The sequence below is a fragment of the Dasypus novemcinctus genome, chromosome 10 (genome assembly GCF_030445035.2).
Source record: "Dasypus novemcinctus isolate mDasNov1 chromosome 10, mDasNov1.1.hap2, whole genome shotgun sequence".
NCBI classification, from domain to species: domain Eukaryota; kingdom Metazoa; phylum Chordata; class Mammalia; order Cingulata; family Dasypodidae; genus Dasypus; species Dasypus novemcinctus.
In genome coordinates, this window is record NC_080682.1 from 101,243,456 (window position 1) to 101,315,544 (window position 72,089).

The window sequence follows — 72,089 nt, forward strand, 5'->3', positions numbered from 1 at the left end:
TTTTATATTATGAAAACAGATATTAGCCAGTGTCTAGAAAGTTTTAAATTTAGATATGACATTGCAGGATATGGGGGAAAAAAAGTGCAAAAGAAAATAATAAAAGTAACCAGAGTTAAGAGGAACATTACATTCATAGAGGCATCAATAAAATTTTCAGGTTAATTTTCAAGTGAACAGATAGCAGGAAGAAGGCATTAGAAGGACATTTTCAAGTGCTAGGAAAAAAAACCCACCAAATAAAATTATACACAGTTTTAGTTTTCTTGGCTGCTCCAGCAAATACCATGCAATGGATTGTATTAAACAAAGGGAATTTAATGCACAGATTTGAGGTTAGGAAAAAGACCAATCAAGGCATAACCAAAGTGATGCTTTCTTTCAAAGACTCATATTCTGGTGCTGGCTGTTAGTGATCTTTGCTCATTATGTTTTCCATCACTTAGCAATGCACACTGCAGCATCTCCTGGCCTCTCCCAACTTGTCTGGGTTCCATTGACCTTCAATATCTGGCTGCTTCCTCTATGACTTTCTCAGCTTATAAATGACTCCAGTAATAGGATTAAGACCCATCCTGATTGAGTTTGGCCACATCTTACAGAAATAACCTAATCAAAATGTCCTACTTAAGGACAACCAGCAGGATGGCAGTGGAGTAAGGAGACAGCTCCTGCTACAGGGCAGTTCAGTAAACACCCAGAGTTCTCTGGAGCTAGCTGAAGCACCTGTTTGGGGGCTCCAGGAGACCAGAAGTACATCCTGCAACGTCCTTAAAGGAATGGAAGGAGGAGACTGCACATCTGCAGAGAAGATTATTAAGTAGAGTGCTCCATGCCACAGAGGCCAGTGCCCGTCTTCCACTGTAGGCACAAGCCACCTCAGGAGCCATTCCATAGCTGGAATTAAAAGCTCCACAACCCAAAAAAGGGGGAGGAAGAGACAGTGGGGTGCCAACTTGAGCTAATGATGAGTAAATTCAACAGGCTAAAGTATAATCCTAAGAACACCTAAAATATGAGTCTGTCCAAGTCAAAAAGAGGCCAGTAGCTGCCATCTTAACTGCGTGTGGCACAAGGGGAAGTGGGGCAGACTGAAAATCACAGAGCTAGTAGGGACTGGCTTCTTTCAATCCATATCAGGTTGCAGCTCTAGCCTAAGCCCCAACCCACTTCTGGCAGGGAAGAAGATGATGGGACCAGCACCAGTCTCTCTGGGAAATTACCTGCCAAGCCTTGGAGGCTGGTGATTATCCTACTTTCGCAGTGCAAGCTGCCCCAGGAGCTATCCTGTGACTGGAATTGGAAGCTCCATTTCCCAAAAACATGGGAAGAGGAGATGGTTGGCCATTCAGCTACTGATTAATAGACTCAGCTGGCTAAGGTATAACCCTAGGAATGGCTAGGGTGTGAATCTGTCCAAGTTGGAAAGAGGCTGATGGCCACCATTTTTGCTCTGCCACCAGCATGATGGGAAGTCCAGTTGACCAAAAATCAAAGTGATGGTAGGAACTGGTTTCTTTCACCCAAATCGGTCTGCAGCCCTAGGCTAAGCTTCAGCCCCACCTCGGGCAGGGAGAAGGCTGGCAGGCCCTGCACCAACCTATCCAGGTCATTGCAGGTGCATTTGGCTGGCACAGACTGAATAATTGAAAGTCTATTAGGGCAACCATGGTCATCTTGGACTTGCATTGCATAGATTGTCACCCACACCTGCAGCTCCCATCCCCACCCCAGGGAGGGGAGAAAGGGATGTGAAGCTTCATCAGTCTCTCTGGGCAACTAAAGTCTAGGCCTATATAACCTGGATTATTCCACACAGCTGTGACTCTGTCCCTACCCTGGCAAAGGAGAGAGTTGGGAGAAGCTTCATTGGTCCCTGGGGCAATGAGGACAGCTTGAGCCTCCACAGCTTATAGCACCAACTACATCCTTGGCTGCTACTGCACAAACAGCAAGGGAGAAAGAACAAGAAGCCCTAAATGAAACTAAAGAGAAAAACCACACCCTGAATGAATACAAGACACCAACTGAATATTACAATCAATACCAAGAAACAGGAAGATGTGGTACAGTTAAAGGAACAAGATAAGCTTCTAGATGACATAAAGCAATTGAGACAGCTAAGAAGACATTGGATGAGCACAAAGAAAAATGTGAAAGCATACATAGAAAAATAGCAGATCTTATGGGAATGAAAGGTACAGTAAATGAAATTTAAAAACATTGAAACCATATAATAGCAGATTTGAGGAGGCAGAAGAAAGGATTGGTGAGCTTGAAGAAATGGCCTCTAAAAGTGAACATACAAAAACACAAGTAAAGAAAAGAATGGAAAAAAATGAATAAGGTCTCAGGGAACTCAATGACAGTAAAAGATGTGCAAACACATGTGCCATGGGTGTCCCAGAAGGAGAAGAGAAAGGAACAGGGGCAGAAAGAATACTTGAAGAAATAATAGTAGAAAATTTCCCAACCCTATTGAAGGACATAGATATCCATGTCCAAGAAGCATGATGTACTCCCATCTGAAAAAATTCTGATTAGACCAACTCCAAGACACATACTCATCAGAATGTCAAGTGCCAAAGACAAAGACAGGATTTTGAGAACAGCAAAAGAAAAGCAATGCATAACATATAAGGGATATCCAATAAGATTAAGTCCTGATTTCTCACCAGAAACCGTGGAGGCAAGAAGACAGTGGTCTGATATATTTAAGATACTACAAGAGAAAAAACTTCCAGCCAGGAATCTTACATCCAGCAAGACTGTCTTTCAAAAATGAGGGAAAAATTAGAATATTCACAGATAAAAAGAAACAGAGAATTTCTAACCAAGAGACCAGAATTTCAGGAAATACTAAAGTGTATGCTAGAGCCTGAAAAGAAGAAACAGGAGAGAGAGGCTTGGAAGAGAGTCTAGAAATGAAGATTATATCAATAAAAGTAATTAAAAATGTCAAAAGAGTGGTGAAAATAAAATATGACAGATAAAACTCAAATAGTTAGAAATAAACTTAACCAATGATGTAAAGCACTTATATTCAGAAAACTGTAACTCAATGTTAAAAGAAATCAAAAAAGGCCTAAATAACTAGAAGAAATTCCATGCTCCTGGATTGGAAGACTAAATATCATTAAGATGTCAATTCTACTCAAATTGATATACAGATTCAATGCAATCCTGATAAAAATTCCACCAGCATTTTTTTAAGTAAAAACACAATTATCAAACTTATTTGGAATGGTAAGTGGTCTTGAACAGACAGAAACTTCTTAAAAAGGAAAAGTGAACCCTCATCTCCAGACTTTAAATCATATTACCTAGCTATAGTGGTAAAAAGAGTATGGTGCTGGCATAAAGACAGACTCATAAACCAATGGAACCAAACTGATGGTTCAGAAACAGACCTTCACCTGTATGGTCAAGTGTTTTTTGACTAGCCTGTCAAATCCACACAGTTTGGGCAGAATAGTCCACTCAACAAATCATACTGAAAGAACTGGATATCCATAGTCAAAAGGAGAGAGGACCCCTATCTCACACCTTATCCTAAAATTAACTCAAAATGGATAAAAACCTAAAAATAAAAGCAATTACCATAAAGCTTCTAGAAGAAATTATAGGAAAATATTTTCAAGACCTGGTGGTATGTGGTGGATTCTTAGTGGAGATAAGAAAAGGACTGAAATGGACTACTAATGTTTAAAATATGTAGAAGTGTTAATTAGCTTTACTGTAAAGGTGTGGAAATGTATAGAGTGGGTGGTAACAAATAGTGAGTAACAGCTAATTTATAAATGGGGATGTGGCTGAAAATGGTAGTCTAGGTACGTAAATGCCAATTGACAGAATGCTAGAGAATATTCCAGGAACAGAATAGCATGGTAAACCAAGAGGTGGATGAGAATTTTGATTGATGGTACAGATTCAAGAGTGTCATTTGTGAGCTAGAGCAAATGTACATCATTACTGCAGGGTGATGGGAATGTGGAGAAGCATGGGAAAGATACAACAGGAGTGACCAATGGACTGTGGTTAGCAGTAATAATATAATATTCTTGCATCTATGCCAAAGATATACTGTGTTGATAATGGGGCAGTATGGAAAATGTGTGCCAAATGTACACTACGGATGTGGTAACAATCATATGATATTATGTTATCTGTAACAAATGTTCCACCATGGTGTGGTGTGTTGATAGAGGGGTGTTGTTTGGGAATTCTGCACATGTGCATGATTGTTTTCTAAGTTTACAACATCTGACATAAAAAAATATATTTAAAATATACTAATAGGATGGGTTGCAGGTAAAGTAAACCAAATGCAAGATAAGGACTATAATTAGCAGTAAGATTTTGACAATATTCTTTCTTAATTTGTAACAAATGCCTAGTAACAATGAAAGGTGTTGGTGGAGGGTTGATGCATGGGACCTCTGTATGATGTTATGTATGTTTGCTTTGTAAGTTCACAACTTTTATTATACACTTATTGTTTATGTTTGTTCGTATATGAATGATAATAATAAAATAGGGTGGTTTGGGGAAAAATACTTTGGTTAGTAGTAATATTTTGACAATGCTCTTTAATTATTAGTTTAAAATGTTTAACAACAATGCAAGATATTGGTGGTAGGGTGAGTTATGAGAGTCCTGTATGGTGTTACATATGCTTGTTTTATAAGTCCGCAACTATTACTATACACTTATTGTTTATATTTGTTTATGTGTGAGTGATATTAAAATGGATTCACAACCACAAAGATGGATAAGTTTAAGAACATATTTTTCTGGATACATAGCTCCATACCACCATACACACCCATGAAATTATCCAATCAAAAATGAAAACAAAATAAAAATATTTTCATGAAACAAAATCTGAGATAATTCATCTCTTGCATTCCAGCACTAGAGGAAATAATAATCATTGTTATTTGTCCATATCTCTTTTTTAAAAAACTTCCACTTATTGTTCTTTGAGTAAATTATGTTCCCTTTTTCATTATTAGGCAATTCAGATTAAAAATTAATATAAAATTTTCTATAACAATTTTTGTAAAAATTTAGTAAAATTTTTAATTTTATTCCCCAAAAAGTTATGAAGTTTTTTCTTTATTTTCAAAGAAGCTTTAGGTTATATAAATGTTACATCAAAATATAGGAGATACCAATATACCTCTACCCTCCCCCTTCGACACTTTCCACCATTAACGACATCATTTATTAAGATGGTACATTTGTTACAATTTATGAACACATATTGAAGCATTGCTACAAAGTTTGGTCTATAGTATGCATTATGGTTTACACTTTGCACTGCACAATTTTATAGATCTTGACAAAATGTGTAATGGCCTGTATCCATCCCTGCAGTACTATGCAGAACAATTCCAATGTTCCCAAAATGCTCCATGTTATGTCCATTCTTCTCTCTCTCCCCTCAGAACCTCTGATGACCCCTGCCTTTATATCAAAGCAACAAGTTCTTCCGTTACTACAGTAATAATGTCTACTTTAGTCCATTGTTCCATTTCCTCCCCCCCCTCCCCTTACGTTTGTTCATTCCTCTATCTTGAGGATTTCGGGATGGTGATGCCCACTCTGCTTTTGATTGAGAGGGGGCTTAGATCCCATGGAGAGATGGATGGAACTGTCTTGCCTGCAGCTGTAGATACTCTATTTTTTGAGATAGGCATTGTCCATCATCATCCTTTTTTTAGTTGTCCTGGGTGAATCCCCACTGCCCCAGAATGTGGGGATTTCTTAACCACAATGAAGCACCATTTCAAGCCCACTAGGACCATAATTTAGAGTGAAATAAAGGCAGAAAAAAAACAAAGATTGGAGAGGATGTGGAGAAATTGAAACCCTTGCGTAATGCTGGTGGAAAAAGAAAATTGTTCAGTCACTGTGGAAAATAATTTGGTGGTTCCTCATAAAGTTAAACGTAGAATTGCCATATGACTCAACAATTTCACTCCTAGATATATACCCCAAAGAACTGAAAACAGATGCTCACAGAAATACATGTACCTGCATGCTTACAGCAACATGATTCAGAATAGCCAAAGGGAAACAGCCCTTATACCCATCAATGGCTGAACAGATAAAGAAATTGTGTTATATCCATACAATGGAATTCTAGTCAACAATAAAAAGAAAGTACCAATACATGCTTACATGAAGAACTTTGAAACCATTCTTCTAAGTGAAAGAAGTTAGACCCAAAAAGTCACATAATGGGTGAATCTATTTACACAAAATGTCCAGGTAAATTAATAGGGATAGAAAGCAGATTGAGGGTAACCAGGGACAGTGGGGGATGGGAATAAGTATCAACTGCTTTATGGGTAAAGGCTTTCCTTTTTGTGTGAAGGAAATGTTTTGGAGCTAAATAGAGGTAGTAATTGTACAACACTGTGAGTGTATGGGCATAACTAGTGTTATTGTGCTTTGTAGATATTTCATTTTTCACAAACTGAAGGTGTGTGGCAATCCTGCATTGAGTAAATCTATCAGTGCAAGTTTTCCAACAGCATGTGCTCACTTTCATCTGTCTCTCTTACCTCATTTTGGTAATTTTCAGAATTTGTGAAACTTTTTCATTATTATTATATCTGATATGATAATATGTGATCTATGATGTAACTATTGCAATTGTTTTGGAGCACCACGAACCATACACATGTAAGACAGAACTCAATTGATAAATGCTGTGTGTGTTCTGACTGCTCCACTGACCACCTCTTCCCCATCTCTCTCCCTTTCCTTGGGCCTCCCTATTCGCTGAGACACAACTATATTGAAATTAGACCAATTAATAACTCTACAATAGCCTCTAATTGTTCAAAGGAAGAGTCACAAGTATCTCAATTTAAATCAAAAGCTAGAAAGTATTAAATTCAGTGAGTAAGACATGTCAAACCCAAGATAGGCTGAAAACTAGACCTCTTGGTGCCAGAGAGCAAAGTTGTGAATGCAAAGGGGGAAAAGTTCTTGAAGGAAATTAAAAGTGCTACTCCAGTGACTATACAAATCATAATGAAGCAAAACAACTTTATTGCTGATATGGAGAAAGTTTTAGTGATCTAAGGATCAAACCAGCCACAACATTCCCTTAAGCCAATGCCTAATCCAGAGCAAGGCTCTAACTCTCTTCTAGCTCTATCTATGGAGGCTGAGAAGCTGCGGAAGAATAGTTTGAAGATAGCAGAGATTGGTTATTGAAGTTTAAGGAAAGACGCCGTCTCCATAACCTCAAAGTGGAAGGTGAAGCAGCAAGTGCTGATATAGAAGCTGCAGTAAGTTTTCCAGAAGATACAGTAAATATAATTAATGAAGGAGGCCACACTAAATAACAGCCTTCTATTGGAATGAGATGTAATGTAGGATTTTCATAACTAGAAAGAAATAATGCCTGACTTCCAAGCTTCAAAGGACAGGTTAACTTTCTTATTAGAGGTTAATGCAGCTGGTGACTTCAAGTAGAAACCAATGCTCATTTACCATTCTGAAAATCCCAGGGCTTTCAAGAGTTATGCCACATCTATTCTGCCCATGCTCTATAAATGAATCAACAAAGCCTGGATGACAGCCTATCTGTTTACAAGATGGTTTATTGAATATTTTAAGCCTACTATTGAGATCTACTTCTCAGAAAAAGAAGATTTTTTTCAAAATATTACTACTCATTGACAATGCATCTGGTCACCCAAGACCTCAGATGGAGATGTACAATAAGATTCACAGTATTTTCATATCTGTTAATACAACATCCATCCTGAAACCCATGGATTAAGGGGTCATTTTGACTTTCAAGTCTTATTAGTTAATAAATACATTTCAGAAGGCAGTAGCTATCATAGACAGTGATTCCTCTGATGGATCTGGGCAAAGTAAGTTGAATACTTCCTGTAGAAGATTCACCATTCTAGATGCCATTAATAACATTTGTGTTTCATGGGAGAAGGTCAAAATATCAACATTAACAGGAGTGTAAAAGAAGTTGTTTCCAATATCATGGATGATTTTGAGACATTCAAGACTTCAGTGGAGCAATTCTTTTTTTTTTTTTTTCATTTTTTCATTTTTTTATTTATAAAGAAGCTTTAGATTATATAAATATTACATAAAAAATATAGGGGATTCCCATATGCCCTACTACCTCCCCCTCCCACTTTCCCACATTAACAACATCCTCCATTAATGTGGTACATTTGTTACAATTGATGAACACATATTGAAGCATTACTACTAACTGTGGACTATAGTTTACTCTCTATCCCACACAGTTTTGTAGGTTATGTTAAAATATGTAATGGCCTGTATCTGTCATGGCACTGTCATGCAGGACAATTCCAATGACCTGAAAATGCCCCCATTTCACACCTATTTTTCCCTCTCCCTCATCTCAGAACTTCTGGTGCCTACTGCCTTTATATCAATGATAAAAGTTCTTCCATTGCTATAATAATAATGTCTATAATAGAATGAAAGTAAGTCTACTTTAGACCATTATTCATTCTGCAATCTTGAGGGGAATGTTTCTAATTGTTTATAACTGTTTATAATTGTCCAATTATTTCTAATTGGGAGGGGACTTAGGTCCAATGGGGTAGATAGGTGGAACTATCTTCCTTTCTTTCTATTTCTTTTTAAATGTTATATTCAAAAAATATGAGGTCCCCATATACCCCCTCCTTCCTCACCCCACTCCTCCCACATCAACAACCTCTTTCATCATCATGGCACATTCATTGCACTTGGTGAATGCATTTTAGAGCACTGCTACACCAATGGATAATGGTTTAAATTGTAGTTTATACTCTCCCCCAGGCCAGCCAGTGAGCCATGGCAGGACATACGATGTCCAGCATCTCTCTCTGCAGTACCACCCAGGACAACTCCAAGTCCTGAAAATGCCCCACATCACATCTTTTCTTCCCTCTCCCAGAAAATACAGTGGCCACTTTCTCCACATCAATGCCACAGTTTCTTCCATTACTAGTCACAATAGTTCCGTAGTAGAATATCAGTAAGCCCACTCTAATCCATACTCTATTTCTCCATCCTGTGGACCCTGGGATGGTTATGTCCACTCCACCTCTATATCAAGAGGGTGCTTAAGAGTCCACAAGAATGATGGATGCAATTCTCCTGCTTGCAGTTGTGGGCACTCTTGGCTCACTGGTGTGGTGGTTGACCATCTTCCCCTCCTTGTTAGCTGGCCGGGGTAAGTCCACTGAACCAGAGGGTAAGAGTTGCAAGTCTGCTGAGGCTCAGGGTCCAACTGGCACATGGACAGTCCAGAGATTCAGGTCTCCTGAGTATACATCAACCCCAGTAAAAGTGACAGACAAGGAATGTGTAGAAAGGTCACATCTGAGTCCAACTCCATCACACTTAGGAACACAAATAGGGCCAACTGACATGGCACTGAAATCCAGAGCCATCTGCCATGATCATGGAACCTGTGGGTCTCTGTAGCACTCTGGAGAACCAGTACCAGGGGTTGTATCTACTTTGGCTATTTCTGGGACACTGCTGAGGCATGCATAAGTACAACCCCTCTGATGACCTCCTGACTCTTTTTTGGAGACTCATAGCCATATAAACTCATTTGTCCTTTCCATTTCCCCCTTTTATTCAAGGTCAAAAAGCAGTTTTTAACACCTGATATTACATGTGGGCTGAGATATTCTGCTGGTCTGAGCTGACCTTTTTATTCAAGGTGTTTTTCTAGTTACATCATCAGCTGGTGCTTAGTGGTAATCCCTTGGTGCCAGGAAGGCTCATCCTTAGGAGTTATGTTCCATGCTGGGGGGAAGGTAATGCATTTACATGCTGAGTTTGGCTTAGAAAATGGCCACATTTGAGCAACATGGAGGCTCTCAGGAAGTGACTCTTAGGCACCCAGCAGCTCTAGACCTAGTGCGTATTTCAGGCACACAGGCTCATAAGCATAGCCATCAGTATCAAGGGCTCATTGTTGGACCATTCTACCCTGTGTCAGATGCCCCCCTTAAGCATCTTAAACAGGTAACCTTCCTTATTATATTTTCTAAAGAGTTTTCTCAACATTATAGTTTCACCCACATACCTGACAATCTCCTATGTCCAAATATTCCCCCCACTCTCCCCCCAATTTATTGGGCCATCTGACCCATCCTCCCATCCCTAGACTTGCTCAAGCCCACAAAGCCCCACCCAAAGGTATCCCTATGCCCCCATTTTATTCCTTCCCTGTACAAATACTTACCTCCAGCTTATCACAGATTTCACCCATGTAGGTGTCAGTTTGCAACCTTCCTCTCCCCTCAACTTCTTTTAAGTCTATTACCCAGTCTCTACCTCCCTGAGACAGCTTGGTTTATTTATTTCATAACAGTGAGGTCATGTAGTATTTGTCCTTCAATGCCTGGCTTGCTTCACTAAACATAAGGTCCTCAAAATTCATCTGTGTTATCACATGTGTTTATACTGTACTCCTTCTTATAGCTGAGTAATATTCCATTGTGTGTATATACTACATTTTATTTATCCATTCATCTGTTGATGGGCATTTGGGTTGATTCCAACTTTTGGCAATAGTGAATAGTGCTGCTATGAACATTGGTGTGCATATATATATGTTTGTGTTCTTGTTTTCATTTCTACTGGGTATGTACCCAGCAGTGGAATTGCTGGGTCATATAGCAAATCCTTAGCTAGTGTTGAGAAACTGCCAAACTGTCCTACAGAATGGCTGGATCCTTCTGCATTCCCACCAGCAGTGGATGAGTGTTCCCTTTCCTCCACATCCTCTCATGCACTTGTAGTCCTGTTTTTCTGATAGCTGCCAGTCTCATGGGATTAAGACGGTATCTCATTGTAGTTTTGATGTGCATTTCCCTAACAGCTAGTGATTTTGAGCATTTTTTCATGTGCTTTTTACCATTTGTATTTCTTCTTTGAAGAAGCATCTGTTCAAACCTCTTGCCCATTTTTTAAATGGGTTGTCTTTTTATTTTTGAGGTATAGGAGTTCTTTATATATGCAAGATATTAGTCTCCCATCAGATATATGGTTACTAAATATTTCCTCCCATAGGGTAGGCTGTCTTTCACTTTCTTGAAAAACTCCTTTGAGGTGCAAAAGGCTTTAATTTTGAGGAAATCCCATTTATCTATTTCCTATAGATAAAGACCCTATAGATGCTTCAAGATCCTATAGATGCTTCCCTACATGGCTTTCCAAGGTCTTTATGGTCTTGGCTCTTATATTTAGGTCTTTGATTCATCTTGAGTTGATTTTTGTATAAGGTGTGAGTTGGTAATCCTCTTTGATTCTTTTACATGTGGATGTCCAGTTCTTCAGGAACCATATGTTGAAGAGGCCATTCTCTCCAATTTGAGTGGGTTTGGTGGCCTTGTCAAATATCAGATGACTGTATATATGAGGATTTATATCAGAATTCTCAATTCAGTTTCATTGGTCAGTGTGTCTATCCTTGTGCCAATATCATACTGTTTTCACTACAGTAGCTTTGTAGTATGTTTTGAAGTCAGATAGTGTGATTCCCCCAATTTCATTTTTCTTTTTCAATATGTCTTTGGCTATTTGGAGCCCCTTTCCTTTCCTAATAAATTTTATAGTAGTTTTTCTAGTTCATTAAAGAATGCTGTGTTGATTTTTATTGGGATTGCATTGAATCTGTAGATCATTTTTGGTAGGATAGCCATCTTAATTATATTTCATTTTCCTATCCATGAACAGGAAATATTCTTCCATTTATTTAATGTATTTGATTTCCTTGAACAGCATTATATAGTTTTCTGTGTATAAGTCTTTCACATCTTTAGTTAAATTTATTCCTAGGTATTTGATTTCTTTACTTACTATTGTAAATGATATTTGTTTCTTGATTTCCTCCTGAGATTGCTCATTATTGGACTTCTCAGGGTTTTCCACTTATAGGATCATGTCATATGCAAATAATGGAATTTTGACTTCTTCCTTTCCAATTTGTATGCCTTTTATGTCTGGTTCTTGCCTCAGTGCTCTAGCAAGTACTTCTAACACAATGTTAATTAGAAGAGGTGATAGTGGGCATCCTTGTCTTGTTCCTGATCTTAGAGGGAAAGATTTTAGGATTCACCATTGTAAATGACATTAGCTGTGGGTTTTTCATATATATCCTTTATCATGGTCAGAAACTTCCTTCTATTCTGATCTTTTGCAGTGTTTACATCAAGAAAGGGTGCTGGATTTTGTCAGATGTTTTTCTGCATCTATAGACATGATCATGTGATTTTTTCCTTCAATCTGTTTATATGGTATATTACATTGATTGATTTTCTTATGCTGAATCATCCTTGCATATCTGGAATGAATCCCACTTGGTCATGGTGTATAATTCATTTAATGTGTTGTTGGATATGGTTAGCAAGTATTTTGTTGAGGATTTTTGCATCTAGGTTCATTAGAGAAATTGGTCTGTAATTTTCCTTTCTTGTGGTGGCCTTGTTTGGCTTTGGTATTAGGGTAATGTTGGCATCATAGAATGAGTTAGGCAATGTTCCTTCTGTTTAAATTATTTGCAAGAGATTAAACAAGACTGGTGTTAGTTCTTTTCAGAATGTTTTGTAGAATTCATCCGTGAAGCCATCTGGCCCTGGGCCTTCTTAGTTGGGAGGCTTTTAATGACTGATTCTATCTCTTTCCTTGTGATTGGTTTGTTGAGATAATCAATTTCTTCTTTCGTCAATGTTGGCTGCTTATGTGTTTCTAGGAATTTCTCCATTTCCTCTAAATTGTCCTTCTTGTTGGAACATAGTTTTTCAAAGTTTCCTCTTAGGTTAGTCTGTATTTCTGTGGGGTCAGTGGTAATACTCCTTTTCTCATTTCTTATTTTATGTATTTGCATCTTCTCTCTTTTTTAATTTGTTAATCTAACTAAGAGTTTGTCAATTTTATTTATTTTCTCAAACAACCAGCTCTTGGTTTTGTTTATTTTTTCAAATGCTTTCTGATCTTTGTTATTTCTTTCTTTCTTCTTCCTTTGGGTTTAGTTTGTTGTTTTTTTACTAATTCCTTCAAGTGTGCAGTTAGTTTTTAATTTTAGCTCTTTCTTCTTTTTTGATGTATGAATTTATGGCTATCAATTTCCCTCTCAGGACTGCTTTTACTGCATCCCATAAGTTTTGATATATTGTGTTACAATTTTCATTAGTTTCAAGGTAGTTATTGATTTCTTCTGAGATTTCCTCCTTGACCTACTGTTTTTCTAAGAGTGTGAAGTTTAACTTCCATATTGTTTTGCCAAATCTGGGTCTCTGGCCCTTGCAGATTTCCAGCTTCATTCCACTGTGGTCAGAGAAGTTATTTTGTATGACTTCAATCTCTCTGAATTCATTGGGACTTTCTCTGTGGCCTAGCATTTGACCTATCCTGGAGAATGATCCATGTTCCTTTGTGAAGAATGCATATCCCTCTGTATTTGGGTGTAGTGTTCTGTATATGTTTATTAGGTTCAGATCCTCTAATATTTTGGTCAAAGCATTTGTTCCTTTATTGCTTCTCTGTTGAGATTTTCTGTCTAGTAGTGATAATGGTGTATTAAAGTCTCCCACTATAATTGTAGAAGCATCTATTTCTCAACTTAATTTTTCCAGCATTTGCCTCATGTATTTTGAGGTGCCCTTGTGAGCTGCATAAATATTTATGATTGTTTTTTCTTCTTGACATATATATATATTTATTAATATATAGTGTCTTTTTTGTCTCTTAAAATAGTTTTCCATTTAAAGTCTCTTTTGTCTGATATAAGTATAGTTACTCTTGCTCTTTTTGGTTATTGTTTGCCTGTAAAATTATTTTCCAGCCATTGATTTTCAGCCTCCTTGTTTCCCTTGGTCTAAAATGGGTTTCCTGGAGAATGCATAGAGATGGGTCATATTTTCTTATCCATTCTGCCAATCTGTATCTTTTGACTGTTGAGCTTAATCCATTAACATTCAATGTTATTATTGTCAAGGAATTACTTATATTAGCCATATTTTCTTTTGATGTGTGCATGCCATATTTTTTTTATGTTTCTCTTTTTGTCTTTTTAGTTGTTCTTACATTATCCAACTCTTTCTCTCTCCTATTTTTTTCATTTTGACCTGCAGAACTCCCTTAGTATTTCCTGAAGGGCAATTTCTTATTGTTATACTCTCTTAATTTTTGTGTATCTGTGACTATTTTGAACTCTCCCTTATTTTTGAATGCCAGCTTTTCTGGATAGAGCGTTCTTGGTTGGAAGTTTTTTCTTTTAGCACTTTAACTATGTCACTGTCTTCTTGTCTCCATGATTTCAGATGGATGAGAAATCAGAACTTTATCTTATCAAGCTTCCCTTTTAAATGATGATCTCTTTTCTCTTGCTGCTTTCAGTAGTCTCTTTTTGAGCATTCAACAATTTGACAAGTATATGGCTTGGAGTAGACCTGTTTGGGATGTGCTGAACTTCCTGGGCATGTACATCCATGTCCCTCAAAAGTGTTGTGAAGTTTTCAGGCATTATTTCCTCCAAGTCACTTTCTGTCCCCTTTACCTTCTCTTCTCACTATAACACGCCTATAATGCATGTTTTTTGATGGCTTGTAAGGATCTCAAGATAATTATGTTGAGCGAAATAAAGCCAGCTTCTAAAGGTTATGTATGTGTGCTTCCATTTATATAACATTCTTAAAATAACAAAAATATAGAGATGGAAAAGTGTTTAGTGGTTTTCAGAAGCTAGGGATGGGAAGAAAAGGCAGTGGCTGATGCTATAAAAAGATAGTACAAATACGATGGAATGTGTTGACTAAAGCAATGAGAATTTACTGGTTCAAGGTTTTGAGGCTAATAGAAGTTCAAAATGGAGATGACAGCAATGTCATGTTTCCTCTCAGAATATTATAGTGTTCTGGAGCTTGCTGCTGGTGATCCTTGGTCCTTGGCAATGCACAAGGCAGCCTCTCTTGGCTTGTCTCACCATCTGACTTTCACTCTGGCTATGAAAGTTTCCAGTAATCTGGATTAAAGCCCAACCTGATTCAGTGGGGCCACATTTTAATCAAAGTAACATCTTGAAGAGATCTTATTTAAAATGGGACCATACCCCTCAGAATATGTCCAAACCGTGATATACAATTCAATCCACTACAGTTGGCCCTCTGGACTCCAAAAAAGATGTGTTTTTTCCACAGCACAATATATTCATTCCATCATTACATCCCCAAGACATAAGTCACTTCAGTAACAATGCCAAGTACAAAGTCTCACCAAAGTCATTTATGTGTCCTGGGGCACAATTTGCCTCTGCCTGTGGACATGTGAAACTTAGAAAGTAAGTTATATACTACCAATATTCAATCGTAGAACAGTCATAGGATAAAAATTCCCACTCCAGAAGAAAGAAATTGAAATGAAAACAGTGGTCATGTGCCCAAACAATTTGGAAACCCAGTAAGATGAATGTCATCAAATTTCAAGGTCTGAGAGATAAGAATATATTGATAGTTGTCCTCAGGACCTGATGGAGTGGCAATCCCAGTCCTTCCAAGCACTTTTAAAGTGGTCATGACTTTCCTAAATACTGGGGTGAAGGCCCCACTATCTCCAAATATTGGGATGGCAATATTTTTCCTATACAATGGGGTGAAAGGCCTGCCCCTTCCAAGTGCAGGGCCAGATCTGCCCTTTCCACATACATAGGAGGGTGCATTCTCTTGGTCAAGGAGATCTCTTTATTCTAGACCTTGGCTTCCAGGGTTCTGCCCTTGAAGGCATTCTTCCTTCAATTTGTTATTTCTCTATCCCTTTCAGTCCAGGCTGGCAGTAATTATGCTCATAAGAATTTCACAAAAATATTGTGAAATTTGTGCATATTTCACAGGGGTTAAAATTATCAGACACAAGGTCTTTTCACTGAAATGGCTGACTGGATCCATTTTCTGTTAAGGCCTTATAAAGAGCACCATTCTCTGGGTACTCACTTTCTGTATGTTTACAATGCTTCTTCTGGCTCTAGTCTCAGAGCACACTATCTGGATAGTTGGAGAATTTTCCAAAAACCAGTTTCTGGTTTCTTTGTGCTTATGAGTTCATTTCTGAACTTATTCCTTTCTCTTTGCCCTATCAAAAACAGCCAGGAGGAGCCAGACTGCACCTTCCACACCTGGTTTTGAAATCTACTCAGGTAAATATTGAAATCCATTGTTTAAAGGTTCCCCTTTCATATTTAGTTCATATTACTGAGACCATGAAATATTTGAGTATAGGTTATTACAAGATAAGAGGAGGCCTGAGATGGACTACTGATGCTTAATGTATGTAGCAGTTAATTAACTTGACTGTGAAAGTGTGGTAATGGATAGAATTGATGGTAACACATTATAAGTAGCAGCTGGTTTATACATGGGGTTGTGGCTGAAAAGGGTAGTTTAGGGATGTAAATGTCAATTGAAAGAAAGCTAGTGACTGAATACCTCAGTGACTGAATAACTCAATGAACCCAGAGGTAGATGAGAATTGTGGTTGATGGTACAGGTGCAAGAGTGTCCTTCTGTGAGCTAGAGCAGATGTATGCCACTATTGCAGGGTGGTGGGAATGTGGAGAAGCATGGGAAAAATATGATTGGTGCAATCTATGGACTGTAGTTAACAGCAACATGTAATATTCTTGTATCAGTGCCAAAGATGTACTGTATTGATAATAGGGGTGGGGTGGGGAAGTATGGAAAAAGCATGTCAAATGTATGCTATGGACTATGGTTGGTTGTATGAGTCTGATGATATTATCTCATAATCTGCAACAAATATTCCACCACACTGTGGTGTGTTGGTGAAGGAGAGTTGCATGGGAATACTATACATTTGCATGATTGTTTTGTAAGTTCATGTTTTGTAAGTTCCATGATAAGAATATATTTAAAAACATAATAGCATGGATTGGGGAAAAATATACTAAATGCAAGATGTAGACTATAGTTAGTAGTAATATTTTTATGATGCTCTTGCATAGTTTGCAACAAATTTTTCATAACAATGCAAGTTGTTGATGGAGGGGTGATATATGGGACCCCTGTATGATGTAATGCATGTTTATTTTGTAAGTTCACAACTTTTACTATACTATACAGTTATTTTTTACATATGTTTATGTATGAATGATATGCTTCAATAAAAAATATAAAATGTCATTATACATACAGTACAACAAATCTTACAGTGATGAAAGACAAAACATCAAAACAATTTTAAAATACTTTTCATTATTTTTTAATATCCCAATTTTTAAAACTTGTTTGTTTTAGTTTTTCTAAATTATTATGTATTTTATTTCTTAGGTTTAAACCCATCATTATTATATCATTTTTCCTGTTAATCCTATTTGGTGATATTCTTGGCTTCATTTTTGAAGAAGTTTTGGACCGCAGAAGGGTTAAAACTGTGGCAGGAGAGGATCATTGGTTTGGGATGTCAGTGATGGTGGGTACATGGGAAGAAGTTCACCTGGACATACATATAAGTGATATAAATATGTTCATATGTTCATGGGGCATTGTTACAGTGGGTGGAGATTCATACAATATTTGAAAGAATATTGAATTCCCATCCTGGGGAGCTCTGCCACATTCTCTAATGGAACAGGAACAGTCCCCAAAGTGCAGGTAAATGACTAGTGAAGAAGAATCACTCATTGATGGGCTGGGCCCTTGATATTTATGATTATGCTAAGGACCTTTACTCTTGAAATTGCAACTTAGCATAGTGCTGTAGGGTGCCTAAGAGTTACCTCCTGAGAGCTTCCTTCTTGCTCAAATGTGGCCACTCTCTAAGCCAAACTCAGCATATAAATGCATTACCTTCCCCCATTGTGGGACATGACTCCACTGAGGGCTTACAACTAAGCACCAACTAGCAATGGAACTGAAAAAAGACTTTGGATAAAAGGGGGAAAAGGTAAAGACAAATGAGTTTATATGGCTAAAAGACTTCAAAGTGAGTCAGAGGTCATCCCAGAGGTAATGCTTACACACATCTCAGCAGGATCTCATAGTATGCCAAATAGATACTACCCCAAATAGTGTGGCTCCTGAGGGCTCTGGAAACACCAGGTCCTATAGTCATGGCAGATAGCTCTGGAGACTGGTGCCTTGCCAGTGGGCCCCACTTTGGAGTTTGTACTCCCAAGTATGACAGAGTTGGACTCTGTTGTGGCTTCTTTACATATGCCTCTTCTGTTCCTTTTATTTGAGTCTAATTGGTGCTGGAATTGGTAGGTATACATCCAAGAGACTTGAATCTTTAGGCTGTCTATGTGCCAGCTGGGCCCTGAGTCTCAGTGGAGTTGCAACAACTACTCTCCAGGTCATTGGACTCACCACAACAACTAACAAGGAGGTGAGGATGGACAATCACCATAGCAAGGTGCTGAGGGAGTCTACAGCAGCAAGCAAGGGAGTTCCTTCCATCAGCCATGTGAGATCAAGGCCCCCTATCAATTAGAGATGGAATGGGCATCACCATCCCAGAATCCTCAGGACTGGAGACTAAAATATGAACTAGAATGGACTTACTGCTATTCTACTATAGACTTATTGTGACTCTAGCACTGTAAGAAATTATATCATTGATGTGGAGACAGTGGCCACTAGAGATGCTGACAGCAGGGAGAGGAAAAAGAGATGTAATATGGGGGCATTTTGGGGACTTGGCATTGTCCTGAATGTCATTGCAATGACAGATACAGACCATTATATATACTGCCATGAACTACAGAATTGAGTGGGAGAGGATGTAAACTATGATGTAAACTATAAACCTTGCTGTGTGGCAATTGCTTCAAATGTGTTCATCAATTGCAATGAATATTCCACACTAATGAAAGAAGTTGTTAATGTGGGGAATGGTGGGAGGTGTGGGTATGGGCATATGGTAATCCCTTATATTTTTTTTGTCTAACATTTTGTGCAATCTAAGTATCTTTTTAAAAAAATAAAAAATACATTTTTAAAAATTACCCTTTCAATCTAACATCCAAACACAATTTTGCCAAGATCTCCTCTTTCTAACAAGGATTGCCTTTCTTCCAATTTCCAATAAGTCATTCATCATTTTCTTATAAGGCACTATTGGAAATTCATTTACCATTCAAATTTCTACCAAAAGTCACTTCAAAGAAATATAGGCTTTCTCTATCAAGCACCTCACAATTCTTCCAGCCTCTACCTATTACCTGGTCCAAATCCATTTCCACATTTTTAGGTATTTGTAATAGCAACACATACCGAATCTGTATTATTCAGTTTCTTAGGTAAACAGAACAGATAGGAAATACAAACACATACAAACATGCACAAACACACAAACACACATGTAAGAATACAAAAACAAATAAAAGGTAAGTACTATTACATTCATTTTAGAAATTAGCTCAAGTGACTGTGGGGTTTGGCAAATCTGAATTCTGTAGGGAATTATTTTTTTTTTTAAGATTTATTTATTTATTTAATTCCCCTCCCCTCCCCTGGTTGTCTGTTCTCTGTGTCTTTTTGCTGCATCTTGTTTCTTTGTCCGCTTCTGTTGTCGTCAGCGGCACGGGAAGTGTGGGCGGCGCCATTCCTGGGCAGGCTGCACTTTCTTTCGCGCTGGGCGGCTCTCCTTACGGGGCGCACTCCTTGTGCGTGGGGCTCCCCTATGCGGGGGGCACCCCTGTGTGACATGGCACTCCTTGCGCGCATCAGCACTGCGCAAGGGCCAGCTCCACACGGGTCAAGGAGGCCCGGGGTTTGAACCGCGGACTCCCATGTGGTAGACGGACGCCCTAACCACTGGGCCAAGTCCGTTTCCCTCTGTAGGGAATTATGATGAAGATTTCAATGACTTTCCCAAGAGAAGCTGAGTTGCTGAAGTAGGGATAAAAAATCTTTGGCTGCTGAAATCATCTGTTCTCACTTTTAAGACCTTCAATTGACTGAACAAGACTTGTTTCATGATGAAGCAATTTCTTTTGCTTATTGTAGATGTCATCAACTATAGATGCAATCAACTAACTGATTATTTAAATCTACGAAATACCATCACAGTAACAATCAGACCAGTGCTTGCTTTGCCAAACAACTGGATACGTAACTTAGCCAAATTGATGCTAGAACTTAACCATCACATTGCCCTAATTTATTTCTGCTTTGTAAACAATTCATGAACCACCAGTTTCCGTATCTGTTTAGTCTTTATCCCATAAATGATGGGATTCAGCATAGGTGGTGCCAAAATGCAGGCATTGGCCAGTAAGATGTGGATATGAGGTGGAATGTGGCGTCCAAACCGCTGAGTAAGTGTTGTAAACATTCCAGGTCCATAAAACAGGATAATGACACAGATATGTGAGCCACATGTGTTGAGAGCTTTATGCAGTGCATCTTGTGAAGGGATGTGGAAAACAACATGGAGAATCAATGCATAGGAAACAAATATTAGCAGAACATCTAAGACCACTGTTAACATGAGGATGAAAAAGCCATACCAGATGTTCACTCGAATGTCATTACAAGCATATTTGGCCAAGCCGATGTGTTCACAGAAAGTATGTGGAACGATATTATTTTGGCAGAAAGTCAATCTTTTCAGAAGAAATATCATGGGGGAAATTGTACCATAACTTCTCAGAAAAATAATTACTCCAATTTTCCCAATCAGGGCATGTGTAAGAATAGTGGTGTATCTCAGTGGGTGGCATATGGCAATGTAGCGGTCAAATGCCATCACCAGCAATATCCCTGACTCAAAGATGAAGGTGGAATGAAGGAAGAAGAGTTGAGTGATGCAACAATTCAGGGAAATTTCCCCAGCATGAAACCAGAAGATGGCCAAGGCCTGAGGTACTGTGCAGGTGGAGAGGACAATATCTGCTCCTGCCAGCATGCAGAGGAAGAGGTACATGGGTTCATGGAGGCTGCTATTTGTGAGGATAATGAAGATGAGCAGGCTGTTCCCAAGCAGGGCAATGACATAGGAAGTGAAGAAGGGGATGGAAATCCACATGTGCTGATCCTCTAGACCGGGAATGCCCAGCAAGCTAAAGACTGTGTGGCTGAACCCTGTGTGGTTTAAGGTAGTCATGCCTGGAGCAGATGCCCTCGGACCTCACTTTCTGTTCACAGTGACAAAGGAAAATACATTTTTATCTTGAATATTCTTCAGAAGTGACTAGGAACTTTTGGCATATTGCACTCTCTCCATCAACTTTGAACATGAAAATTATAAAGAACATACAAAGATGAAAAAGACATTGTCTTTGACTTTTAATTAGTGGCAATCTAATTAAAAGACACACATATTCCAACTAAGGAGATATTATTGCATGTGTTTCTGCTATAAAAGATGTTATCATTACACTTGTAATCTCAGGTCTGTCTGGTAAGACTGTATCGTGATGATACTTGAACTTGACCTTGAAATTGAATCATTAATCATAAAATGTGGACTAAAAAGAGAAGGGAGCAGTATAAGATAAAATGTGAATGCAGGTTACTATAAGTATGCTTATGAAACATTTTTAGCTGACTGTGACTGATACTTAGGGATAGTTGGAGAGAGACAGGGCACGTGGTTGTCCAGGCAGATTTGAGCTGATTGTGAAAGGCATGGTCGTAATTCTACAATTAGATTCCATTCTTTTACAGAGTATAGTCATCAGATCTCCTGAAGCCTGCATTTTAGAATGGTTACTCTAGTTTGGAAAGATTACCTCTGGAGGTTTATTAGAACAGTATTTGACAGAAGAAACCTAAATACCTCATGGTACATGAGGGATGAATGGATATGAACATAATAAAGGCAGAGGGGAAATAAGCTAAATAAGCACCTGCTTTATTCTACCAACTGTATTGAACATAGTGCATGAGGCAGCTTATGTATTTTTGCATTCATGGAATAGATCTGTAGCTTCAGAAATGTATTCCATCCATATATCACAGTTAAGGAAAGTGAGACTCAGATCATTTGAGTCACTTACTGAATGACAGAAACCAATAATTACTGTGGATGAGATTTGAAATTTCTCTCACTTCACCAAACAGAGTTTTCTCACCTATGAAAGGGTCAAGAGACCTTTAGGAGATAACATTGACATGGCATTTGTGCCTGAGTTGAGGCACTCCTGGTGTTAATACCTTAGGGAACTAAGTTTAGAAATCACCTCGAAGTATTTGAATTTTGAGGGCTTCTTTTGCTGATGGAAATTTAAGTGGAGTTTCATTATTTACTTCCCGACATACTTTCTTCATTCATTAACTTAGTCATTCTGCAAGCATTTTTTTTTTTTTTTTTTTTTTAAAGATTTATTTATTTATTTAATTTCCCCCCCTCCCCTGGTTGTCTGTTCTTGGTGTCTATTTGCTGCGTTTTGTTTCTTTGTCCGCTTCTGTTGTCGTCAGCGGCACGGGAAGTGTGGGCGGCGCCATTCCTGGGCAGGCTGCTCTTTCTTTTCACGCTGGGCGGCTTTCCTCACGGGCGCACTCCTTGCGGGTGGGGGCTCCCCCACGCGGGGGACACCCTTGCGTGGCACGGCACTCCTTGCGCGCATCAGCACTGCGCATGGCATTTTTTGAGCAGTGACAGCGTTTTTGCCACGAGCTTGAGTCCTGATTGGTTTTATGTTTTGAAAGGAAGATGGATATATAACAGATAAGCTTGGTAAAATATTCCAGGTGGAGTGGGTTCAGGGGCACCTTCTGTGAAAGAGCCATGTCCAATCCCCTTTTCATTGGAACAAAGAAATGGAGACAAACAATTATATCCTCCTCTTTCTGGGGTTTCTGAGTATGTTAAATGAAAGAGTATATTAAAATATTGAGCTAAGTAGTTAAGATACATCTGATTCTCATTAATATTATATTTATCACTCCCATTTTCCATCCTGGTGCCCTTAATTTTCCTTTTGGGGTGGAAAATCTTCTCCTTGTACCATCCTCTAAGTGCTGGAAGAAATTGTCCTGCCATTATAGTCACTGGTCAAGGGAGTAGAGTCAGCTGACCATGGGACAGAGAACCGTCTCATGTGCAGCAAGCAGCACCTTTGTGAGAAAACTGTCCTCAGGGAGGGCGACCTTCACTGCCCATGGAGTGGAAGGAAAGGAAGACAGCGGGATGGCCCTGGGTAAAGGGGACAGTCGCGTCCGTCCCCCACAAACCTGAGGAGGAAAGGAAAATGCCCAGAAGGAAAACACCAGAACAGACAAAGATAAACAGACAGGAATTCAGTGGAGAGCAGATTACAGAAGCTCTTGTTTGTCAGTTGATTTAGGAAAGAGAGTAATGGGATTTTTAAAAAATAATCAGAGGCAGTGAGAGAGAGTGGGGAGTTCATGGATTGGAACTTTGCTAGTGGGACTGATTGATGAATTCAAGTTCATCCTAAAAACCCCACTCAAATTCCACCTCCTTCATAAATATCTTTTCATATCACCTGTGTTTCCTCAACACCTCCCCACACACTCCTCCCGTGACCGCCACAGCACAGCGCAACACAGATCCCTGTAATTCTGAGGGCTCCCCTCATATTTTGCCAAGAAAGGTCTGCAATCTAATGCAGTATGTTTCCGTTTCTCATGCATAGTCTAATTATTTAGGCACCTCTCATTTATTGGACTGTTTTTCTTTATTTAAAAGCCATTTGTAGAGAAACGGACTTGGCCCAGTGGTTGGGGTGTCCGTCTACCACATGGGAGGTCCATGGTTCAAACCCCGGGTCTCCTTGACCCATGTGGAGCTGGCCCATGCTCAGTGCTGATGCGCGCAAGGAGTGCCATGCCACGCAAGGGTGTCCCCCGCGTAGGGGAGCCCCACACGCAAGGAGTGCACCCCGTAAGGAGAGCCGCCCAACGGGAAAGAAAGAGCAGCCTGCCCAGGAATGGCGCCGCCCACACTTCCCCTGCCGCTGACGACAACAGAAGCGGACAAAGAAACAAGACGCAGCAAATAGACACAGAGAACAGACAACCGGGGTAGAGGGGAGAATTAAATAAAAATAAATAAATCTTTAAAAAAAATAAAATAAAAACATAAAAGCCATTTGTAATCTTCATTTATCCACGTCCTCTCAACATCCCTTCCCAGACCTCATTGTCCTCATTTGCTATAACAGACCAAATTTGTGCCTCTAGCCTTTACTATTCTTTGCATATATCTGCATAATTCACCAAATAGTTTTCTCACCTATGAAATAAGATATAATATGATATATTATTACATATATCAATATGTTTCAAGATCCCTGCCACCTCTGGTATATGATGACCTAACAGCAGCCCAGTCCTTACCTTGATCTGGGAACAACCACCCCCACACGTCTAGTTCATGCACTAACCTCAGGCTGATCCTTCTGGAACAACCATAAGATGTGGATGTGAGCAAGCTTCTTGGGGACTAGAAGTTTGGCTATTTATTCTTTTTATTATCACTCTTGAGAGACGCTCTTATACTATGGGCTCCAGGGAAAGAGCTGTCGCAAACACCTTGCCTTCTTTCCAAATGGGCTGATCCCTGTGACATTTCCCACCCTAAGCACTTCTTCCTGAGTCATTTCCCTCTTGCTTCTCTCCAGATGCTCTGGTACAAAAGCCTCTTCACCTAACTGAGCCTTACTATTGGACTATCGTAAGGAGTAGCAAACACGTTTTCAACAGGAATATTAGTGCATATGCTTGCTTTGTAAAAATGATTTTTAAAAGTTTTGTTCTTCATGAAAAGGATTACATTAAAGTAATACTTATCACAACATTTATTTTTAACTCTGTTGCTTAAGGCTATAAATCATATATGCAGAACACTTTTTAGAACACATATGAATCATGACGATTTGGACATTTTTGCATTTCATGTGCCTGCCTCCTTTGTCTGTGTTCAAGATATTTTCTTTATGTTTACTGTTGCTATGTGCCTAGGATGGTTTTCATAATCTTTATCCCCCTTGAAATTCACTAATTTTTCAAACCTGTATGTCTGTGCTTTTTACTTAATTTAGGAAGTTTCAGCACTTATTTTTTCAAACATTTTTTCCTGTTCCATTCTCACTCATTTCATTGAGATCCCAGTTACATAAATGTTAGACTTTTACATTGTTCCACATTACTTATGTGGATCACTTCATTTTTTCCTGCCCTTTTCTCTCTCTTCTTCAGATTGTATAATTCTATTGATAGACTATCAAAGCGACTCACATTTTCTCAGTCATCTCCTTACTGCTAGTGATATCATCTACTGAAATTTTTATTTTAATTTTGATAACGCATTCATCAATTTTATTAATTCCATTCAGATATTTTTAATATTTCTCTTTGTACACTGCTTTTTCATATCTTTTAACACCTTATGAACATATTTCCTTTTTTCACAGAGCATATAAAGACTTTACAAGCCTTTTCCCTAATTTCAACATTTGGGTCATTTCAGGATTGGTCTTTGTAGATTGCCTCATCTCTTTAATTTGGGCCAAATTTTCCTGGTTATTCCTAAATCTAGTAACTTCTGATGAGGCAATGGGGATATGATACGTTGTGGAGACTCTGGGTTCTGCTCCATTCCTCTAGAGTGTGATAGAATCTTTTAAAGAAAGAATTATATTGATTGCAGTCAAAATGCAAACTGTATTTCTTGGTAGACAGTTCAAATTTCAGTTCAAATCTTTTGTCTTTAGAGGAGTTTCTTTCAGTCTGCACTGTGTTTGCATGGTCCAGATATAGCCAGGGTTCAGACACAATATTTAGGATGCCTTCTCCCTGGATCTCTCTTTTCTTGGATGTTCTCCTAACTTTCCAGTGACTGTGGTTGCGCCACACTCTGCCCTCCTTTGTTCATCAGAACAACTGCAGGTTTTGTGCTGAGTATTAGCTACCTAATACTGAGCCTTGCACTTAAATTGAAGTAATAAACAAAAGGACACTCAATTTCATACTGTAGGAAGCAGACTTGGCCCAATGGATAGGGCATCTGTCTACCACATGGGAGGTCCACGGTTCAAACCCCGGGCCTCCTTGACCTGTGTGAAACTGGCCCACGTACAGTGCTCATGCACGCAAGGAATGCCCTGCCACGCAGTGGTGCCCCCCGTGTATGGGAACCCCACACGCGAGGAGCACGCCGTGTAAGGAGAGCCACCCAGAGTGAAAGAAAGTTCAGCCTGCCCAGGAATGGCACTGCACACACAGAGAGCTGACACAGCAAGATGACGCAACAGAAAGAGACAAAGATTCCTGTGCCACTGACAACAACAGAGGCGGACAAAGAAGAACTCGCAGCAAATGGACACAGAGAACAGACAACCTGGGGGGGGGCGGGGAAGGGGAGAGAAATAAATAAAATAAATCTTAAAAAAAAAATTTCATTCTATATTCCTTCTTCCAAGTGGCAATTCCCCTCCAGAGAGTTGCTTGCTCTGGTTCATTCACTAGCCTTCGGGTAGATGTATTTTGTTATTTGTCCAAAGGTTACACTTGCTATCTGTGAGAGGACCTGTCTGACATAGTTTACACAGCAATACCAAGAGAGTAACTTGTACTGTTATTCATTTTGTATCTTAAATTATTCCAGGTTTCATGAGTAGCTTTTTTTCCCTCTTGAAACAACTGCATCAGTTTTTGAGCACCTCTTACTTTCTGGAAGAATATAGCAAATCCCAGTCTGATCCTGTATTGTCCATAACCTGACCTGGAATAATTTATTTCTCCATGAAGCCCTTATTCCTTTTAGTGAGGAATGACAAAGTGTAGAAGTTTCATCTCAGTATGGTAAAGAAGACAACTAGACACTTTACTATAGCCTGCCTTTCCAGCAATATTTCCCATTTCCTCTTTCATACCTGCTCCTCAGAGACGGCACATAATTCACCTCTCACCTCTCCATGTTCATGCCACAGTCTTCCACACCTCAGGGTCCTATTCTTGTTGATTTGTCTCCAAGAATGTCCCCTTTCATTGATTGATTGGCGAACTTTAAATCATACCTCAAAACCCTCTGAAATCTTACCTCATTTGTGGAACCTGCTTTAATTGTTCTCCACACTGGATAATTTAGACTAATTTGCTGATGAGAAAATAAAGTGTTTACCATTCCTCTTTTATAAAAAGTGTTTTTTAGTCAAGCAGGTGTACTATAAAATTACATGACTAGTAGAAATAAAATGGTTACAAAAATCATGTTTTTACAAGATGTAGATCGTCACTCAATATTATTTTAGAAAAGATTGCCGTATATTTTCTTTTGTGTATGTGTGTGTGCATACATGTGTGTGCAGGGGAAAATTTCACCCACTGTTCTCTAATGTACCTTTGTCGCTTAGCAATGTAATTTGGGCATATTCTAATGCCAAAATTATAGATCTCTGCTCTCATTTTTATCAGTTCCATTGTATTCAGACAAGGATGTACCATATATAATTAAGTATATTCTTAAAAAAAAAAAGAATAGAAAAAATAATTGAAAATAATGAAAAATATAAAGAAGCAACAAATGATAATGCACTTTAATGTCTTTATTTTTAGATCTTTTACATATATGAAATCACATTAATTTCCACAGATTTATTATGTAAGTATTAATTCTATTTTTAAACAATCTTTTTATTTATTTTTAAAGAAGTTTTAGATTACATGAATGTTATGACGAACATGTAGGGGATTCCCATTTACTCTACCTCCTTCCCATCCCACTCTTTCCCCCTTTAACAACATCTTTCATTAGCGTGGTACATTTGTTATAACTGATGAACACATATTAAAACATTTATACTATCCGTGGCCTATATTTTAAATTATGGTTTATACTTTGCACCACACAATTTTATGGGTTTTGACAAAATGTATAACAGCCTGTTCCATTATTGCAATGTTATGCCGAACAATCCCATGTCCCTAAATAAAATGCCCCATGTCACACTTATTCTTCCCTCTCTCTCCCCTCAGAATCTATGATGACCACTGCCTTTATAGCAATGTTCAAGTTCTTCTGTTACTAGAATAATAATGTCTACTTTAGTCTATAATTGCATTGCCCCTTATGTTCGTTCATTCCTCAATCTTGAGGATTTGGGGATGTGATGCCCACTCTGCTTTTGATTGACAGGGGGCTTAGATCCCATAGGGCAGTTGTAGCTACTCTCTGATTTTTGGGATAGGTTCTGTCCATCATCTTCCTTTTGTTAGATGTTCTGAGTCCAGTGAACTGGAGAGTAGGTGTTGGCTGCAATTCTGCTGAGATTCAAGGCTCAACTGACATGTGAACAGTAGGAAAATTTAAGTCTGTGGGATATATAATTAGCGGGTATAGTATTAATTATAGGTTCAAATAAAAGGGGCAGAAGAACCATAAACATAATTTTTGATGGCTGAAAAATATGCAAATATGCCAATTTATGGAAGAAATATAGTTCACTGATATGTTATCATTGTTATATAAGTATATTTCAGAAAATATATGCTTATTGCAAATATTTCATTATTGTGTCTGTCCTCTAATTTTTGTTATACAGAAATCCTTAAATTTTATGGGATCAAAATACTGGGTCTTTAGCTTTGTTTATTATGTCAGGGTTTCAAAATCACTCGAAAAAATTCATTATTATTTTTTCTTCTACTTCCTTTAGCTTTCAAATTTTATCATTAATATTTCAAAAATATGTGTTAATTACAAAATACAATTAATGAAGTAATGACCAATAATCATGTCTAAAGAATATAATAGTTTATTAATAGAAAACATTTTGCTGTTTAGGCTTATTTTCACACATTATATACAGTAAATATTTTATGCCTTAATAAAATTAATGTTATATAGAAATTATTTTTCTTTCACATAAGAACACTCTCTAAATATTAAATATAAGTTTAGCAATTATCTAATATGCTCTTAGATGGGAGTTCTGTATTTTAGTGAAGTGTAGTGGATGTTTGTTGAATATTTACTTGCAATTGATTGACAGTATAAGTAAAATGGATGTGAACATAACTATTTAATAAAAACTTACAATATTTTATGTGCTTTTGCCACATACAAAGATTATTCTTGACAAACTTTTTCTGTGCATACGTGCGACTGTATTTTGTCCAGATTGCATATGTGTTTTTTTGGTGCACAAAAGTTAAGAAAACACACCTTTTATAAATTCTAGGTTAATTCATGTTTTCCAAAAATTGAACAGAATGAAATAGCAGTATAAAAAGTAAGATTTGCTATTTTGAATTAAATTATATATTTTCCACTTATAAAGATATAATTCACATACAGAAAGTTTCACCCCTTTTAGTTTACAGGTTTGAGTTTCAGCACATACAGTCACGTAACTACTACCACAAAAAAAGATAAAGAACAGTCCCATCACCCCCTAACATTGGGGTTGGATCTACTTTGGCTGTCTCTGGGATCCTGTTGAGGCATGTGTAAGCGTGACCCCTCTGATGACCTCCGACTCTTTTTTTTGGAGACTCTTAGGCTAAATAGGCCTGAGAAGAAAAGATTAGTTTTAGCATTTCCTTTCTTCTCAGGTCTGTTCAAGCCGTCATCTTTCCCTGGGCATGCACAGTAACTTTCAAGAATTCCCCAGATGGACAATGCTCATCACAAAAAAGCAGAGAGTATCTACAATTGAAAGAAAGACAGTTCCATCCATTTGCCCCATGGGATCTAAGCCCCCTCTCAAAAGAGAGTGGGCATCACCATCCCAAAATCCTCAATATTTAGGAATGAACAAACATAAGAGGTGAATGCAACTGTAGACTAAAGTAGACTTATTTTTCTAGCAGTGGAAAGAACTTGTAATGTTGCTATAAAGGCAGGGGTCATAAGAGGTTCTGAGGGGAGAGAGAGGGAAGAATAGATGTAACATGGGGCCTTGGCAACATTGGAATCGTTGTGCTTGTCATTGCAATGATGAATACAAGCCATTATACAACTTGTCAATGCCTATAAAATTGTACTGTGCAAAGTATAAACTATAATGTTGCAGCAGTTTGATATAGTTATGAATTTCAAAAAGAAATATTGGATTATGTTTGTAAACCCATCTTTCACTCTGGGCATATTAGATTATATTGGATTTAGAGGTTTGTCTGATTAAGTAATCATGATTAAGTAATCAGGTAAACCTCTGTGCCAGTAGAGCATTGAGTCCCCACTCCTGGGGACTCACAGATAAAGACATGGCAAAGGACAGAGTTGAGGGGTTCTTAATGTTGGAGTTTTGATGTTGGAGTTTGATGCTCAAGTCTTAAGCTGGAGCCCTGGAAAGTAAGCACACAGAGGAAAGAGAAGCAAGCCCTAGGAATTGAGGAATGCTGAGCCCAGAAAGAAGCAAGACCTGGGAAGACGGGAACCCTAGAAACCTGAACTCTGGCAGACATTAGCAGACATCTTGCTCCAACACATGGAAATAAACTTTGGTGAAGGAAGTAACTTATGCTTTATGACCTGGTATCTAAAAACTCCAACCCCAAATAAATACCCTTTATAAAAACCAACCAATTTCTGGTATTTTGCATCAGCACTCCTTTGACTGACTAATACAAATGTAAACTGTAGACTGTGGTAGTAGCAAAGATTCAATGTGTGTTCAGCAATTGTAACAAATGTACCACACTAATGAAAGATACTGATGATGGGGAAAAGTATAGAAAGGGGAGGTTGGGGGATATGGGAATCCCTCTATATTTTTGATGTAACATTTATATACTCTAAAGCTTCTTACAAAATAAAATAAAGAATTCCCTAATACGTGTGACTGATCAAACTCTGTGGTGGTTTGAAGCTTTTATGTACCCTAGAAAGACATGTTTTTAATGTAATCCATTCCTGTGGGTGTGGAACCATTTTAAGTTGGACATTTTGGGGAGGCTACTTCAGTTAAGATGTGACCCACCTTATTCAGGATGGGACTTAATCCTCTTACTATAGTCTTTTATAAATTGAGTGAATACAGAAAGAGAGAGCCCCATGGAAGCAAGAAGCTGAAAGCAGTGAAACCTGGAAGAGAAAGATGAGACCAGCAGAGGCTGCCAAGTATCTTGCCATATGGCAGAGGAGTTGAGGATTGCCAGCAGTCAGTCTTTGGAAAGAAACTATTGCCTTCGTGATGTCTTTTTTTTTTTTTTTAAGATTTATTTTATTTATTTCTCTCCCATTCCCCAAACTTAGTTGTCTCTTCTCTGTGTCCATTTGTTGCATGTTCTTTGTCCGCTTCTGTTGTTGTCAGCAGCATGGGAATCTGTGTCTCTTTTTGTTGCATCATCTTGTTGTGTCAGCTCTCCATGTGTGCGGCACCTTTCCTGGGCAAGCTGCACTTTCTTTCACTCTGGGCGGCTCTCCTTACAGGGTGCACTCCTTACAGGGACACCTCTCCGTGGCACAGTACTCCTTGTGCACATCAGCACTGCGCATGGGCCAGCTCCACACAGGTCAAGGAGTCCCGAGGTTTGAACCACAGACCTCGCAGGTGGGAGGCAGACGCCCTATCCATTGGGCCAAGTCCGCTTCACTTCATGATGTCTTGATTTGGATATTCTTGTAGCCTCAAACTGAAGGCTAATAAATTCCCATTGCTGAAAGTCAATCCATTTCAGGGTATCTTTTTTAAGCAGCCTAGGAAACTAAAACAATCCCCAGGAAAAGAGTTCCTCTCCCAGATCCCTGGGCCGTGCTTTGTGTTTTCATTATAGTTTCTCCACCCTGGCAGCTATAGTGAGCCCAGCTCCACTTTTGCATTCTCTTCTACCATTTTTTCCAGCATTCAGCGTTCAATCCATTCTGTATTTCATGACTCAGCTCTCCCTTTCTGTGTTGCTTTTCTGCTCCTGGTAATTTCCAAATAAGAGGACCCAGGCCTGTGCCTTGATTCTGTCTTCCACAGAGCCAGCTAAGACCTACGTACAAAAAGACCTAATATTTTTGCTTAGATGCACAAGTAATCAGGCCACAGGGACCCACACAGGAAACCAACCCATCACTATGGTTGGATTAGACCTCAGGGACCAGCAAAGAATGCACGTGGGCCACTAAATCATCACTGTGGGTAGATCAGGCCTCAAGAGCCTGCACTTCAGCTGCCACAACTCACACAGTTCAGTCACAGCCAAACAGGTTCTGCGTGTTTCCAAGGATGGAGGGTGAGAAGCTGAAGAAATGAAAGACACAAAACAGTGGGGGCCAGGTGGATGTGAGGAACTAGCAGGAGCTTGCTGTTACCTCAGGCACCCAGCTTAATCATGCACTTTATTTCATACCTTAAGTGACATCAGCACATTCAGCAGTTCTCACAGGAAGCTCTTGTTTTAGGTCACTACAAATACAATAGTTACTCTTCTTTTCATTAACCCTCTGATAACACAGTTTTCCTGGAATTCTTATCCATACTTAGCGGATTTTGTTCAGCACAATAACCTTGCCCTGGGGCACCTCCTTCTTTATTAACATTCTTCCTGTGAACCTTGGAGCCTGCTTTGCACACTCAGCTATCACCATCAGTGGCATAAACTGCCACAAGCATCTACATGTGGGGAAGGGCCATATGACCAATAAATCTGTCCCAACACTCTCCTACCATTTTTAGATACTTTTTCGTAGTTAGTATACATCAAGCTGTTCTCTGGTCTCAACCATCTCCCAGAGTTTTAAGAAAGTTGACTCTACATTTTTTATTTAATTCTGTTTGCTGTTTCTGAGAGTGAATGCTTACCAACACATCTTACACTGCCATCTTGATGCTGTCTTTCCTCTTGGATTATAGGTTTGAATATTATTTCCGATCCATACTTTTCTTTTCTTCAGAAACTCAAATTATGCTTATGTTGACTCTTCCTTGTCTATCTTCTATTTCAATCACTTTGTTGCAGCCACACATTTCTTCTTTTTATGTTGATTTCCTTTTCTTCTTTGAAGGTATCCATGCCTTTCTTCACCTTGAAGTACTAAGTATTCAGCTAAATCTATTCTCCAGTGGAAACCTCCTAATTTCATCATTTCTGAGATGATTTGCTTTATCAAATTTTTAAAACTATCTTAAATCTAATCTTTTTTTGCTTCTTCCCATTTTCCCTACATTTTTGTTCTTAGTTCTTGAAGTTCTGATTCAAGGTTTGTATAACCATTTCATATCCCCAATTGACCGCTTGGTACTAAGAAAAAATCAGAAAGAAAAATAAAACCATATAATATTCTCAATACCTGGAGAAATAGAATATTTCAGATACTAGAAATAGAAAAGAACTTCTCAAACTGACAAGGATCACCTATAAAAGCCTTCAGACAGCATCCACATTAAAATGGAGGCTTTTAAATGCACAGAACCCCATGAAATCAGCACCCCATTGGTGGGCCTTACTTTGGAAATTATGCTTATTTATTTCTCCAGGGTAACAGAGTTAGACTCATTTATATTTTATCTACACATGAGTCTTCTACCCCTTTTATATGAGTTTATAATTAGTGCTATAAGCATTAAATATATGTCTCAGAGACTTAAATCTTCAATCTGTTCATATGTCGGTTTTAGCCCAGAATCTCAGCAGAGTTGCCACCAACACCTACTCTCTAGTTCATAAGACGCACTCAGGACAACTAACAAAATGATGATGATGGATAACCCCCATCCCAAAAAACAGGGAGCAACCACAACTGCAAACAAAACAGTTCTTCCATCTGCCAAATAAGATCTAAGCACCCCATACATCTGAAGCAGAGTGGGCATCACCAGCCCAGTATTGAGGAATGCAAGAAGCAGAGAGTATCTACAACTGCAAACAAAACAGTTTCATCCATCTGCCCCATTGGATCTAAGCTCCCTCTCGATTGGAAAGAATGGGCATCACCACCACAAAATCCTCAAAATAGAGGAATGAACAAACAAGGGGGGAATGCTACTATGGACTATAAAGTAGACATTATGCAAGGGTAAGGCCACATTGGGAAAATAAGAATAGAACTACATTGGGAGGTGGGAATTGCAAATGCCTTCAGATAGATAAATGACTTAAGGCAGCCTCCAAGGAGAGTGCCGGTAAATGACTTAAAACAGCCTCCAAGGAGAGTGCCAATAAATCAGAACTGCCCACAAGAAAAGTGCCAATAAATAACATGGGGCTTTTAAAAAAATAGATACACTATCTTCAGCTAACCGCAGGGTTCCACTTCTGTACCTGCTTGCTTGCTCACTTATCAGTGTTGTAGAATTTGAGAGAAGTTCAATTATTTGAGTATAGAGAGGCCAGGACTCAGGAATGATTTTGAGAAGGAAAAATGGTTTATTGACGGCCGGCCGGACTCGGGAGCTTTCTGTTTGAATCCCGAGCCCTGAACAAGATTTTCAAATGTCTTTTATACCGCGAGGAAAGGCCAAATGGTCCCTTTGTTTCAGTTCTCAATAGGCTTCAATTAGCATATATCTTCCACATCTTAGGTAAGCTTTTAGCATGGACTCCAGACATTCTAGATAAGCCTTTAGCATATTTGGTTTGCATTTCCCCTGAATACTTAAAGTTTATAGACCTTGCATTGTTAAACTGTTTCCTGCTCCCCAAGGGCAGGACTGCAGCCTTTCATCATCCCACACCCACAAGTCACAGATAGTTTAGATTATCTCTGAAGAGACAAAGAGCCTGCCACCCATAGCCCACATCATCAGTAAACGCCCCCCTTCCTAAAAGGCTATAAAACCACCCCTTCCCTGAGACTTGGGGCTGCTCTCTCCTCTGCAGAGGAATGAGACAGTCCCTGCGCAGCTAATAAAGCTCTCAATTGGAACTATATTCAAAGTCTGAGTCTGGTCAATATCGCTGGTCTATAACATTTGGAGACCCCAGTGAGATTGAGCGATGAGATCCCCCACTCCAGCAGGGTTGATCTCCTCAGACTCAGGGAGACAGGTATGTTCTGGGGATGGACCAGCAGTCTAGGGGAAGGCCTCAGAGGGACGTTCCTCCACCCCAGATGCCGCCCAGTGCTAGAACTTGTCTCCACCTAAATTCTATCTAGAGAGCGTCAGGAGTTCCTGGGCCCAGGATCAGCAAACAGGACATCCCTCAGTGAATCTGTTTTCTGAAAAACCTCTGCAGAGTCTGTGTAATGTGGGTAAGTGGATCTGCTGGACGCAGTGAATAGATCCCTCCCACTGGTCAGAGCAAGACTTCGCTCTTGACTTCGGTTCAGGTTATCTGGTTTGTCTTTTCGTCTGTCTTAATTGTCTTTTTGTATTTCTGTTCTGTGTAATTTGTGAAAAATTATGAGTCAGTTGTAAACTGTATGTTTCTGCTAATGTGTTGTAATTGTTTTGTGTTTGCCTGTTCAATGTCAGTGTATATTTTGATACCTCCGTATGGTGATATAAATTAATGAATAAAATTTTTTTAAAAAGAGCTCTATTCCAATAGCCAAATATAAAATAAGCACTTATATTAATATATTGAATGTTAATGGGATTTCTACAATAACAAAAATTGTAAGTCTTAACAAAATTTCTATGTCTTTTCATTAAAAAATAGTTCTTGTCTAAATTAAAATGAATATTTTTCTTCGCAGGATAAAATGAAGGATGTAAAACTTAAATGAATATTTAAAAAGTTAAAAGTTTATGGAAATGCTGACTGAAATTTAATGAGTTTTTCTGGAAAGACGTGTTTTGTCCTAAAATAAGATGGCTGATTTTCATGAACTCTTAGCACTCTGATGCATGTGGCAAGTTGTAAAAGGTATTGTAGTAACTTTAAGTAAGGGAATGTGTTCTGTAAAGATAAAATTTGTCTTAAAATTATAAATTATAAATAATTAATAATATTTATAAATTAAAATTATAAATAACTATAAAAAGTTTAATAAAGCATTGCTTAAATTAAATGATTAATTCCAAAAAGTCTTTATTAAACAAAACCTGAATTAATAATACTATTAATAAAAGGTAATTTTATAACAGGAAAACTTGGTGGCCAGCCTCCCCTGCCAACTTGCTTCTAAAAGACTGTTTCTGGTATTGCATACTACTAAGTATTTCAAGTGAAAGTAAGTTCATTGTTTTAACAAGCTTGTTTAGTGTTGATGGAGATTATATGTTGTAAAAAGTTTGTCTGGTAACTTGGTATGTGGTATATATGGAATGTGTTTTTATTATTAAGGAAACAGGAGATAATTTTGTCCTAAGATAAAAATGAGTGATTGTTAAGAAAGAGTAGAGTGTGGGACAAAACCTGAATGAATACTGAAAGTGTAGAAGGTTTGTGAAAGAAAAATTTTTATGATTAAAATTGAGTAACATTTGATGGGTCTGTCTATAAAGTTTTAAAAGGTTTAGTATCAAGTAGTATACTGATGCAAAGTTAAAAATTTTGTTCTTTCTCAAGGTCTCTCAAGTCATTAGTTTATTTTGGTAAAAATTTCCTGAATAATCCTGAAAGAAAGTCTGTTTTATCAAATTAGCTTCTTGTGCTTTAATCTCATCATTTCCTCACTGTTTAAATAAGAAAGAGTCTTATCTCTTTTAAAAGAACATAATGTTCTAAAAGTCAAATCCTAAAAAGTAGCTTTTTATTTCATACTAACTGCAAGAAATTTGTTCCTTTACCCTAAAGGAAAAATTTAAGTAATAGTTAAGTTCATTTAATATATTATAAGTTGAATGAAAGGTATTTAAAAGTGTTATGAAATTAACAGGTTTAAAAATTAATAAAAATGTAACTAAAAGTTAAATGACCACTAGAATTTTATTATCTCCAAGGACTGAGGGGGAATAAAAAAAGCCTCCTGCTTTAACTGTTGGTATTCCTAAGAGCGGCAATTCATGAGAAAAACCAATCTGTCTCCCTGAAGCTTCAAATAGCCTTGGTAAATATACATAAAATTAGTCTTGTTGCTTACCTAAAATTCTGCTAAGTTCAAAGTAAAATATAAAGTTCTGAAACAAAAAAATGGTGCTAAAGCATTGAAAACATTTTGGTTACAATCCATTAATAAAGAAGAAAAATTCTTGTGTAAAACTGCACAGTCATAGTGCAAATTAGAAAAAGTTTCAAGAGTCTTTAAATGTTTTGCAGTCACACTTTTTTGTAAAAAATGAAAGTTTTAAAGTAACTAAAGTTATGTTTTTGTAACAAACTATTCATGTCTGCCTATCTGCTCAGGTTATTGGGGTTAAATAGGCAATTATATAAGTAATAAATATTTCTAAAACCCAAATTAAGCTAAACAGTATATAAAATAATGCAAATTTTAAGTAACATCAATGAATTGTGTTTCCATATCTAACTCTATTTGTGTCTGCCCGTTTGCTTGGTGTATGTCTTCATACATCAAAGTAATAGTATCAAATTAACAAGTAAGAATTCTTAAAAGCGCTATTCAAATTATTAAAAATTAAATATACAGTTATATATATGAATAAATATTCTTGGAGCCCAAATTAAACTGAGCAAGATGAAAAGAGACTTGTAAAAATCTAATTATAAAAAACTATTTAAAAAAGCCTCCTCTCTGCAAAAGTTTTAAGGACTGGACTAAGTGTGGCATATTAAACCTATCTATTAAACTAAAAAATTAAAATCAGTTTGCCCTGTAATTTCCCAGTTTAAACCTTTTAACAGCCATAAAATAAAAGTAATTAATAGTTTTGTTAACAAATTTCAGTAAATAAATGTTAGAAATTTGAACCCGAAGGATATCAGGAATGTAAAAAAGAGAAAGGGGAGGGAAGAAACAAAAAAAACTAACAAGCTGGGATCAAGGAATCTGCGAGTAATAACTCCTCAAACAACTTTATTTTCTCCATGTAGCATTATATATACTTAAACTATAGAGATAACAAGCACTATAACTGCACATTAACAAGACTCATAAATTAGAAAACTTATCTCAAAGTACAAAGATTCAGTACTCTTTTCAAACTACAGAGTGTATTTACTCGTATTTCTCCCTGCCCCGGACAGCTCTGTCCTGTTAACTTGAAAAGCGTAATGGCTGCATTCCTATGTTAAAAGCATAGCCATAAAAACAGCAGGTCTCCCTTTGTGAGACCACCATGCCTCAGTTTCAACAAGTAAAAAAGTCCATAAAAACTATGGAAAAATCTTTCTGAGATTATAATTAAACAAATTAAGCAATTATATAATGTGTTTTAAAACCTGGTAGTCTGTATGCTTTTGAAAATTATTCGTTTTCATACCTTTGACAAAAAAAGGTTTTAACTTCCTGTAAAGAAAAAAAAAACATTCCTTGCATAAACTATAGTGGTTTCAACTTTGTTTAGCTTGAGTGTAATCTCACTCGGTTTATAAAGTGCCCATTAAATAAATTAACATTGTATGTACAAGCTCTTTTGAGTAATAAAAATTATAAGTTTACATTAATAAAATTAAGCTAAAAAATTGTAGATGTGCTTTCTTAAATAAATAAAGTAAATTTCTTTGGTTAGTAATTGTAATTTAATAAGTTTATTAAACTATAAGGTAACTGGTCAGTGTGGTTATAATCAATTATAAAAAGTTTGTAAAACATCTTCCAAGCTGAAAATGTTTAAATAATTATAGTTCTAAAAGTCATTGTTAACTAAAACTTAAATTAATATTGGTTGCAAAGAGTAACTTTGTAATAATAAAACCTGTTTAAAAGCCACGGCGAGGTGCATATTTAAATAAGTAGTAATAAAAAATTATCTTGATTCTATTGAGAATCTTCTGTTTTCATTTTAACAATGAAAAATAGTTTTTCCCTCTATTACTAAAGTAAAATACCTACTATTATCTTCATAGTAAAACTGTATAGGTAAACAGTCATTAATATATAATGTGTTGCATTAAAGTGTTTAAAATATATAAAAACAAAGAGTAAACTTTAACATTGTCAAACTCTTTTGTGCATTCAAACCAGGCCTTGAATACATTACGATTGTCTCTCCATATGAGTTATTGGCTAGGCTGGTCCTCAATTAGAGAGATTTGCTTTATCAGCCTCTGGTTTTGCTCCTGAAGTTAATGGAAACTACGTTGCAGTTTCAAACTCCTGCAGCAGCCAGTGATAACTTGGTACAACCAAGTGTACAACAGATATTGCCTCCAGACTGACACTGTTCCATAGTGCCACAGAGCACTATGCACCAGGCCAATAAAATACTGGAAACTCTCTCTAGGATCAATGATGCTGCGACTTACTCACTGTGTAAAAAAATATGTTAAGTGGAGCCATGATACCAGAATACTGTAAGTAAAACTTAAACGCAATTGGCATTATAGTCTGCTCTCATGGAAAGATAACATGTAAAGTATTACAAACCTGAAACTTAAAACAATTAATTGCAACTCTAAATTCTTTGCATTAAATAATACATTAATTAATATTAAGTACTGTACTCTTATCCTGTACTAAATATATGCCTAATAATTATAACGTTATCTTTTCTATTTTGAATCAAGTGCAGAAGTATATTAAACATGTTAAATTCCTAGTAAACTCATTTTCTAAACAGTTAATAAACATGTCTATAAAATAAGGTAACAGTCTCAGCCAGGTTCAGTAAACTTACTATATTCTACTGTACTCTACTGTATAGCAAAAATGAGGCTTGCCTGCTAATAATAGGTCACCTATTGAACAAGTCAAAATTACTAAAAATTGTACAGTTAAAACCAAAATGTAAAAACCTTTATTCTGTAGTTCTGGTCACTCCCACAGCTAAAAACTAAGAAAATTTCCAACTTGGTGTACTAATCCTGAATAAAACCAATTGCCCAAAGGGTGCCAGTTCACCAGGAACATCTAACAGAGCACATGAGTTCCAATCATTAAACAGCTTGAAATGTGTCTTCAAACAAAACTAAGTATCTATTGCAATTTCTCTCTGAAAATAAATAATTTAAAATATATATATATATACTGTTTCCACCAACTTTAAAAAAAGGCGCCATCTATAAGCACCTAACCTTGTCTACCTCTGTAATCCAATGTCCTCTTTTAAAAATGAGTATTCTAAATTAAGTTTGTTTCTTTCAGAGTAAACATCTTATTAACCATATGAAAACTTCATCCAATTTCGTACAGAATGCCAGATCCATTTTCCTCCAGTTAAAATAAAATAAGAGTTGTACACCTTGTTAAGCAATAGTTACAGCCCATGGCCAGCAGGAAGCAGTTACAGAAAAGAATCATCACCCTTCAGCATCCCTTTAAAATTAAAGGTGTAAATTCTTTAAAGGTAAATCAAAATTAATGGATGGATCTAGAGCCTAACTGGAAATCCACGTGAGTGCCCGTGGCCCCAAGATAACTGCAAGAGACCCTGCCCCAAAATTCTGCTGTCCAGAATAAAAACTTCTAAACTTTGCTGATTCCTGTAAACATCCTGCAACTACAAACCGGACAAATTCAAACAAATCCTGGGTATTGGTTACCCCTCCTCCTAGAACTTGATTTGCCTGCGTCTCAGGTCTAACCCCTTGTATTCTCCCCGACTCCAACAATCTCTGTATCCTAATGAATATAATCCCCCAAGTTTATAACTATCTGGGGCTTAAGAACAGGGAGCTCTTCAATTTGTTAAAAGTACCAGAACCAAGTCACTGAATATAAAAAAGCCCGTTTATCCTCCTTGTACTGCTTACCTGTAGCCCATATATAATCAGTAAAAAGAAATTGCAAACTGTTAAACTTATAATTTTAAATGCCCCCTACCAGTTAGTGCCACCCATGAAAAAATTCAAAGATTTGAATTACCATAAAGAAAAGGGAGAAATGTAAGGGTAAGGCCACATCAGGAAAATAAGAATAGAACTACATTGGGAGGTGGGAATTGCAAATGCCTTCAGATAGATAAATGACTTAAAACAGCCTCCAAGGAGAGTGCCAATAAATCAGAACTGCCCACAAGAAAAGTGCCAATAAATAACATGGGGCTTTTAAAAAAATAGATACACTATCTTCAGCTAACCGCAGTGTTCCGCTTCTGTGCCTGCTTGCTTGCTTGTTTATTAGTAAACGCCCCCTTTCCTAAAAGGCTATAAAACCACCCCTTCCCTGAGACTTGGGGCTGCTCTCTCCTCTGCAGAGGAATGAGACAGTCCCTGCGCAGCTAATAAAGCTCTCAATTGGAACTGTATTCAAAGTCTGAGTCTGGTCAATATCGCTGGTCTATAACAATTACTATTCTGGTAATGGAAGAACTTGTAAAATTGATTTAAGAACAATGGTCACCAGAGGTTCTGAGGGGAGGGAGAGGGAAAAATAGGAGTAACATGGGGCATTTTTGAGACCTTAGAACTGTTCTACAAGATATTGCAATGATAAATACAAGTCATTATACATTTTGTCAAAAACTATAAAGATGCAGTGTAAAACTATAAAAATGCAAAAAAAATATATAACATAAACTGTAGACCATGTTTAGTAGCAATGCTTCAACCCCTGTTCATCAAATGTAACAAATATACCACCCTAATGGAAAATGTTGTTAATGGGGGAAGTATGGGAGCGGGGAGAGGGTATATAGGAATCCCTTATATTTTCAATGTAACATTTATATAACCTAAAGGTCCTTTAAAAATAAAGAAAAAAAAATTTTAATTGAGGAATAAACAAACATAAGTGTGGAATGCAATCATGGATCAAAGTAAACTTATTATTATTGTAGGTATGGAAGACTTTGTAACATTGATATAAAGATAGTGATTACCAGAGGTTCTGATACAAGGGGAAGGGAAGAATCAGTGGAATATACAGCATTTTTAGGGTACTGGAATGGTTCTGCATGATATCACAATGATAGATACAGGCCAGTATACATTTTGTCAAAACCTATAAAATTGTACAGTACAAAGTGTAAACCATAATGCAAACCATACACCTTGGTTGGTAGTAATTGTTCGATATTTGTTCATTAACCGCAACAAGTGTACCACACTAATGTAAGATGTTTTTAAAAGGGGAAAATGTGAGAGAGGAGAGAGAGTGTGTTATATGGGAATCCCCTATATTTTCAGTGCAACTTTTCTGTTTAGTAAAACTTCTCTAAAAATAAAGTTTATTATATGACAAAAGAATTTTAAAAATGGAGACTTTGGCCAGTGCAGTAAAACAATAGAAACAGCAAATATAAATAATAATGGAAAGGAAAAAAGTAAGTATTTTAGTTATTAGATTGTTTATGCTGAACACCTAGGGAATCTACAGAAAAGTTACTAGAATTACTGTGAATTTATCAAGATTACAGAAATGCAAGTTCAATATACAAAAATACAACCCTATGGGTGTATAACTATTTAAAATACTGGAAGCAAAATATAAAACAAAACAATTTTGAAATAACATCAATAAGCCTATACATAAGAATAAATTTAAAATGAGATGTGCAAGACCTCTACAAGAATCTGTATAAAACTACAGAGAGAAATAAAACAAGGAATAAAAACACATGGAGACTATATATCATGGTCATGTATTGGAAGACTCAGTATTACTAAATCAATTATCCCCAAATTGTGGTACAGATTTAACACAATCACCATCTAAATTTGAGCAGGTGTATTTTTAAAAAATGATAAAATTATTCTAAAAATGTGTGGAATGCTCAGGACGTACAATGGTTAAAGCAAACGTGAAAAGAAAGAACATAGTTTGAAGACTTACACAACTTGATTTCCGGCTTTTTATAAGGGTAGTCAATATAGTGTTGTAGCAAAGACAGAGAGACAGACAGACAACTGAGATAGACAAATAGATAATGAAACATAATAGGGAGGCCAGAAATAGATATATAAATAAATGGTCACTTAATTTCTGACAAAGACACCAAAACCACTCAATGAATATAGGGAGTCTTGAAATGATTTTGAAAACCAAATAACCATTCAGAAAAAAACTAGCCTGAACCTGACCTCACAGCATGCACAAAATTAATTTCAAGATCAATCAATGACTTAATTATAAAAATTAAACACTAAAATCTTCTACAATAAATATATGGGATAGTGATATATTTCTTGGACAGGATCCAAAATCACTAACCACTAATCAAAAATGATAAACTGGATTTTGTTAAAATTTTAAAACTTCTGATCATCAGTAGTCAGCCTTCAGTCCTAGAGAAAATATTCACAATATATATAAATGACAAGGCCCTTGTATCTGAATTTTATAAAGGACTCCTATACCTCAATGATAAAAAGTCAATCAGCACTATAAGAAAACAAATTTAAAATGACCTATCAGAAAAAAAGGTTTACAACTCAGCACTTTAAAGGGTGCTTTTATAATTGGTTGCTATGGAAATGAAAAACAACTATATCCAGAACAAGATACTACTTCATAACAAAAGGAGTGATATAACCACTTGGGAAAACAGGAAATTTCTATTTAAACTAAGTGTATAACTACCCTATACCATGCTAATCTTACATACTGTACTTCAATAAAAATACCTAAAGTGAAAAATTTTAAATGCAAGCTACCAAGAAACAACAAACGCAATTGAAAAATAAGGTGAAACCAGACAAAGGTATTCCAGCTGCTGGATTTAGCAAACAGCAAGAAAATAGGTTAAATATATGGAGAGTTCTAAGACTATAACAAAGAATCAAATTAAAATTCTCAAACTGAAAAGTATCATGCCTGAAATTCAGACATGTGAATTCAACAGATGAATTTTAAAAGAGGATACAAATGTCTAGATTTGGTAAATGGCTTCACAAATGTCATAATTACCAAACTGCGCAAATTATATGAAATAATTGTCCTCAAACATTGAAAAACAGGGACACAATAAAATGGTTCTTCAAAAATAGAAAACAAATAAGTGAGCTCTACAATTGCCCTGACTTACTGTCTGAGAGTTTCCAGGATGGGGAAACCCAAGGGAAGCTCTCAGTTGAAGAAACATAGTTAAGAATTCAGGTAGGCCAAGACAGATAGAATTTGCAGGACACAGTAGTGGAGAGGTGAGAGTTACTGAGAGGGAGGAAGGGAGAGAAAGAGAGAGAAAGTATCAAATATGCACAGAGTTCTCTCAAGTCTTCAAATGAGTAGTGATCAAAGTACGTATGTGAGAAAACTACCATCCTGAAAAGGACTATGGGAAAGGAACAGAAAATATAATCTCAGGATCTCAGAAGGGTTGAGAATAGGGCATGCTCCCAAAAGCCTAAGTGGAAAAACTTCGTAATACATGGGAAATTATGTAGGGTATACAGAAGAGTATTAACAGAGTAGTATGGTATCATGAAAAAATATCGATACTCGAGGTAAGGAAAAACTATTCTTAAATAAAGGACACTCTAGAATTACAGATCAAATTTTTATATCAGGCCTTGATAGGGTCAGTCTGTTACCTAATAACTGCATCCCAAAATAAAGTACAAGATTGTATAAAGAAGTGGGGTTATATGGGAACTCTCTATTTGATGCATGATGTTTCTGTAAATATACAACAACTCTAATAAATAAATACATATATATAAAGGAACACAAAATTATCCAACCCCAAAAAAGGTAAAATTCATAAGATATGCTATCAAATATAATATCAGGCATGGAAAGAAGTAGGAAAATACTACTCATAATGAAGAGAAAAATGAATCAAAAGAAATAGTCCAAGCAAAGATACAGATGATAGAATTAGTAGACAAAGACATTGAAAGTTATAATACCTATTTTCCATAACTTCAAGAAGGTAGAAGAAAACATGAGCCTACTTAGGTGCAATAGAAAGATATTTTTAAAAGGAAAAAAAATTTGATCTTTTAGAGATGAAAAAAAAAGTCTGAGATAAAAAGTACTGAAGGGAAGAATTGGAAAGGATGGCAGAGTAAGATATTCAAGGAATCAGTCCCTCCATCAAAGCAACTACTGAATTGACCAGACCGTCTGAATCAACTATTTTGAAACTCTTCGGTCTAGTGAAAAACTGTGAAGCATTCAGGGAAGAGCAGAAGAAAGAAGCTGGTAAATTGTGATAAATACCTGTGAGTTTCACTCTTCCTACGATGGTTACCATTCCCTTCCCCAGCTTCATGGCAGACAGCAGTGGGCACTTGAGCTGGGCCCCTGATGCAGCTTGCTGCTGCTAGGGTGGGACATAAAGACTTAGTTCTCAAAACTCTGGGATAAGTAGTCTCCTTGCAGATTACTTCCATTCATCAACTAATTCAGATCACTGGGGGCCAAATTTGAGGGAACGCTGCTATTTTAACCACCCTTGGGAAAAGGCAATGGAGGAATTTTAAAGATAGTCACCTTCTTCAAAACTGTAAAATGGTTGAATTAACTGGGAATGTGCTGTATCAATAAAGTGCAATTTCAAAAGTCATAGAAGCACCTGGTGCCTTTGCTAGCACCTCACCCAACCCCTCCAGAACATGGAGTGGAGCCGGCTTGCACACCATTGTGGATTCCTGGCCCTATTACACAGGGATCAGAGTGGCCTCTGTGAACATACCAGGGTGAATGTATGTCAGTGCTAATCTATAGGTTGGAAGTCTGAGGGACTGAGCCAGGGTGACCTGGGGGTAGAGAGGCAGCCGACCTTCTGGAATAGTGAAAGAAACAATTAAGTTGAGGTGGGCTGTGGGGAAATGACTACCTGCATTAAGTCACTCAAAAGAGTAACTAAGAAGATGTAAAGTATATTTAAAATCTATTGATGGTATCACTTAAACTCCTACAAACTGTGAATGGGGGAAGTCCTAAGGCTTATACCAAGCAAAAGCCCAAATTGAAAAAAAAAGAACAGGCACTGTGGCTCCATGCAGACTAACATAAGGCAGAGAAGATTTGAAATTTGGATTTGCCTTAGGTTGATTATAGTGATAGGAGAGCTAAGTTCTGAAGGATACCACCAGCCAAGGCAAATTGCAAAGACAGTCAAAGATAGTTTTGCTTTGATTTCTTTATTCAGTAAAATCTCTCCAATATTACTAGCTGGGCACAAACTTAAGGAACAGACAGTTAAGGGACTAAAATTCAGAGTAAAATTTTAGTATATTAAAATGTGAAATATGTAGCAAAAAATTAAAAGACAAGCAAGAAAACAAGAAATCGGATGATAGCCCATGCAAAATTACAAGAAAAAATCCAGAAAGATCAACAAGAAGGACCAGACTTTGGAATCTCAAGGCAGAGACTTAAAAAAAAAGTGATCTTCAATATGCTCAAGTCTTAAAGGAAAATACAGGGAAAGTACAAATGGATATGAAGAAAACAGTGAATGAACACTGTTCATTCACATGGAATGTCTTCGAGTTCTCAGTAGAACCAAACAGAAATACTGGAATTGAAGAACACAATCAGTGAAATAAAAACTTCCCAATAGGATTACAATAGCAGATTGGAAGTCACAGAAGAATCAGTGATCTTGAAGAGAAGACAACTGAAATAATTCAGGCTGAAGTACAGAAAGAAACAAAGAATGAACAGAAACTAAGAGGCCTGTGGGACACCATCAAGTATAACAATATGAGCATTATTAGGATCCAGAGGGAGAAGGAAGACTGAAAGGGGCAAAAAGAATATTCAAAGAATTAATGGCAGACACTTTCCCAAATTTAGGACATGAATATTCACATTCAAGAAACACAACAATCTCAAACAGGATAAACTCAAAGAGAACTATGCACAGACACAGAGTTATCAAATTGTACGAAGAATTCAAAAGAATTCTGAAAGCCACAAGAGAAAGGCAACAACTTATATATAAAAGAATCCCAATGTGATTTGTCAATTTCTCATCAGAAACCATGGAAGCAGAAAGCAATGGTATAAAACTTAAATTACTGAAAGAAAACGATTGCCAACCAAGAATGTTATCTCCTGCAAAACTTATTTTCAGAAAGGAGAGAAATTAAGGCATTCACAGATAAACAAAATGTGAAGGAGTTCGTTTACCTTCCCTACAAGCAATGCTATAGGAAGTTCTTCAGACTGAAAGGAAAGGGCAATAGATAGTGGATCAAAGTGGTAGAAAGAAATACAGACCTCCAGTAAAGTTAACTCTGTGGGTAATAATACATGCCCATATTATTGTATTCTATTTTTTGATATGTAGCTCTACTTCTTACTTCATAAAGGTACTAGCATACAAATACTTAAAGAGTAATGTGATAAATCTATTTTTGGGGGCATACAATGTCTAAAGGCATAATTTGGAACAATTACCAGTCAGAAGATATAGGAAGAGGATACGTTTATGCTGTCAAAGACAAGTTGTTATCAATAAAATGATTGCTATAAATTTAATGTATTAGATTTTAAGACCATGGTAACCAAAAAGAAAATGTATGAAAAATATCTTAGGAAGAGATGAGGAAGGATTGTGGGAAGATGACCGAACAGAAAGTTCTAGAATTCAGCCCTTCCACCAAAAATACAATTAAACAGACAGGAGCAGTATGGAACAATTACTTTGAAACTTTGGAGGCCAATAAAACCCTGTACAGCATCCAGGAGTGCAGTAGGAAGAGGCTGGTAAATTTTGGTGAAGATCAGTAAATTGCTTTCTCTGCAGCATAGTTACTGGCTCCCATCTCCATCCCCCACTCTCGCAGTAGGCAGCACTGGGGTCCAGCTCCTGGCTAGCTCACTGAAAAGAGAAGAACATAAAAATTCTTTTCCCCAAAGAAGAGGTGGGCAAGACCAATCACTTATCATGGTGTTTGATTAGTTACACCAAATTACTGTGAACCCAGCACTGAGAATGCCACTGTTCCAAGCTACCGAGGAAAGGGAGAAGTGGAGGAATCTTAAAACAGGTCCACTTCCTTGGGCACACAGGGGTAAATTCAAGGGCTGCATTTCTTGAGCAGGTCAAGAAAGCTCAGTGTTGTAGAGACATGGGAGAAGTATGGGGCATACTACCTGATCCTCTCCACTTGGCACTTTTGAGCTGGTCTGTGCCCAGTTTGTGGGTCCATGTTCCTATTTTTGTGGGGCAAGATACACTTGGAAGACTACTCCCCAGGGTTCTCCCCCTCCCAGAATTTGCCCTCCAGTGAAAGCAGCCTGAGACAATGAAAGGAGTATAAGAAACTACAGAGGCAGACAAACTAGTGCTGTCTATTTTAAACCCAAAAGACAGAGGCTTGACTCCTGGAAAATAGTGACATTCAAACTCCAGTAAATAGGGGCATTCCAAAACAAATAAGAAGCAAAAGCCCAGAAAAAGACACAGGAACAGAAAAGACAAGGAGGAATCTACAACTGCTTTCATGTTGGCCAGACCTACCTGATAGGAGGGCTGAAGCTCAAGAATATCTCTGTCTTGTCACCAGTTGCTTACAAAATCAAGAAACAGATAATTCAGGGGGAAATTCTGCAGTTAATATTTTAAAATATTAAGATATACAATGTACAAAAGAGCACAAGATAACAAAGAAACAGGAAATGGTGGTCCATTCAAAGAAAGAGAAGAAAAATCCAGAACACACTAACAAGGAAGACCAGAATGTGGACACATGGGGAAAAAGACTTCAGGAAAGTATCTCAAAACTGTTCAAGGAAATGAAGGAAAATATAAAGCACATAAGGAAAACAATGAATGCGCAACATGGTAATCTTAGTAAAGAGATCGAAATTTAAAAATGATCCAAACAGAAATTCTGGAAATGAGGACAAGAAGAACAGAACTGAAAAATTCACGTGAGAGTTTCAACACCAGATTGGCACTGGCAGAAGAAGGACTCAGTGGATGTGAAGAAAAAACAGTTTAACTGAGTCAGGCTAAGGAAGGAAAGAAAAAGTAATTATAAAAAGTGAAAATAGGAGGCAGGGCAAGATGGCATCTGAGTGAGTGCACCTCATAATCTCTCCTGCAAAGAAGCAGCTGAGTAGGGTTGGAGTCCTGCTGGAGTGGGCTGTTTCTGGGGCTTGCAGGGCAGGAGGTGTCCAGACATAGATTTGGAGAGACAGTGACAGAAGTGGTGCTTGCTAGAGGTAGAAGTTTGGGTTTCTGACATGGAGGTCAAAATTTGTGGGGAGGTAGGACCCTTCACCCTAGGGCTGGCAGCCACTGCATTGTGGGAAACTGGTTTAGCTGTTTGTTATTGTAAATGTTGCACCTGTTAAATGTAGCAGTCGTTAAATGTTGCAGTTGTTCCCTGTTATTGTAAGTGATGTTGCAGTTCAGATAGCAAACAGCTGCTTGGTAGTTTCCCAATAAATGCAATGGGAAAACCAGGATTGAGGCTCTCAGTTCCAAAAGCTGTGAGTCCCCTGGTCCCAGGTTTGTCTCCTCTCTTGTGTCTCTACCTTTATTTCTGTGTTACCTTCCCATTGAGCCAACCTATTGTGAGTTGAATGGAGCAGCAGCACTCCCTGAAAACTGTTGGTTGTGCAGTGGCATTCCCAAACTCCATGTTTCCTGGATGCATGGTTCCCAGGACCATGTCCCCTAAGTCCCCATAGCCCACACTCCACAGACCCACATACCTTGAGTCCGCAATATCCCAGACTTCCCTTTCCCAAATCCAGCACTTCCTGAGGTCCGTGATTACCCTAGCCCTCAGGGTTTGGACTGACTCTGTGAGTGCAAGAGATTTGGTGGGAAGTGGAGAGGGGCCACAGGAGTGCAGGTTCAATTTTCTGTTCTTCCCCCTCCCCCCCCCCCTTTTCTTTTTCTGAGCTTGAAGGAGCACACAAGCTGGCTTGGAGAGAGCCTGGGAAAAAAGGAGAGGTGAATCTGCTGAGAAAGCCCAATTTACCTAAACGGCCTGGGGTTGGAAACTTGGTCTGGGAGAAGGTGGAGTCAGAAAATCAATTAGCCTTCCCCTAGCACACCTAAGGGAGAGGGACTGTAGCACGTGCTTTCCAAGCTTCCAGTAGCATATTTGGGGTTCCTGGAGAGGTGTAGGTCTTCTCTCACTGGAAATGAAGAGTCATTGTCTTCTGTGTTGAGTTAGTTCACAAAGGACCCACTTGAATCTCCTACTGGACCCCTTGTGCAGCTTTCCTGCTGCCCTGGGAGAGAGAGAAATGAGGAAGGGAGAAAAGGGGAACGTCAGATCCCTAACAGTTTTATTTAACTGCAAAAAGGATTCCTTGCTTGAAACTTTGGTTATTTTGTTGGTTTCTCTTCTTGTTTTTCCTTCCACTTTATCCCCCCAAGGACCTTTTTCTTTTCTTTTTCTTGCTTGCTTCTCCCCCTTTTTTGCCCCTCCCCCCATTTATTTTTCTTTTTCTTCCTTTCTCTTTTTCATTTTTTATATATTAACTGCTGCAGGGAGTGCTTCACATTTGTATGTTTCCTCATCCCCCATTTCCTCTTTTCTGTGTGTATTGATTTTGGCCACCAACACTCTCCACTTTCCTCTGTATCTTTCTATCCTCCATCATTTATTGTTTCTCCTATATTCCACCTCTCTTTATTTGGCCCCCAATTTCTCTGACTTTTTTATTTCAAATACCTTTGTTCTGTTTTCTGTCTTCTATTCACTCTTTATATTATTGTCTATCTTTTCTCTTTCCTTCTCTCCTGAAAACACTGGCCTTTTAAATCATACCACATTCCCCCCTATATTCAGTTGACTGTCTCATTGTAGGTTCTCTACTTTACTTACTGCATTAATTTAACACAGCTTACATGAGTCTAATATCCATTCTCCTAGGTCTCACATGGTTCCTCCATTAACATTTACTATCAATGCTACTATTATACATTTCTTTTCTTAATCCCTTTGCTTTCACTGGCCCTAATATTTTCCTTCAAGTGAACTTAGCCAGCAACAAGAAAATAGAATAAGAAGAAATAATTGACAAAAAAAAAGACGTAACATGTACACAAAAACAACAAATTAAACCCCAAGAATAGACAAAGAAGCTAAGGAACTGATTAAACACATCATGTAAAATGATGACCAGACAGCAACAAAAAACTACAAACCAATAATCAGAAAAGCACGGCCCAAGCCAATGAACAAACTAAAAACCAGGAAGAGGAGCAGAACATTGAAAAAGTAAGTAAAGCTCTCAAAACATATATTAGTGACCAATTTGATAAAGTGAAGGAAGAGATTAAGAATATGAAGAAAAGACTTGAAGAAAATAGAGAAGAAATTGCAACCATATGCAGAAAGATAACGGATATGATGGTGAGGAACAGCACAATTAGAGAAATCAAAAATACACTCTCAGCAAATAACAACAGATTAGAAGAGGCAGAGGAGAGAATTAGTGATGTGAAAGACAGTACATCTGAAATCAAACATAATAGAACTGATTGATAAAAAGAAAGAAAAAAATCAAGCTGGGACTTAGGGAACTGAGTGACAATGCAAATCATGCAAACATATGCATTATAAGCATCCCAGGAGGAGAAGAGAAGGGAAAAGGGACAGAAGGGGTGTTGGAGGAAATAATGGCTGAAAATTTCCCAAATCTACTGAGGGAGATGGATGTACATGTCCAGAAAGCACAATGCACCCCAAACACCATAAATCCCAATAGGCCCACACCAAGACATATACTTGTCAAATTATCCAATGCTCAAGACAAAGAGAAAATTCTAAGCAGCAAGAGAAAAGAGAACCATCACATACAAAGGAGGCTCCATAAGATTAAGTGTTGATTTCTCATCTGAAACCATGGAAGCAAGAAGACAGTGGTATGATATAGTCAAGGTACTAAAAGGAAAAAAATTCCAACCAAGAATACTCTATCCAGCAAAGTTAGCAATCAAAAATGATGGAGAGTTCAAAATATTCACAGATAAACAGAAACTAAAAGAGTATGCCAACAAGAATCCTACCCTTCAAGAAATACTAAAGTGAGTTCTGCAGGAAGAAAAAAAAAAAAAAACAGGAGAAGCAGAGTTAGAGGAGAGTGTAAGAGCAACTAAAAGACAAAAAGAGAAAAAAAGCAAACAAAATATGACAAACACAAATCCAAAGAAAGTACAGCTAATATAAATAATTCCTTGAAAATAATAACACTGAATGTCAATGGATTAAACTAACCTGTCAAAAGATTCAGATTGGATGATTGGATAAGGAAATATGACCCATCCTTATGCTGTCTACAAGAAACACATCTTAGACCCAGGGATTCAAGGCGGCTGAAAGTGAATGGCTGGAAAACAATCTTATAAGCAAACAATAACCAAAAAAGGGCAGGAGTAGCTTTATTAATATCAGACAAAATAGACTTTATATGCAAAACAATTGGGAGGGACAAAGATGGACACTATATATTAGTGAAAGGGATAAACTTTCACGAAGAATGAACATTCATAAACATTTATGCTCCTAACAAGCGTGCCTCCAAATACATGAGGCAAACACTGGAAAAACTAAGTGAAAGGATAGATGCTTCTACAGTTATAGTGGGGGACTTAAATACACCACTATCAACTTTGGACAGAACATCTCAGAAGAGAATCAATAAAGAAACAAAAACTTTGAACAGCATATTAGAGGAGCTGGACCTAATAGGCATATACAGAACATTACACCCATATACAGCAGAATATACATTCTTCACAAGTGCACAAGGATCATTCTCCAAGACAGACCACATTTAGGCCACAGAAAAAGTCTCAAAGAATTCAGAAAGATCAAAATCATACAAAATAATTTCTCTGACCACAGTGGAATGAAGCTGGAAATCTGCAAGGGCCAGAGAACCAGATTTGACAACAACACACCCTTAGAGAAACAATGGATCAAGGAGGAAGTCTCAAAAGAAATCAATATCTGTTTAACAGAAAAGAGAAAAAAGATATTTGAAATAAAAAATGTCTCTTGCTGCTTAGAATTTTCTCTTTTTCTTGAGTGTTGGATAATTTGAAACTAATGAAAATTATAACACAAAATATCAAAACTTCTGGGACACAGCAAAAGCAGTACGGAGAAGGAAATTTATAGCCATAAATTCATACATCAAAAAAGAAGAGCTAAAATTAAAGAACTAACTGCACACTTGGAGAAGTTAGTAAAAAAACAACAAAGTAACCTGAAAGGAAGAAGAAAGAAAAAAATAACAAAGATACAAACAGAACTAAATGAAATAGAAAATAAGAAAGCACTTGACAAAATAAACAAAACCAAGAGCTGGTTCTTTGAGAAGATCAATAAAATTGACAAACCCTTAGCTAGACTAACAAAGAAAAAAAAAAAGAAGATGCAAATACACAAAATAAGAAATGAGAAAGGAGATATCACCACTGACCCCACAGAAATAAAGACTATCATAAGAGGATACTTTGAAAAACTGTATTCCAACAAGAAGGACAATTTAGAGGAAATGGACAAATTACAAGAAAGACATAAGCAGTCTACATTGACAGTCTCAACAAGCCAATCACAAGTAAAGAGATAGAATCAGTCATTAAAAACCTCCCAACTCAGAAGAGCCCTGGGCCAGATGGCTTCACAGGTGAATTCTACAACACATTCTGAACAAAACTAACACCAATCTTGCTGAAATTCTTCAAAAAAATCGAAACAGAAGGAACATTGCCTAACTCGTTCTATGATGCCAACATTACCCTAGTACCAAAGCCAAACAAATACACCACAAAAAAAAGGAAAATTACAGACCAATCTTTCTAATGAACCTAAATGCGAAAATCCACAACAAAATACTTGCTAATCATATTCAACTACACATTAAATGAATTATACACCATGACCAAGAGGGATTCATTCCAGGTATGCAAGGATGGTTCAACATAAGAAAATCAATTAATGTAATACACCATATAAACAGATTGAAGGAAAAAAAATCACACGATCTAATCTATAGATGCAGAAAAAAGCATTTAACAAAATACAGCACCCTTTCTTGATGAAAACACTGGAAAAGATCAGAATAGAAGGAAGTTTCTGACAAAAAAAAGGGTGTATATGAAAAACCCACAGCTAACATCATTTACAGTGGTAAAATCCTAAAATCTTTCCCTCTATGATCAGGAACAAGACAAGGATGCCCACTCTCACCCATGCTATTTAACATTGTCTTAGAAGTACTTGCTCTAGCACTGAGGCAAGAACCAGACATAAAAGCATCCAAATTGGAAAGGAAGAAGTCAAAATTTCCTTATTTACAGATGACATGATCCTATACATAGAAAACCCTGAGAAGTCTACAAGAAAGCTTCTAGACCTCATAAATGAGTTCAGTAAAGTCACAGGTTATAAGATCAATGTGCAAAAATCAGTAGCATTTCTGTACACCATTAAGGAGCAATCTCAGTAAGAAATCAAGAAACAAAAACCATTTACAATAGTAAATAAAAATATCAAATACCTAGGAAGAAATTAAACTAAAGATGTAAAAAACATATACACAAAAAAACTACACAACACTGTTCAAGGAAATCAAAGAAGACCTAAATAAATGGAAGAATATTCCATGGATTGGAAGACCAGATATTATTAAGATGTCTATCATACCAAAACTGATCTACACATTCAATGCAATCCCAATAAAAATCAACACAGGATGAATACACACACAATGAAATTATGAGTATATGCACAATGGAATACTATTCAGGTGTAAGAAGAAATGAAATTGAGATGCATATGACAACATGAATGTCATATGTTGAGTGAAATAAGACAAAAAAGGACAAATATTTTATGTTCTCACTAATATAAATTAATACGATGAGTAAACTCAAAGAGGTAAACTCTAGAGTACACGTTGCTAGGAAATAGAAGGTGGGTTAAGAATAGGTAAATCACCACACCAAGGAGCCAAGAGTGCCTACAACTGAAAGCAGGAGAATTGCATCCAGCATCCATGTGAAATCTAAGCCCCCTTTTGATATAGATGTGGAGTGGAAACAACCATTCCAAGGTCCACAGGATGGAGGAATAGAGTATGGATTAGAGTGGACTTACTGATATTCTATTCATGAGCTATTGTGATTAGTAATTAAAGAAAATGTGGCATTGGTGTGGAGAAAGTGGCCATGGTGGCTGCTGGGGGTAGGGAGTGGGAGGAAGAGATGAGATGTGGGGGCATTTTGGGGACTTGGAGTTGTCCTGGGTGGTGCTGCAGGGACAGTTACCGGACATTGTATGTCCTCCCATGGCCCACTGGGTGGACTGTGGGAGAGTGTGGGCTATGATGTGGACCATTGACCATGAGGTGCAGCGGTGCTCTGAGATGTATTCACCAAATGCAATGAATGTCTCATGATGATGGAGGAGATTGTTGTTATGGGGGGAGGAGTGGGGTGAGGGGGGTTGGGGGTTATATGGGGACCTCATATTTTTTTAATGTAATATAAAAAATTTAAATAAAGCCCAGAAAAGCTGATGGAATAAGTGAAAAAAAAAGAATAGGAGATGATGATTAATGTATGTAGCATTATTAAGGTTAATTGTGAAAGTATGGAAATGGATATAGTTGAGAGTAACGCATTATGAGTATAACTAATCCTGCTGATTTAGAAATGTGATTGTGGCTGAAAGGGGTAGTCTGTGGAAGTAAATGTCAATTGAAAGGAAACTAGAGAATAATTAGGGAATTTATAGCACAGTGACTTCAGGGGTAGAGAAGATTGTGGTTAATAGTATAAATAAAAGAATTCTCTTCTTTTACAAAGTGCTAGAAGTATGGGATACACAGGAAAATTGCAACTAATATAACTTATGGACCATGGTTAGCAGTAATATAGTAATATTTTTGCAGCCGTGGCAAAGAAGATATTATTTCAATTTTAAGGGACAGCAATGGGGGGGTGAGAGGAGGTATAGGATTTTTCCTTTTGGAGTAATGAAAACATTCTAAAATTGACTGAGCTGATGACAGCCCAACTCTGGTGAAAATAAGAGCCACTGAGTGTACAATTTGAATGGATCATACAAAGCATGGACTGTATATCAAAAGGAATGCAGTGGTGGATGATAGACTAAGGCTAACAGGTGAAAAATGAGAATGTTTTCTCCTGAATGATAACAAACATATAATATTATAATAATATAGGGTGCTAATAATTAGGTGGGTTGGGGGGAAATACACCAAATGTAAGATATAGATCATAGTTAGTAGTAATATTTGATGATGACCTTTCTTTTTTTATTACTATACATACTTTTATTACAAATTTTTTTTTAAATGCAACATCCTAAAAAAAAACAAAATTTACTATTAATACTAACAGGAGTTTTATGTGCTACCATTCCAAGTCAAGAAATTAAAGAAACCATTAAATAGAAAAATTCAACATCAAAAGCTTTAAAATCGAAACTGTATGTAGTAGCTCTTCAAAAAGTTACACCCTGCATTTTTAAAAGTATTTTCTTTACAAAGAATCTTATCAGCTGTAAAGTTTTATACTGAAGCTTATACTGAGCTGCACTTGAACTTACATTATTAGCAAAACAATTGCCTGAGCGCACACACATTACAGAAAGCCATGTATACATCATCTTCCTCCTCCTCTTCCTCATCTTCTTATTCTTACTCCTCTGCCTCCTCATCTTCTGGTTAATTCTTCTTTGAGCCTGTTGACCAGCCAGGGCCCTTCTTTCCAGCTTCATATTTGCTCTTGGCTTGGTATGCAGAATATTCTTTTCCTCTTTCTCCCTTGCTTAGCTGCTTTTTGTTCATATGGTTGTTTGATGATGATCTTTCATAGATTGTAATGAATGTTTCATAACAATGCAAGGTGTTGGTTATGGGGAGATGTATGAGAGACTAGTACGATGATATGCATGTTTGTTTTATAAATTCACAACTTTTACTATACATTTATTGTTTATGTGTGCTCACTTTATTTAAAAACATGTGAACCAAAACTATAAAACTCCTAGATAAAAATGTAGGAAAGTATATTCAGGACCTTGTAATAGACAATAGTTTCTTAGACTTTACACACAAAGCACAAATAAAAAAAGAAAAAATAGATAAACGGGACCTCACCAAATTAAAAACATTTCTGCAACAAGGATTTTATAATGATATTAAAATGACAACATAAACAATGGGAAAAAATATTTGGAAACCACATATTTGATAAGGGTTTTTCCCCAGAATATATAAAGAAATCATATATAGCTAAATAAGAAAAAGACAACCCAAATGAAAAAAGAGGCAAAGGTTTGAAGAGACATGTCTCCAAATAAGTAATACACATAACCAAAAATCACATGAGAAGATGCTCAACATCATTAGCTATAATGAAACTGCAAATCAATACCATACTGGCATACCATTTCTCACCCACTAAATTGGCTACTATTAAAAATCACAGGTTTTGGAGAGGATGTGAAGAAGTAGGAACAGTCGTTCATTGTTGGTAAAAATGTAAAATGGTATAGTTGCTGTAGAAGACAATTAGGTCATTATTCAGAAATTTAAGTATAGATTTACCATATGACCCAACAATCCCACATTAGCTATATTCCTGAAAAAATTGAAGCAGGGACATGGACAAACATTTGCACACTGATGATCAGAACAGCATGATTCACATTTGTGAAAAGATGGAAACAACCCAAGTGTCCACCAACTGAAGAGTGGATAAGCAAAATGTGTTATACATATAGACAATGGAAAATTATTCAGCTGTAAGAAGGAATGAAGTTCTGATACATGTGACAACATGCATGAACCTGGAAGATAACATTTTGAGTGAAATAAGCCAGACACAAAAGGACATATATTGTAGGATCTCATTGGTAGGAAATAATTAGAATAAATAAATAATTCAAAGTCAGAACCTAGAATATAGGTTACCAGGGGTCAAACTGGGGATAGGGTATGGGGATTTAATGCTTAAATTGTATAAAATTTCTATTAGGGTTGATGGAAAGTCTTTGGTAATGGATGGTGGTGATGGTAGCAGAAAAATGTAAATGTAATTAATAGCTCTCAATTATATATGTCAATGTGGGTAAAAGGGAAAATTTTAGGTTATATGTATGTTATTAGAATAAAAATTTAAAAACAAAAACTTTAGTAATATAAAACATGAACAGTTAAACCTAATGCAAACCACAGAGTATAGCTAATGGTACAATTTTTAAAAAGGTTCTTTCACCAACTGTAACAAACATACCACATTTATGCAAGGTGTTAATAATATAATAATGGAGTGATATATGGAACTCTATTTTATGAATGATTTTTCTGTAAATCTACAACTTCTCTAATAAAAAGAAAATACTTTAGATGAGATTATCAACAGATTAGCCACTACAGATGAAAATATTAGTGACAATGAAGACATAGCCAAAAATTGCCCAAAATTAAATATGCAGAGAAAAATGACTGAGAAAAATGAATTAGTATGTGGGACCAATATATGTTTTATTGGAATTCCTGTAGGAGAGGAGAGGAAGGAATTGAGTGTATAGAAAAATGGCCTGAAACTTCCCAAGTTATATAAAAATTATTCACTCACAGATCTAAAAGGCTGAAGAAATCCCAAGCACAAGCAACATGAAGAAATTAAAAATCAATATATTGAGGGGTTTGTAATATATGTAGAGGTAAAATATATGAATACAATGGCACAAAGGCCAGGTGGAGCAAAATGGAAGTATACTGTTGTAAAGTTTTTATACTGCTTTAGGTGAACTGGTATAATAGTACTTGAAGTTAAACTATGATTAATTAAAGATGTATACTATAATCCACTAAAACAGTCTTTAAATTCAAAGAGGTGTAGCTAATAAGTCAAACGAAAATGAATCCCAATCTAAGAAAAAGCATAAAAGATGGAACAAAGAGAAAACTCTAGTAAAATAGTAGATATAAATCCAAACACATTATTAATCACAGTCTACATGTGGTGGTTTGAGACTCTATGTACCCAGAAAATCATGTTCTTAAAACTGGCCCATTCCTGTAGGTGTACACCCACTGTGGGTGGACTTTTTGAGCAGGTTACTTTGATTAAGGTATGGTCCAGAGTGGGTCTTATTCCTCTTAATGGAGTCTTCTATAAACAGGATGAATATGGAGACAGGGTCATAGAGAAAGACACAGAAGCCAGTTGCTGAAAGCAATGAAACACAGAAAAGAAGGTAGGGACCAGTAGACACTGCCATTTGCCTTGCCATGTGACAAAGGAGTCCAGGACCACCAGCAGCTGGTTTTCAGAGAGAAATCATCACCTGATGATGCCTTGATTTGGACGTTATCACAACCTTAGAACCATAAGTTTGTAAGATAACATCCCCATTGTAAAAGTTAACCCATTTCTGGTATATTGTATTTTGGCAACCTAATAAACTGAAACACCATGTAAACATCACAATTAAAAGGTAAATATTTTCAGTCTTTATAAAAAATTAAAAATCAAAAATATGCTGCATACAAAAACCTGTTAATTATAAAGACACAAATAGATTTTATTTATTTTTTTAAATAAAAGGAATTCCATTTATTGGAAGAATAAATAAGGTTAAGATGTAAAATCTACCCAAATGTATCTACAGACTCAATTCAATTCCAACAAAAGTTACAAGACTTTTTTTAAGAATTTGAAATACTAATTATCAAATTAATTTGGAAGGGTAAGATGCCCCAAATAGCCAAAAAAAAAAAGTCTAAAAAGAAGATCAAAGTTGGAGGATTCTCAATGCTTCATTTTAATGAATATTACTTATCTACAGTGATAGAAACAACATGGTACTGGCATAAAGACAGATATGCTGACCAATGGAATGGAATTAAGAGTTCAGAAATAAATCTTCAAGTTTATGGAAAAGTGATTTTTTACAAGGCTGTCAAGCCCACCTAGCTTGGCCAGAATAGTCTATTGACCAAATAGTGCTGGGAGAACCACACCAAATTGTTTGCGGAGTCCCAAGGAAAGAAGGAGGACCTCTGTTTCACACCTTATATAAAAATTAACTCAAATGGATGAATACACATACTGGTTAAATAATGGTATGATTAGTAAGTTCAGGAAATCATGCTTGCACATACATTGCATGATCAAGAAAAGGGTGGATAATTCCACCCCTGCGTGGGAATTTTACTATATTAAATAAGTTGAAGTGAAGGCAGCAATCGGCTCCTTCTGCATAGGTCTGGCCAACTGGTCGAAGCCAGTTTTCATACTTTATTGCTTCAACAGGATTTTAAACGTAAAATTATGGAAAAAGATATTCAGTGCTAGCATTAATAAAAGAAAGCTATTGAATCTTGAAGACATCATGTTGAGTGACTTAAGACAGACAAAAAAGGACAAATACTGTATGATCTCATTGACTGGAAACAATTAGAATAAGCAAAGCATAAGATCAGAAACTAGAATACAAGTTACCAGTAGCTGGGTTGGGTTAGGGAATGGGGACGTAATGCTTAATGGGTACAGAATTTGTTTGAGGTGATGGAAAAGTCTTGGTAATGGATGGTGATGGTGGTGGCACAACATTGAGAATGTAATTAACACCTCTGAATTATAAATTTGAATGTGGTTAAAATGGGAACTTTTAGGTTGTATATATATTACTAGAATAAATTTTTTTAAAACCTGTAGGACTGTACAGCACAAGCAGTGAACCCTAATGTAAGCTATAGATTATACTTAATAGTACAGTTATAATAATATTCTTTCATTAATTGTAACAATGGTATCACATCAATGCAAGTTGTTAACAATGGGGGTATATGGGAACTCTATTTTATGCATTATTTCTTCTTAAACCTATAACTTTCTTAATTATATTTAAAAAGAAAGCAGAACGGAGGAAGGGCAAAAAAAGCCATTCAAGAGAGCTGCTTTGGGGATCTGCAGACCAGGAGAGCACTGCACATCATCCAGGAGGGAGAGAGTCTGAAAGACTAAGAGGCCAAAACAAAAACCTTGAATTATTTTCCTCTGCAACTGGAAACAGCACCTATCTCCCTCCCTCAAGGCAAGTAACCTTGGTAAAATCCCAAGCTCACTGCAGCCAACTGAGAAGGGAAAGGAGGTCCTCCTCCCTTGAAGGAGAAAGGGTCTGGCAGAGGGCTGACAGTGGTTTCTCTTCTGTGAGTTTGAATAGCTGAGCCCACATTTATCTCAGCTGTAGCCAGCCCAGCAAATAGAGACTGAAAGAGACATCTCCACTGGGGAGCTGCAGAGCAAACAGGTGTGGGACTGGCATCCAGCAAACTCACAGGAAGAGAGGTGTAATGGGGAGGGGAGATAGAATGGGCAGAACAGAGGAAAAAAGAAAAAGAAGATGCCAGCCATCACTGAAGAGGAATGGTAAAATGCTAATATCTGGAAAAAGACAAAGATGTCCAGAGTCACTGCTCTTATTTAACATTGTGTAAGAAGTACTAGCTCAAGCACTTAGGCAAGAAAAAGAAATAAAAGACATCTAAATAAGAAAGGATACATAGGAAGTCCTGAAAAACTAACAAAAAAGCTTCTAAAACTTATAAAAGAGTTTGGTAAAGTAGCAGGATATAAGATCAACATGCAAAAATCAGTAGCATTTCTATTAACTCATAATAATCTAAGGAGGAAATCCATTTACAATAGCAATTAACAGAATCAAATATCTACAAATAAACTAAAAATGTAAAGGATTTATGCACAGAAAACTACATAACATTGTTAAGGAAATTTTTTTAAAAGACCTAAATAAATGAAAGAATATTCCATGTTCAAGGACCGGAAAAGTAAATATCATAAGATTTTTGTCTTACCCAAATTGATTTAAGGATTTAATGCAATCCCAATAAAAACTGCAACAGAATTTTTTACTGAATTGGAAAAGCCAATTACGAAGTTTATTTGGAGGGGCAAAGGGCCCCGAATAGACACAAACATATTGAAAAAGGAAGACAAAATTGGAAGAATCATGCTATCTGATGTTAAACATACCACAAAGTTACAATGGTCAAAAATGCATCTTATTGGCATAAAGATAGATATACTGACCAATGCAACTAAATTGAGACTTTGGATATAGACTCTCACATATATGGTCAACTTATATTTGACAAGGCCACCAAGCCTACTTAACTGGGACAGAAAGGCCTCTTCAGCAAATGGTGCTGGGAGAACTGGATATCCATATGAGTATGAGAGAGGATCATCATCTCAAGGCCTTTGCAAAAATTAACTCAAGATGGGCCAAAGGCCTAAATATAAGATCCAAGACTATAAATCTTCTAGAATATAATGTAGGGAAGCATCTATGAGATCATGAAGTAGGAAATGGTTTCATAAACTTTACACCCAAAGTGCAAACAATAAAAGAAAAAACAGATAAATAGGATCTTCTCAAAATTGAAACTTTTGTGCTTCAAAAGAGTTTGTCAAGAAAGTGAAAAGGCAATCTGCTCAATGGGAGAAAATATTTGGGAACCATGCATCCAATAAGGTCCTAATATCCAGCATATAAAAGGAAATCCTACATCTCAAAAGTAAAAAGACAAATAACCCATTTTAAAAATGGGCAAGACATTTAAATAGACATTTGTCCAAAGAGGAAATACAAATGGCTAAAGAGCACATGAAAATATGCTTGACATCACCAGCTACTAGGGAAATGCAAATCAAAACTACAATGAGACATCATCTTAAACCTATTAGACCAGTAGCTATTAAAAAACAAGTGTCCCACTGCTGGGACACCAACAAATGTATGAACACCAATGTTCATTGCAGCATTATTCACTACTGCCAAAAGTTGGATAAGTAAAATATGGTATACACATGCAGTGGAATATTACTCTGCTGTAAGAAGGAATGAAGTATTGACACATGCAACAACATAAATGAATCTCAAAGACCTATGTTGAATGAAGTAAGCCAGTGAGTTGCATTACCTCACTGAAATGATCAAAGCATATTGAACAGACTCACAGAGCTAGAGTCTGGAAGAAAGGTTGTTAGGAAACAGAAAGGGAGTAGAGTGTGGTGAGCCAATGCTCAATATGGACAAAACCCATAAAAGAAAACAAACCTGTATGTCAACCCCTCAATATTAATGCATGTATTTATGAATCTTATTCCTCAAAAACTGAAAAGTAGTGGTTGCCATAGGTTCTAAGGGGGGTGGGAGGGAAGAATGGGTGGAATGTAGGGCATTTGGGGAGCATTGAAATTGTACTGCATGATCTTACATTGATGGATAAAGGCTATTATGCATTTTGTCAGAATCTATAAAAGTGTACAGTGCAAAATGTAAACCATAATGTAAACCACTGACTGTGGTTAGTGGCAATGCTTCAATATTTGTTCATCAATTGTAACTAATATACCATACTCATACTCCCTAAGCCAAATTCAGCATATAAATCCATTACCTTCCCCCTGGCATGAGACAGGACTTCCACAGATGAGCCTCCCAGGCACTGAAGGATTATCACCAAGTGCCAAATAGTGATGCACTGGAAAAAAACATAGACCAAAAGGAGAAAATAGTAAATACAAGTGAGTTTTATGGATAAGACATTTCAAAGTCAGTTGGGAGGTCATTCCAGAGGTTATGCACATGCACATCTCAGGAGTATTTCATCGGCTGCCACTGTAAAAACTGCCTCAATTAGTGGTGCTCCTGAGTGCTCCAGTGACATCTAAGCACTATATAGGTGTGGCACACAACCCCAAGAAGTCAGCACCCCATTGGTGGGCCTTGGAATATATGATAACCTATCTTTCCAATGTATCAGGATTAGACTCATTTACAATTTTCCAGGGCATGGTTCTTCTGCCCCTTGTATATGAAACTATAATTAGCACAATACTTACTAAATATATGTCCCAGAAACGTAAATGTTCTGACTGTTCATATGCTGGTTTAGGCCTAAATCTCAGAAGAGTTGCAGCCAACACTTACTCCCCAGTTCATTGGGCTCACCTAAGAAAACTAACAAAAAGATAGTGCTGGACAATGCCCATCCCAAAAAACAGAGATTGTCTACAAACAGCAAGCAAAAGATTTCCACCCATCTGCCCCATGAGATATAAGACCCTTCTCAATTGGAAGAAGAGTGAGCATCGCTATCCCAAAATCCACAAGATTGAATAACAAACAATGTTATTCAAAGGAGGAGTGCAACTATGGACTAAATTAGACTTATCATTTCTAGTAATGGAAAAACATAGCATTAATATAAAGACAGTGGCCACCAGAGGTTCTGAGGGGAGGGAGAGAGAAGAATAGGTGTAACATGGGGCATTTTGGGGACATTGAAATTGGTCTGCATGATAATGCAAAAACAGATACAGCCCAGTACGCATTTTGTCAAAACCTATAAAATTGTGTGGTCCAAAATGTAAACCATAATGTAAACCTTAGACCATTGTTAGTAGCAATACTTCAATATGTGTTCATTAATTGTAACAAATGTGCCACACTAATGAATGATGTTGGTAATGGGGTAAAGTGTGCAAGGGGAGAGGGTGGGGTATATGGGAATCTTATAATTTGATGTAACATGTATGTAATCTAAAGCTTCTTTAAAAGTAAATAAATAAATAAGATTTTAAACTAAATAAAAGTGAAAATGTGACATATCAAAATTTATGAGACTTAACTAAAGCAGTGTTTAGAGGGAAATTTCTATTTCTAAATATCTTTACTAGAAAAGAACAAAGGTCTCAGATTTCAACCTTGGAAAAGAAAACCACAAAATAAGCAGAATAAAGGAAAAAAATAGCAGATCTTGATAAAGTAGAAACAGAAAAAAAGAGAAAATCAAGCCAATGTTGGTTCTTTGCAAAAATAAATAAAATTGATAAATCTCCAGCATGTTTATGTTGTTTTCTGTGGCCTTGCTGCACTCATTTATTAGTTCTAGGTTTCTTTTTGAAGATTTCTTGAATTTTTCTTTATAGGTGTTCATGTAATCTGCAAAAAGGGACAGTTTTATTTATTCCTTTTTGATCATTAAGCCATTTATTTCCTTTTCTTGCCTTATTTCATTATTTAACTTTCCAGCACTAAGTTGAATTAGAGCTGTGAAAGCATATATCCTTGCCATGTTTCTGATCTTAGGAAGAAAGCATTCAGTCTTACACCATCAAGTATAATATTAGCTCTAAGATTTTTATAGATACTCTTTATCAAGTTGAGGATGCTCCCCTCTGTTATTTTTCTAAGCATTTTTTAATCAAGTATGGGTGTTGAATTTTGCCAAATACTTTTTCTGCATCAATTAATATTATCACATGAATTTTCTTTTTTAACATAATAATATTGTAGATCACATTAATTAATACATGAATAAGCAACCTTACATCCTTGGGATAAACCTCGCTTGGTCATGGTAAATAATTCTATCTGGATATTGCTGACTTCTACTTGCAAATATTGTGTTAAGAATTTTTCATATATACTCATGAAAAATATTTGTCTCTCTAGTTGTTCTATTAATTGATGAGATTCTGGTGTTACTGGTTAACTCATGTGTCAAGAAAGCATTGCCTGATTGTTTCTCTGGATTTAAATCATTAGTCAGTTGATTGCATCTATGGCTGATTACATTACAATTAAAACTGAATTCCCAACCTTGAAGTGTGTCTGCAGTTAAACTGAAAGCATTGATTAGAAAGGAATGGGATGCTGAAACATGGAAGAGAGACATATCAGATGATAATGATGGTGGGGGCATTGAACCTCCAGAGTCTGCTGAGTACACTTTATCAGATAAAACTGTAACATTCTGCCCTGAGGAAAAGTAAGTTTGGTTCTGCATGATCTCTATATTTACCTGACTTCAAATTCACTGGTCCTTTCTTTGACTGTGTCAAGGAAACTTACAAGCACATCAAAGGCATTCTTCATTTTTATTAGTGTTTTTTTATTTCTAACATTTTCATTTTATTAATTTTTATATTTTCCATCTTTCTGTTGAAATTACATATCTAATGATGCATATTGGCCACCTTTTCCACTAAAGACTTTAGCATATTAATTATAAGTATTTCCATTCCTTGTGTGATATGTCCTGTCATTTTTTACTCTGGTTCTGTTTACTGTTTTTTTCTTGACTGTGTTGTTTGCTCTTACTTTTTTGTGTGGAATAATTTTTTTGTTAAAAGTCAGCTATAGACATTAGAGAAAGGCAGATCTTTTCTCTCTTGCTATGCCATTACTATGGGTTTAAGTGAAACTAGTCAGGAGGTGACTTGGGTTTGGGTTTTGTTATTGTTCCAATGTTACCTTTTCTATAGTGTGGGGCTGTTTTGCCAGCAATTTTCTCAGTGTCTTCTTCACCCACAGCTTTAAGTCTTCTATTTCGGCCAATCCACAGAAATGGTCTCTATCCATAGTCGATACGCTCTCTTTTTTTTGGTCTTTATTTATTTTTTTAATATTACATTAAAAAAATATGAGGTCCCCATATACCCCCCACCCCCTCACCACACTCCTCCCCCCATAGCAACAATCTCCTCCATCATCATGAAACATTCATTGCATTTGGTGGCTACATCTCTGAGCACCACTGCACTTCATGGTCAATGGTCCACATTATAGCCCACACTCTCCCACGTTCCATCCAGTGGGCCATGGGAAGACATACAGTGTCCGGTAACTGTTCCTGCAGCATTACCCAGGACAACTCCAAGCCCAAAAACGCCTCCACATCTCATCTTTTCCTCCCATTCCCCACACCCAGCAGCCACCATGGCCACTTTCTCCACACCAATGCCACATTTTCTTCAATTACTAATCACAATAGTTCATGACTAGAATATCAGTAAGTCCACTCTCTTGAAGTAAACTACCATTAGTTGTTACTCCATGCTTGTTAGCCTGCCGGTAAAGGGAAGTGAGGGCATCAACTGTTGTTCTTGTTCATCCTCTGTTTTAGGCAGGTTTTGGACCCTGTTTCTGAAAGATGGGGACTTCTCAGTAATTCTCCCACTCCCATAGTTATTGGACCCCTATAATTGTTAGATCCAAGAATGTCTTCCTGCCATTCACCTAGTGACACAGTATATTTTCCTATTCCCACAATTCAACTGCAGTGGGTATTTACTATGTCCTAAGGGTGGCAAGACTTGCTGCACTCTGCCCCCAGTGGCTTGAGAATTTTGTTCCATAGAGGAAACCAGCAGATTAATCTGGGTAGGTTTGTACATTTCCCACAGGTATTGTTTTTCCTCCCTCCCAAGCCTATATCATGTGCAAATTTTTCTCAGGACATTCACCCTCCCCTAAATCATCCTATTGTGCACCCAAAGAGGTCAATGGAAAAAAGTCTGCAAGTGGGTAAGCAGTTGTAAACATTATTTTGGAAATCTGATGGGGCTCAGGCTCAGGGACATAAATTTGAGCATCATGGGCATGGAAGTAATTATATTCATCCAGGCAGGAATGGAGGAATGAAATGTCTCAAAATTTTTACATTTTAAAATACCACGTATCCGAATATTGTTGGATAAAATCTATTTCATAGGTGAGGTTATTATGTGTAGTAACTTTTCAAAAACTCTAAACTCTCAAAAATTGTGAAGATAATATCTATAGTCCCATGTTGTTAGAAGCATTTATTCATGTTCTGTAGGTAACATTTTAGATCAGTACCTAATATTGAGATTTAAAAGATGGCTTTCTTAATCCAGTCTATGTTGATGTGAAAATAATCCATCAATTCATCAATTTATCTTACTAGGACAAAACAGTTAAATTTTTTTGTCAGATTGCAGTTTTTGCTCTTTCCCCCTTCCAATCTAGCCTCCATTTGGCTGCCAGGTTAATATATTGAAAATGTTTACCAGTATCTAAACTCATTGTTGTTTACCATATCCTCACTACTTTCAACCTCATTAGTTTTTATCTTATCAAATCTATTTTGCCTGATATCTTTTCTCCAATTGGCCAAATTTGCAACGTCACAAGCGCACAGAGCTGAAAGCTCTTTTAAAGACACTTTCCATTTGCATGTCAAAAAATTCTCCTTAAATTGCCAAATGACCTCATTCCATTTGCTAATTGTTACTCCTTCCACCTATTTACATCCTAACTATCCTCAAAAGTAAATTCAAATTATCAATTCATCCTTATAAACATCACAAGTACAGAGTCGATTATTGCTTCCATTGTGTTTCCTTATTCGTTTCATTATGTACCACTAAGTAAGATGTTAACCTAGATATTGATACAACTAAAGAATATCAAATGATTGTCATGTTTTTGAGATTGAATAAGACGTCATTCATAAAACAATCTTTTTCATCTTTATATACAACAAAGCTCAAATCATCCTCAGTATAAAATGGGATCATGTAGATGCCAAAATATGATGGTGCTATCAAAGAAAATCTTTGAGCATAATCTGAATTCTCCTCGTCTCTGAAAACTGGAGGTGAGATCCTGAATGTTCTCCCCAGGCATGACTACTTTGAACCACACTGGGATCAGCCACACAGTCTTCCGCTTGTTAGGCATCCCTGGCCTAGAGGACCAGCACATATGGATTTCCATACCCTTCTTCATTTCCTATGTCATTGCCCTGCTTGGAAACAGTCTGCTCATCTTCATTATCCTCACCAAGCGCAGTCTCCATGAACCCATGTACCTCTTCCTCTGCATGCTGGCAGGAGCAGACGTTGTCCTCTCCACGTGCACAGTACCCCAGGCCTTGGCCATCTTCTGGTTTGGTGCTGGGGAGATCTCCCTGGATCGTTGCATCACTCAGGTCTTTTTTATCTCTTCCACCTTCCTCTTTGAGTCAGGGATTTTGGTGGTGATGGCGTTTGACCGCTACATTGCCATATGCTACCCACTGAGATACAGTACTATTCTTTCACACACCTTAATTGGGAAAATTGGAGTGTCTATTTTTCTGAGAAGTTATGGTACAGTTTTCCCTGTAATATATCTTCTGAAAAGATTGACTTTCTGTAAAAGGAACATTCTCCCAAACACTGCTTGTAAGCACATTGTTTTGGCCAAACTTTCCTGTAATGACATCCGAGTAAACATCTGGTATGGGTTTTTTATCCTAATGTTAACTTTGATCTTAGATGTTCTACTCATTTTTGTTTCCTATATGCTGATTCTCCGTGCTGTCTTCCGCATGCCTTCCCAAGATGCTCGCCACAAAGCTCTCAATACTTGTGTCTCCCATGTCTGTGTCATTATCCTCTTTTATGGGCCTGGGATCTTCTCAGTCCTCACTCAAAGATTTGGACGGCATATCTCACTCCATATTCATGTTCTGCTTGCCAATGTCTATATTTTGGCTCCGCCTATGCTGAATCCCATTATTTATGGGATTAGAACTAAACAGATCTGGGACTTGGTAATTCATATGCTGTTTCCAAAACAGAAATGACTGTGATCATGCAACTAAAATTATATTTTCTCAGTAATTCTCTCTGTACTTTATGTTAGCTTAATTATCAGGATGAGGAAGGGTGCAACAGAGATACCAGTCAAAGGACTCCATGTGTCAGTGTATCTAGAGAAATTGTGGCTGTACAATCTTGTGAATATACTGAAAATCACTGGATTGTATACTTTTCATTTAAAAGTGTGAATTTTATAGTATGTGTGTCATATCTCAATTTTTAGAAAACCATATACATATGACCATTAAGTTGTGTTAAAGTTTGTACTCCATAAAAACATGTACTAAATCCATTCCTGTGAGTATGAACCACTGAAAATAGGACTTTTTGATGAGGTTACTTAAGTTAACATGTGACTCAAATGAATCAGAATGGATCTAAATCATATTACTGGAGGCCTTATAGAAAAATATACATAATAGTATCCTAAGAAAGTATTAAATAAATATTACACTGATGATAAGAAATTTTTTCTAAAGAGTGTACTTCACCAAGTTAATTTATGACATATCCATAACCTGTGATATAAAAAAGCAATGGAAAATAATAGCATGGGTTTATGCATTTAGTGATGGAACCATACTCTTAGTACATTTGTGAGAAAAATACTTTCAAGATCATTTAGTTAAACATGAGGCATTTTTTGAAAATGTATTTATCTCCACATTTTGCATCTATCTATGCTGAAATTATATAGTAGTGAATATATGTGAAATATAACATTCAGGAGATTGCTTTTATAAAAATTTTAGTTGGAATTGCCTGATTAATATTTCCTTTATTGTAGGAATGCTAGAGATGCATTATTCCATGTTTTGCTTGCCTGAAAATATTTTTGTGTACATTTTAAAACACTAACTTCATGGATATAGAATGTTAAATTGGCAAGATTTTCTCCAGCAATTAAAAAATGTCCTCTTGCAATCTTGCTTCTGTCTTTTCTGTTGAGAATTTACTTGAAAGTTTTACTGTCATTCCTTTGAATATAATACACCTTTTTTTCTGGCTATTTGAAAATTTATATTTTGTCTTTTTGCTTTTTCAGAAAATGTATTATCACGTGTCCATGTGTGGTTTTCTTTCAGTGTATCCTCTTGGGATTTTCTGAGCTTCTTGAATATATGAATAAATGTCCTTCATCAGTTTTCAGTTATTATCAGAATGAATACTTTTTCTGCCCCAGTGTCTCTTCTGTTGGGACTCAATTATTCTTATATATTTTGAGGGTATATATATTGTGCTTTTTGTTCATTTTTTTTTTTGCCCTTCTTTTTCTTCTGTCTCAGTTCAGTTTCTGTTGTTTCTATCAGTTGATCTTCCAGTTCATTAATTTGTCTTTTGCTTTGTAAAATCTGATATTTAACTCATTCATTGAATGTTTAATTTTAGATGATAATGTTTTTCAGTTCTATAATAACCATTGGAATTTTTCCTAAATCCTTATTCCCTTGTTAAAGCCTCAATATTTTAAATCTCTTGACTATATTTTGCTATCTTTTAACATATTAATTAAAATTCTATAAATCTTCTCTGATTATTCCAATAACAAGATCATCTTCTCTTGTTTTTTTTTTTCTGTTGATCAGGTATTATAAGGTCTTGCTTCTTTTTACTTATATTAATTTTTTATTCTATTCCTTATATTGTAATAAAACAACTTATAGAGGCTATAGATAATGATATCTTCTATCACATGTGTTTTCTCTTTCCTCTGCTAGACAGGTAAAATGAGAGGCTGATCATTTCAATCAATGAGGAGAGGACTTGAGATTCCTCAAAGCCAGGTTAAGTTTTCCTAAAACTCAGTCTATCTTTTCAATACTTCTGTGCCTAGGGTGGGACTCTCCAGAGATCCTGCTTGCGAACCTGGGAAAGTCTTTTTCTCCTAAATCTAAAATATAACTGTGGAAGTTTCCATTCTTCACTTCAAAGATCTTTTAATTTAGCTTTTTATATTCCACATTAAGCGGCTTCATAGTTAGAAAATGATATGAAAAGGAGATTGCCCATACATTTTAGCCATGGTTCCAACTCTAGCAGGTCCTTCTTTCTAAGAATCATGAAATGCAGGAGATTTCATAACCAATTTTAGATGCCGTTAACTTAGTTTCCCCGTATCTAGTGAAGTTCCAGAAATCAATAAATGTCACTTAGGAAAAAGAAAGGAATACATTTGAGTCCCTCAAGTTTTGAATATTTTACTCCAGTCCTGTACTGTCAAAGAAAGCATGGGTGGTTTCTTTTGCCCCCATCAGAGGTCTCTGCCACAGCCAAAATGGATGCTTAGCCAAGTCCAGAATAACTAAGAGTTCCAGGGGTAGAAAAATCTGGTGATTGACAAATTACTTTTGAATGGTTCCACTTTCTCTTGAATTTTTAATAATCTAGGCTTTGTACTTCCACAGTTCCCTTTGGCTTCAAATATGACATTTTTGTTTAGAGAGACTGGTTAGTGCCTACCTTGAAAATATAAAAACCTTTACTCAAAAGAGAACAAATATCTGTACATTGGAAAAAGAAATATTTCTACCCTTCAATCGATAGAGAAATAAAGAGTCACAGATATTTTAAATGTGTTTCACATGAATTTAATTTTAGATTTTAAGAATTCCCAACTTTGTTACCATTTCTTAATGTAAAATGAAATGCTTTCTTTTGAGTCTTACCTGAATTGAGAATACACAAAAGAAAAGAATCAATTTACCTTAGAATTTTTAAAGCAAGATTATACTCCAAGCCCTAATAAATTTTGGCCAACATTAAATTTTTTTTCTATTGTACATTATTTCTTGTATTCAAACAAGTAAAAAAATCACTAATTAGTGCCTTACTTATCTTGTATAGTGTGGTTCTTACAGCTACATGTTTT

General features: G+C 36.8%; 2 protein-coding genes across 2 annotated transcripts; one reads left to right on the forward strand and one right to left on the reverse strand.

Annotated features, from left to right (window-relative positions):
- Nucleotides 1-20,196: 20,196 nt before the first annotated feature.
- On the reverse strand, nucleotides 20,197-21,141 carry LOC101443659 (olfactory receptor 52B4-like). Its single transcript, XM_004476721.1, has one exon. It carries the CDS (start codon nucleotides 21,139-21,141, stop codon nucleotides 20,197-20,199), a length of 945 nt encoding a protein of 314 aa, XP_004476778.1.
- Nucleotides 21,142-68,259: 47,118 nt separating this feature from the next.
- Nucleotides 68,260-69,204, forward strand: LOC101444109 (olfactory receptor 52B4-like). The gene has a single exon (XM_004476722.1). It carries the CDS (start codon nucleotides 68,260-68,262, stop codon nucleotides 69,202-69,204), a length of 945 nt encoding a protein of 314 aa, XP_004476779.1.
- Nucleotides 69,205-72,089: the final 2,885 nt, after the last annotated feature.

Excerpts from the sequence above, each read along its gene's own strand:
- LOC101444109 (XM_004476722.1), top strand. The coding sequence starts at position 68,260 with ATGACTACTTTGAACCACACTGGGATCAGCCACACAGTCTTCCGCTTG.
- LOC101443659 (XM_004476721.1), bottom strand. The coding sequence starts at position 21,141 with ATGACTACCTTAAACCACACAGGGTTCAGCCACACAGTCTTTAGCTTG.